This window comes from Leptodactylus fuscus, chromosome 11 (genome assembly GCF_031893055.1).
Source record: "Leptodactylus fuscus isolate aLepFus1 chromosome 11, aLepFus1.hap2, whole genome shotgun sequence".
In the NCBI taxonomy this organism is placed as follows: domain Eukaryota; kingdom Metazoa; phylum Chordata; class Amphibia; order Anura; family Leptodactylidae; genus Leptodactylus; species Leptodactylus fuscus.
In genome coordinates, this window is record NC_134275.1 from 18,952,392 (window position 1) to 19,024,480 (window position 72,089).

Consider the following 72,089-nt stretch of genomic DNA (forward strand, 5'->3'; position numbering starts at 1 on the left):
ATCCTGGATGGAAGAGACTATATAGTTCTAGAGCTGCCCTTGTTTTTCTACCACGTAATAATGTTTCAAAGCCCCTTCTAAAGAATCTGTTTTCTTCCTGGTCCAGATCGATGAGCTGTTTGTGAGTGTCCTCAGCAGATGATGTGATGTCGGCCATTAGCACTGATTATTCCATCCTCACCAGCGTCATGTCTGCCTCCTGGGCCATCAATCAGGTAGTGTGACCTAAGTGGCAGATTTACTTCATTATCACTTCTCTATAGTTAATACACATCAGTGACTTATTCATCTACTATCAGACATTCTGGGCTCTTTGTATGCATCACGTGCAGTCTAATGGACACAAAACATTTAGTCAAGAAGATCCACAGGAAATCATCAAGCATCGTGCAGTTTACCCAATGGGCCACGCTCCAGCAAAAAATAACTAAATACAGCACACGGCCAAATGTTGATTCAGTTTGCACAATTTGCCTTTTGTTGGCAGTGCCTGGCGGTAACATCAGGCGTTCTTATCATTTACCAGTGTTTGCCAACAAAAACAAGAATCATGACTCCGCCGGGCATGTGAGAACCAAACTGACGGAGAAGTGGCCATCTGGTCTTCTATCCATGGCTTTATCCATCATGTTAATGGATGGGGCAGAACTTGCACAGGCCACAGGTTCATAGCCCTGTGCGTAATGGAAGCCAGGATCACTTTTTAGGATTCTTGATGTCAACTGACACCACTCAGACCCACAAGAATACCTTAAAGGGGTTTCCATGATTTAGGGCAAACTCAAGGTGTAAAACAAAAACAGAAAAAAAAGACACTCTGTCCCTGGCACTCTGTTGTAATGTCTCATTCTCTTCTTTAACGTCCCAGAAACAATGAAGCTCACATGACCGCTGACACCAATCACTGGCTTCAGCTGACACTACGGTTGAGCGATCGGGATCGGAAAAGATCGGATTCCGATCAGTGATCGAGTAAATTTCACGATCGGGATCGGCTGGAAAGTGATCCGAAATCGGATTTTAAAATCGATCCTGAAATCTCAAGAACGGCTCATGTTATGTCAGTCCTGGTAGCTGCAACGGGGCTAAGGGATAGCAGTAGGGAATCTCGCCCTGCACTACTCCCACTAGCTAACCCGGTCCCTGCCTCACGGGTGTAGGTCGGCTGTTCTCAGGCTAAGCCTGACCCCGACAGCTCCTCTCTCACTGACACCGTAGGCCTAGAGGGAAGGGGGAGAAGGAATGCCCTATAAGATCTCTAGGGACTGGAGACTAAAGGGGGTCACCCCTAACGAACAAGTGAGGCTGCTACTGACAGGGACTGACAAGGGTGTGCGCTGACTAACAACACAAGCAGCACACAGGAAACATGTAGGAAAGGAATTCCCCAAACCAATATGGGAAGGAACCATACACTAGGAAACAAACACAGGGAAACTGAGTAGAAATCAAAGGATAAGGCAATTCACTCACACAGTCAATTATACACAGAGGGAGGATTGGTGAACACAGAAGGGAAAACACACTAACCAACTCGTTCACCCAAACCTCCCAAAAATCAACCACGGAACTTCCTCTATCCAAGATAACCACCTACTCCTCCTGCTAAGGCCTAGCTCTGTAAAAGCGACACTCAGCACAGAACCATGGGAGGCATGGGTTTAAATACCGAGTAGAGACCACTCCTCCCAGGTGCAAATGGGAGGACAGACTAATCAACCAGGAAAGAAAGCAATGAACCTAAATACTCCTAACAGGATCCTCCCCTCAAGGAGAAGACTCCGGATTCTCTAGGAGCATCCTTCTTCGGGAACTCCTTGTGGAATTTCTCCACGAGTCTGGGGGCTGACATATCTGACTCCAGAACCCAAGAATTATCCTCAGGACCGTATCCCTTCCATGCCACCAGATACCGTAGCTTCCCCCGAACATATTTGCTATCCAGAACTCGGGATATCTCATACTCCCCGGACTCAGAAACTGGTGGAACCTTAACAGGAGACGTTCCCTTCTTGGCCTTCTTTAACAAGGAGACATGGAACACCCGGTTTATCTTCCACCTTTTAGGTAGTTGCAGCTGCGCCGCCACTTCATTTACCATCTTGATGATCTTAAAAGGACCCACAAACCTGGGACCCAGCTTCTTGCAAGGAACCTTCAACCTGATATTCTTGGTGGACAACCAAACCATCTCACCAGGGAAGAACTGCAACTCTCCTCTCTTCCGATCCGCCTGGACCTTAGCCTGGTGCGACGCCCGCACCAGATTCTCTCGGATACGGGACCATACCCCTTGCAGCTTTTTAGAAAATAGCTCCTCCTCCGGAACTGGGGAAGAAATGGAAGAAAATACTCCGAAAACAGGATGTCTACCACCGGAGCAAAAAAAAGGTGTGGTACCTGTGGCATTGGAATCATGGTTGTTTAGGGAAAATTCTGCCAGGGGGAGAAAGGCAGCCCAATTATTCTGGTTCTCTCGAACAAAACACCTCAAAAACTGTTCCACATCCTGATTCTTCCTCTCTGTTTGTCCGTTAGACTCTGGGTGAAACCCGGAGGAAAACGACAGTGTAACTCCCAACCTGCTGCAAAAAGCCCGCCAGAATTTAGCCACAAATTGCGGTCCCCTGTCCGAAACGATATCCTCAGGAAGACCATGCAACCTTACAATTTCTTTAATAAACGCCTCAGATAGTGTCTTGGCACATGGCAGCCTGGAAAACGGGATCAAATGGCACATTTTCGTGAAGCGGTCAACGACTACCCAAATGACCGTGAAACCCTTAGACACCGGAAGGCCCGTGATGAAATCCATAGACAGATGAGTCCAAGGTGCCTTAGGAGGTTCCAATGGATGTAGAAGACCGTGGGGACGGGTATGCGACGCCTTGGCTCTTGCACAGACCGAACAATTTTGAACAAACTGTAAGACATCCTTACTCCACCCTGGCCACCAAAAATTCCTAGACACCAATCTCATGGTCTCTGAAACCCCCGGGTGACCAGCAAGAACCGACTCGTGACACTCCCTCAGGAGACTTTGTCGGAGAGTAGTTGGAACAAAAAGCTTGTTTCTAGGTATCTTGGAAGGTGCAGCGTGTTGCGCTTCGATCAAGGCCTTCTCCAATTTCGCGCCCAATACTGCTACCACCACTCCATCCCCAAGAATAGTGGCAGGCGCCTCTCGTTCCTCCTCAGTCGACATATACCGGGATAAAGCATCAGCCTTAACATTCTTTGAACCCGGCACATAAGTCACGGTAAAATGGAACCGCGCAAAAAATAGAGCCCATCTGGCCTGCCGTGCATTTAATCTCTTCGCCGACCCAAGATAAACCAAATTCTTGTGGTCAGTAAATACCTGGACTGGCCTTCTGGCCCCCTCCAGGAAATGACGCCAATGTTCGAACGCTAGTTTTATTGCCAGTAGTTCCCGGTCTCCGATGTCATAATTCCGTTCAGAGGCAGAGAATTTCTTAGAAAAGAAGGCACAGGGATGCGTACCCTCCTCGAACTCCTGAGAAAGTACTGCTCCCACCCCCACCGAGGAGGCATCCACCTCCACTCGGAAGGCCAACCTCTCATCCGGCTGTCTCAAAATGGGAGCGGACGAGAATCGCTTCTTCAGTTCTTCAAACGCAGCTAGCGCCTCTGGCGACCACTTAGCACAGTCAGCCCCCTTCTTAGTCAAGTCCGAGATAGGTTTCACAACCTCAGAAAATCCCTTGATAAACTGGCGATAATAGTTGGAGAACCCCAAGAACCGTTGGACCGCCTTTAGGTTCTCGGGTCGCGGCCACTCCAAGACTGCCCTGACCTTCTCAGGGTCCATCTCAAACCCCTTGTCCGATAGGATATAGCCAAGGAAACATAATTTATTGACCGCGAACACACATTTCTCCAGCTTAGCACTTAATTGGTTAACCCTCAGGAGATCTAAAACCTCTCTCACTCTCTCCCAATGAGTCTCCAAATCCGGGGTGTAAATGAGTATATCGTCCAGATAGACCACAACCCCCCTCCCTATGACGGCACTTAGTACATCATTAATAAAATTCTGAAAAAACGCAGGCGCATTGGTTAGACCAAAAGGCATCACAAGATTCTCAAAGTGTCCTAGGGGTGTGTTAAACGCTGTTTTCCACTCATCCCCCTTCTTGATTCTCAGCAAGTTATATGCCCCACGTAAATCTATTTTACTAAACCAGCGGGCTCCCGTAATCTGGCTGAATAGATCCGAGATCAACGGAATGGGATAGGGATTCCGCACCGTGATTTTGTTAATCTCCCTAAAATCCAAACAAGGGCGCAACCCTCCATCTTTCTTCTTTACAAAGAAAAACCCCACTGCTACTGGGGACTTAGATGGGCGAATATGCCCCACCTCTAGACTCCCCTCAATATACTCTTTGAGCGCCTCCCTCTCCGGAATAGTGAGATTGTACAACCGTGTCTTGGGTAGCACTGCATTTGGTATGAATTTAATCGAGCAATCATAGGTGCGATGTGGTGGTAATGTCTTGGCTGCCCTTTCCTCAAAGACCTCCCTAAACTCACATATTTCTTGAGGCAAATTGTCTATAGACAAAGACATAACGGATATGGGCAGACATCGACCATTACACCCCTGCCCCCAAGAAACTACTGACTCGGTCTCCCAGTTGATAATAGGGTTATGCTGCTTCAGCCAGGGCCACCCCAACACTACTTGTGCTGGTAATTTAGACAACAAGAACAAGTCAATCTCTTCCCGGTGGCCACCCACAACAAACTCCAGACCCTCCACCTGTTTGGAGATGACAGCTTGCTGTAGAGGGGTCTTATCAATAGCCCACACCGGTATCTGAGACTTCAAGACCAAAGGACTCACCCTTAATTGCTCACAAAACTCTGAGTCAATAAGGTTGACTGCCGAACCACAATCAACCAAAATCCGGCACTTCTGCCCATTTACCCATCCTTCAAGGGTCAACCCGGCAGTCTGAGTACAGGAAATATGCACACCTCCCTCCTTAGTAGGTTTTCTCCCTTTACCCTCAATAGACCTGGGGTTATTACTCTCCTTGGCGAACCATTCTCTGGAGGGGCATACCCTTGCTACATGTCCCATCCCTCCACACACAAAACAGCGTACTGTGCGGGACCCTTCACTCTTGGGTCTAGCACTTCGCACAGTGGCCCCAATCTGCATGGGTTGGTCCCCCGGGTCCTCTCTAAAAACGGAGAATTGAGGAGGGTTAAGCCCCCCAGGACTCTTGTCTCCACGCTCCCGGAGGCGCCGTCCAACTCTAATTGCCAGCTGCATGGCCTCATCTAGATCTCCCGGAACAGGGTGAGAAACTAGATGGTCTTTAACCTGGTCCGAGAGCCCTGTCTCAAACTGACTAAGTAGAGCGGGGTCATTCCAGTGTACTTCTGCTGCCCACCTACGAAACTCTGTGCAATATTTCTCTATAGCGTGATCCCCTTGCACCACACGTCGTAGGTTATACTCAGCCGTGCGTACCCTGTCTGGGTCGTCATACAGTAACCCCATTGTGGAGAAAAACGCCTCTACAGTTAGTAAGCAAGCTGAGTCGGCTGGTAACGAATGTGCCCAGATGAGGGGATCATCTCTCAATAAAGTAATAATAATCCCAACTCTCTGTACCTCAGAACCGGAGGAAAACGGCCGTAGCCGGAAATACAAAAGACAGTCCTTTTGAAATCGGAAAAAATCTGACCTCTTACCTCGGAAGGGTTCAGGTAAGCTGACTTTTGGCTCCAGAGGCCGACCCACAGGGGCGCTACTCACCTGCCTCTGTATGCCCTCCACCTGAGAGGCTGTGTGTTGAGCCAACTGCTGTACTTGAGATACGCCAGAAGCTTGGATGGCATCCATTCGTAGCTTGATCCCCTCCATCTCAGTGGAGATCTGCTGCACCGCCTGGTACAACTGTTTCAGGTCCGTCATAATACAAACGAACCTTTTTTTTTTTTTTTTACCGGCTGAGTGTACTGTTATGTCAGTCCTGGTAGCTGCAACGGGGCTAAGGGATAGCAGTAGGGAATCTCGCCCTGCACTACTCCCACTAGCTAACCCGGTCCCTGCCTCACGGGTGTAGGTCGGCTGTTCTCAGGCTAAGCCTGACCCCGACAGCTCCTCTCTCACTGACACCGTAGGCCTAGAGGGAAGGGGGAGAAGGAATGCCCTATAAGATCTCTAGGGACTGGAGACTAAAGGGGGTCACCCCTAACGAACAAGTGAGGCTGCTACTGACAGGGACTGACAAGGGTGTGCGCTGACTAACAACACAAGCAGCACACAGGAAACATGTAGGAAAGGAATTCCCCAAACCAATATGGGAAGGAACCATACACTAGGAAACAAACACAGGGAAACTGAGTAGAAATCAAAGGATAAGGCAATTCACTCACACAGTCAATTATACACAGAGGGAGGATTGGTGAACACAGAAGGGAAAACACACTAACCAACTCGTTCACCCAAACCTCCCAAAAATCAACCACGGAACTTCCTCTATCCAAGATAACCACCTACTCCTCCTGCTAAGGCCTAGCTCTGTAAAAGCGACACTCAGCACAGAACCATGGGAGGCATGGGTTTAAATACCGAGTAGAGACCACTCCTCCCAGGTGCAAATGGGAGGACAGACTAATGAACCAGGAAAGAAAGCAATGAACCTAAATACTCCTAACAGCTCAACCCTAGTTGTTACTGATGTCACTCACATACAGTATGTCTCTGGTTGGTGCCACTCAAGTCTCCACTGAGTTTCCCAATCTGAATTGGACAACCCCTTTAAATGGTCACTAACTTTTCAACAAACTTTGCTTAAATAAACCGTGTAAGTGAATGTTAGGAGTTTTGTAATGTATCTTATCAGAGATAAATGCTTTCTCCATTTATTATGCTGTTTTACTGCCCCTACTCCTTCTCCTACACTGACATTTCCATTGGCATTGAAGCTCACAATAGAAGTGTATCTAGAGTGAAGGGTGCATAAGTGCAAGAACTGAGTGAGAGTGGAGAGACACAGGCACAAACATGTCAATCCATTGGCTTTATTCCTATTATTCACATTATCGGTACAGGTCGGTATCAGTGGCGTAACAACCGCCGTAGCAGCAGAGGAAGCTGCCACAGGGCCTGGGACATTAGGCGCCCGGCAACAGTGATCGTTAAGTGACACCGCGGGCCCTTCAAACACTATCAATATACTCGGGGGTCTTTTCAGACACTCGAGTATAATGATTGGAGGCTCGGGAGAGGTAAGAAACATAAAAAACTGTGTTACTTACCTCTCCACGATCCAGGCAAGCTTCAGGCCTATTCGTCTGACATCTCATGACCCTGGCCTGCGTCCCGGGGCATGTGACATCTGACGTAATTGAAAATGGACTACAGCGGAGGCAGACATCGTAGGAGCCGGGAAATAGGTGAGTAGTGTTTTTTTTAAAAGTTTTTCTCCCCCTGGGTCTCCGATTATTATACTCTGGGGTCTGAAAAGACCCCAGAGTATAATAATTGTTTATGGGTGTCCACAGTGGGGCATAATACTGTGTGCAGGGGCCACTATGGGGGGGTAATAGAGCACGCAGGAATGCGTAGGGGGGGGGGGTCGGTCGTGGTGTTCGGCGTCTGTGTTGGTCAGGGGAAGGGGCATGTCAAAAGTTCGCCACAGGGCCCCGCCATTCCTAGTTACGCCACTGGTCAGTATTTCTCTATATTGCCCTATATGATCCTGCTCACAGAGAGTTAAGGGCAGGTTCATCTCTCCTTTATAACATCAGTCTCTACGCACCAGCTCAGCGAAGACTGAAAATTAGAGATAAAATTTGCAGAGGGGAAAACTGCTAAATACCGGTCATATAATATCCAGAAATAGTCTTATTCCTCATGTAAACACACTGTACTATTGCTTTATTTAAAGTCTGTTGTAAGGTTCTGTACACTTTGACTTTGTCATTGACCGAGCATGTGTCCTCTATACTGTAGTAGTGTCATGTACCATGTGAAGAGAGCCGTGTAGTCACAGAATGTGTCCAGGAACTTAATAATATGGTTACCTTGCTTGAGCAGCTTGCACATTTGTGGAGTCTCATCTCTTTTTAGCATCTTTGGCATGAGTGGAATAGTCTGGACACCATCCGATCTGCAGCAGCTGCTTGACGACATTGTGTTAGCATGGTGCAGCTCACCTGCTGAATACGTCACCTTTTACAAGACTGATTTGGGACTGTTCCAGTGCTAATCCAGCGTGTCTAAACACCAAGCCAGCTCCTTTACTATATTGATTAGTTAACAAAATGTATGTTCTGATTGCAAAATACAGCTATGTAGTAATGTACAAAAGTTTTAGGCAAAGTAAGAATGCATTCGAAAATAGAAGTGTGAGAAGAGGGGGGGGGGGTCATACCCTGCAGATATCAGTTGTTTAGGTGCCATAAGCTGATGCAGTGGATGGGGAGCACATGCAGGCTGCTCTTATTCAAATAATGGGCCCGTCTAATGTATAGAGGACATAAGAGCAGCTTGCTCGCTCTTCTCCAGCCACTGCACCAAAATCTTGCACTTCTAGCACCTACCGTAACAGCTGATCTTTGTAGAGTCTGTTGGACCTGCCGCAGATCACATACTAATTACCAATGTTATGGATCACCGAACAATATGACACTTTATTTAGGGGCTGGAAAACCCCTTTAACAAAATCAAGTGAATGAAGAAAAGAGAAATCTAATCCCATCAATATTTGGTGTGATCTTTGCCCTCCATCAATTCTTCTCAGCACTTGCAGTCAGTTTTTGAAGGAACTCGGCAAGGAGGTTATTCCCGCCATCTTGGAGAACTAAGCACAGATCTTCTGTGGATGTAGACTTGCTCCAATCCTTCTGGCTCTTCAGGTAATCCCAGACAGACTGGATGATGTTGAGATCAAGGCTCTGTGGTGGCCGGATCATCACCTCCAGGACTCCTCCTCCGAAGGGCAAAGGTCACACCAAAATCATGGGATTTACATTTCTCTTTATTTTATTTACTTATTTCACTAAGAATACTAAGTTTTTAGGCCAAAGTCAAAAGTGGATTGAGCAGAAGGTAGAAGTAGAAGTCGTATATATAGCAATCCTTTTGGCTCAAAAAATTGCAGCAAAATCTGCAACAAAAAGAGTCGCCTCAGCTTTAAAACCAGAAAATGTAAGCTACATTGCATATAGAAGTATTTATTGGAGACTACTGTACAAATGCTGTTATTCTCCTTCATCCTGCAGACAATATTTGGAGCTACACGTTGCGTTCTTATGCAGTAGTGCTTCACATAAACAGACTTCATACACCCAAAGAATGTCTAAAGATAGGCAGCACGGTGGCTCAGTGGTTAGCACTGCAGCCTTGCAGTGCTGGAGTCCTGGGTTCAAATACTGCCAAGGACAACATCTGCAAGGAGTTTGTATGTTCTCCCCATGTTTGTGTGGGTTTCCTCCCACACTCCAAAGACATACTGACAGGGACTGTAGATTGTGAGCCCTATATGGGACAGTGACTGACGATATCTGTAAAGCACTGCGGAATATGATGGTGCTATACAAGGGGGCGTTCACACTACCGGTAGTGTCCGCTCCTAGTGTCCGTTCAAAATCTGGCACGGACATTAGGAGCGGACACTAGCTGTGTCCGTGACACTTGTCATTCATTTAAATGGCGATCAGGTGTGTTCTTTTGCACTCTGTGCCCTTCCTTCACTGTCCGCTTGTAAAGATGTCCAACTTTTCAAGCGGACAGAAAAACCCGACATGTAGGTTTTTTCTGTCCGCTTGAAAAGTTGGACATCTTTACAAGAGGACAGTGAAGGAAGGGCACGGAGTGCAAAAGAACGCTCCCGATCGCCATTTAAATGAATGACAAGTGTCACGGACACAGCTAGTGTCCGCTCCTAATGTCCGTGCCAGATTTTGAACGGACACTAGGAGCGGACACTACCTGTCGGTAGTGTGAACGCCCCCTTAGTAAGCATAATAAATAAAGATCTTTACTAATGAATTTACTAATATATCTTTCGTTTTACTGATACAGAGTTTCAAATTGCGTATATAGCCATAGACTTATAACTGAGTTATCCAGTGTGTATATATATATATATATATATATATATATATATATATATATATATATATAATTCTCACAATAATGATTTCTTTCTACTTCCAGTCCCAATGGTCAACACCTCATTTAACACCAATGGCTACATTTAGGTGCAAAACAGCTGTGAAAAATGTGAATTTTCACAGCTGTCTAGCACCCGAGGGACCGCCATTTTCACAGATCCTCCATACAATTCAGATTATGGAGGGATTCATGAAAACAACCAAAAATAGGAGATGACCTATATTTTGATGGTCCCATACCCCCCCCCCCCCCTTTTCAGGAAAAATTTAAAAAACTGTGGCGTTTTACAGTAGTGGCAAAGTGGATGGGATTCTAGCTAATCCCATGCCCGTTTTGTGGTAAAAACTGCAGTGGACATGCCGTGATTTTCCAAAAACTGGCACGGTTTTGGAAATCGCAGAATGTCAATTATACCTATGGAAATGCCGGCTTCTGTCTAAAGTGCTGCAGGAAGAACTGTGGTATCCCAAGGGATGGAGGTGTTATAGTAGGACCTAATGGGGGTAGTAGACCCTCTGATAGATGAGCTGCTGTAATGGTCACGGTAGCTGTAGTGGTGGTTCGGACTCCAGGCACCTCTCATAGGACACACAGCAAGTCAATTTTCAAAAGAAGTATAGCAAAAGATACCGTCCTTTGTTAACCAAAAGTTTCTTTACTGAGGACTCTGATAAAGTGCAGCAATACCTCACAGTGGTACAGTCTCATGTACAATACAGCAGGTGCATGTGAGGAAGACTACCATATAGTGCAGCAATACCTCACAGTGGCACAGTCTCATGTACAATACAGTGGGTGCATGTGAGGAGGAATACCATATAGTGCCGCCAAACCTCACAGTGATACAGTCTCATGTACAATACAGCAGGGTGCATGTGAGGAGGATTACCATATAGTGCCGCCATACCTCACAGTGATACAGTCTCATGTACAATACAGTGGGTGCATGTGAGGAGGACTACCATATAGTGCCGCCATACCTCACAGTGATACAGTCTCATGTACAATACAGCAGGTGCATGTGAGGAGGATTCCCATATAGTGCTGCCATACCTCACAGTGATACAGTCTCATGTACAATACAGCGGGTGCATGTGAGGAGGACTACCATATAGTGCCGCCATACCTCACAGTGATACAGTCTCATGTACAATACAGCAGGTGCATGTGAGGAGGATTCCCATATAGTGCTGCCATACCTCACAGTGATACAGTCTCATGTACAATACAGCAGGTGCATGTGAGGAGGACTACCATATAGTGCCGCCATACCTCACAGTGATACAGTCTCATGTACAATACAGCAGGTGCATGTGAGGAGGACTGCCATATAGTGCTGCCATACCTCACAGTTATACAGTCTCATGTACAATACAGCAGGTGCATGTGAGGAGGACTGCCATATAGTGCCGCCATACCTCACAGTGATACAGTCTCATGTACAATACAGCAGGTGCATGTGAGGAGGACTGCCATATAGTGCCGCCATACCTCACAGTGATACAGTCTCATGTACAATACAGTGAGGGTATGTGCGGAGGACTACCATATAGTGCCGCCATACCTCACAGTGATACAGTCTCATGTACAATACAGCAGGTGCATGTGAGGAGGATTCCCATATAGTGCTGCCATACCTCACAGTTATACAGTCTCATGTACAATACAGCAGGTGCATGTGAGGAGGACTGCCATATAGTGCAGCCATACCTCACAGTGATACAGTCTCATGTACAATACAGTGAGGGTATGTGCGGAGGATTACCATATAGTGCCGCCATACCTCACAGTGATACAGTCTCATGTACAATACAGCGGGTGCATGTGAGAAGGACTAACTATATAGTGCCGCCATACCTCACAGTGGTACAGTCTCATGTACAATACAGCGGGTGCATGTGAGGAGGACTGCCATATAGTGCCGCCATACCTCACAGTGGTACAGTCTCATGTACAATACAGCGGGTGTATGTGATGCAGGATTCCCTTGTAAGCTGAAAGGTAATGGCTGATGCTGACACAACTTTCCTCAGATTTGGTATTTAGAGTATTGAGGAGACACAGTCCAGATTATAGCTACAGAAGAGGGATCTTCACCGGTTGGCTCCCGGCGGGTGACTAATTTGGGGTATATGTATTTACTCACGGTTACTGGGCCGCGGTATCCGATAGCCGGACGCAGACCTAATACACGTGGCCTGGAAACCACGGAGAACTGGACATGACCGGAGGCCTTCTTTAGGTCCAGGGATGCAGAAAGGCTCCTTTCTGGCTGCTCCTTTCTGTCAGGTTCTCTCCTTCTTGGAGGCAGTAGCAGTATGGCTGTTATTCCCTCTGTATGGACTGGTGAAGGGTCCTAGGAGACTCTGTATCTTACATGGCCTGTGAGATTCACCATGTAGCTCCTAGATTTGGCAGGAGGAATATGAAAATCCTGCCTGGAGTTGGAGTAGCAGCAGGTGCTGTTACCTCACACACTACACCAGGGGTCCTCAAACTTTTTAAATAGTGGGCCGGAGGCAGAGCAAATCGCACAGACATCGGGAGCGGTGCCCTCCAATAGGTAAAGTGAAGTGCGCTCCATGGCCTGGCCCGAGCTCCCCAGGAACTTCATTATAAATGCACGCCTGCCAGCGTTGTCGGCGGGGCCAGACAGAAGTGCTTGGCGGGCCGCCGTTTGAGGACCCCTGCACTACACTCTCCACAACATGGCTGCTCTGGTTTCCTTTCCCCTGCTAAAGGAAGGCGGGACTAAAGTCTCCACCCACAGCCTGCTAGAAAGTTCTGCTCGTGCTGTGTATGGAGTGATTGGGATCCTATATCACATGCACCTACATAGAGTGAAACATAGGTGGCAGCAGAATAGTACATGGCAATAAACACAATGTATGCACACAGGAAATACAGTTTATACAATAGATAGTGATACTCAGTATTAGTACATTGTGAGAGACATTACACTACATAGCATACAACTATTATAATGGCAGGAAGGAGTGTACTGGGACACTACAGAACCACAATGCGTTGCTGCCACAGTTTTTCCTGCAGTGGACGTTCCGTGGGGCCTTAGGCTGAGGCCCCACGTTGAGGAAACGCAGCTTCTTTTGTTGCAGATTTTAGGGTGCATTCACACCGAGTATACTCTGACTGATTCTGAATGTTAAAATACGTTCAGAATCAGCGCGTATAAAGCAGATCCCATTCATTTCAATGGGGAGCCGGCATACGAGCGCTCCCCATTGAAATGATTGGGCTGCTTTTTTCCCTATTGGTTTCAATGTATTACGCGCGTATCACATTGAAACCAATAGGGGGAAAAAAGCAACCCATTCATTTCAATGGGGAGCGCACGTATGCTGGTAAGTAAGGGTGCATGCATACTACAGAACGCCAGCGTGTATCACAGCCGTACACGCCGGCGTTACAGCAGGGCTGCCGGACACTTCCCATTCATTTCTATGGGAGCCGGCATGCGAGCGCTCCCCATAGAAATGAATGGAAAAAAGCAGAAGGGCGCGGAACAGACGGAACTTCATGAACTACTTTCCTGTGCACATTGCTCGTGCAGACTCCGTGCGGAAAACACACGTACCCCATTATAGTCTATGGGGTCTGTGCACTTTCACTGCTCACTGCTTGTCAATGCGTTCAGTATTCCGTTTGTGTGTACCAGGCCTAAGAGTTGAAGATGTGAACATTACACTGACTGTCCTTTGTATCGACCATCAGCGAAAAATCTAATTTGAATAATTGGAACACATTGTAGATTCAACCATGTGGATAGACCCATTGACATACATGGGTTCTATAATAGACATGTGATGGCCATTTTATTTTCTAGCATGTCTATAATTTAGAACCATACGAAAAAGGCCTTAGGGCCCCTTCACACGGCGTAAGCGCTCGGCTCATTCCGAGCCGTACACGCGAGCGCTTCTAAACACTTCCCATTCACTTCAATGGGAGCGCGCGTAAAGCCGGCTTTACAAGCGCTTCCATTGAAGTGAATGGGAAGTGTTTAGAAGCGTTCGCATGTACGGCTCGGAATGAGCCGAGCGCTTACGCTGTGTGAAGGGGCCCTTAGGTCTCACGTGCATGACTAGGTGTGCAGGCCGAGTGCAGGGCAAGTCTGTTCTTCTGATTTATTGGAGGACAATAATGGCAGACACAATTGGAGCCGGAGGTACCTCATTGACTATAATGGGGTCCATTGAATGTCCAATTTTTTTGCAGCACTTTTCCTTCTGATGCTTTCTGACGGATCCGCGCCGGATGGGCACCTGGTGTAGACGACGAGGTCTGATGATACATTAGGTCCAAGGATACACAGTAAATCATTGACATGGTTTTCTATACATAGCCTTAGTTGACAACCCTCCAGCAGGGAGCTGCATCCCTTGGGCTTCTCTCCGGTGATGAGTTCCCTTTTTAATGCCCCTTTGAGGTTATTTATAGGACTGTGCCAGTCTCTTGCTTTGATTTAATTGTTAATGTGTTCTTTCAGTGGTTATTAAAAGCACGGTGTGTACCTCATCTTAGTCTTCACTGGATTTTATTTCATTTTTAATGCTCAGTTTGGTTATTAAAAGTACTCTGCATCCCAATGATCTTTGCTGGAAATTTATTTCCTTTTTTATGCCCTGTCTGGTGTTATTAGATGTAGTGCGCCTCATCAATTCTTCCCTTAGTTTAATCTCACTTTTAATGCTCTGTCTAGTTATTAGAGGTAGCGCGCCTTACAGGATTTAGGGGCTTTTATATCATCTCCATTGTTGTGCAGGTATAAAAGATGAAGTTGTAGGTCATTGTGAAAATATACAAAAGATGTTTATAAAACGGAATTGGGCATATGACTAACTTGTGATATACATTGTGTAGCCGCTACACAATATTAGGTTAATGAAGTACATATTAAGAGTTCTTCATTACGAGGAAGGCAAAGTCAATGACAACTCTTGGCTGAGCGCCCTGGAAGACAAGATTGGGCATTGACTAAGTACAAGCTTCTAATCTCTGATCCTGGTGTTGAGATCTGCTAACAGGGGTAGATCAGCTGCTATTTGGTGTGGAAATTTAAAGGGATTCTACAGTATGCAACACCTAAGAGGGATTTCCAAGATTAGAAAATAAAATGGCAAAAACAACATAAATAAACAGTGCACCAATTGCACCAAAAAATGTCGTATACAAATCCTTAGAGTCCCATAGATCCTACAAGCATGAAATTGGTTATTTGAGAAATTCTTATTCAATCACAGTATCTATATCGTACATTGGATGCTTTCACATTTGGAGTAAAATTTTATGCTACAGAAAAAAAAAACACTACAAAATCTATATGACTTCCATACCTATTTGAATGCTGGTTTGGATGCAGTAAATCGACATCAAAATCCAGACGTAAAACTTTCAGATTTTACAGCGGGATGTCTGTGCTATAAAAGGATACCATGTTTGTCTGCTCCTTTAAAGGGGCTCTATCAGCAAAATTATGCTGATAGAGTCCCACATATGCGTGAATACCCTTTAAAAAGGCTATTCAGGCATCGGTAATCTAATTTTAAACCCCCCGCCCGTTTTAAAATAAAACTATAAAAGCATATATGGAAATGATACCTGAACGTGCACACTGGACGGTCGTGCCCGATCAGCAACATCTTCGGTCCCTCCTTCCTCTTCTTTTTTTCTTCCAGTGACGTCCTCCTGTCCTGGCTCTTCTCCGCTTTTATCTTCTTTTCTTCCTTGAACTTTCTCAAGCCTTGTACACTGTATGTATGTGCCAGATGTATGACTATACAGTTATGTATGATGTATACAGTCACCTCCATATGCATCTAACTTTTTCGTTGTGAGTAAACATCCTAACTGGGGTTGAGCCGATCTTCATATTTCAGGATCGTTTTTAAAATCCGATTTTCGATCATTTTCCAGCCGATCCCAATCGTGAAATGTACTTGATTGACGATCGGGATCCGATCTTTCCCGATCCCAATCGCTCAACCCTAATCCTAATTGTACAGTACATGAAAAATGAGGCATACATTGAACCCTGCAAATACGTTGTTTGTCCTGTATGCTGTCCAGGAAGAGGGAAAGTGGATGGCAAGTCTCCAGCCCCCTACAACAACCTGATAATGACTGTGTCATTCGCTGGGTCATTGCTCTTCTTGTATGTGTATCCTATATCCCTCTCTGGGTTATTAGTCCCAGACTCATCACCTTTTGCTTTGTGTATGAATGTTCTTGTGAATAGGGACCTTGTCTGGATATCACTATAAGCTATTCTGGCCTTTTTCTCTAGTCAATATCACCAATATACTGCGTGATTTAGGCTATGTCTTGATATACAACCACTGTTTGCATTTAAAGGAACAGAGAACCTTACAACTAAAAGTGGCATCCCTCGTTCCATCATATGACGTATGCCAATACCATCCAGCAGACCCTATTGACCATATCGTTTTTTGGGGGGTATCTGCTATGATGTCCATCATTTAGCACAGCACATGTTCCTATCACAGCCTCACCATGTATATGACTATAGCTGTTTATTTCCTTTTAACGTTCTTCTGTTCCCTCGGGAGCGCTGTCTGTTTCTTTGTCATTTGTATCTCCTTGTCGTTGTGTCATTTTCCTGCATTAGAATACCGTGTCCTTAAAAAGCATATCTCACTGTCACATTGTCATCTTAATGTCATCCTCGCATTATTCATTCCTCTCTTCTGATTTTCTATATTGCATATTCTTATATAGAACCATATCCAAACAGCCATTACACTACTGAAATCTCAATATCCCAGCGATTTTCTGTTGACAAGAGCTGTTCTGCAGCGTTTTACTGAAGTTACAATGAAGCACATAAGGAAAGTTCACATAATGGATTGAGAGCTGTGATGGTAGATCTAGAGATTCTAGTTTTCAGATGATCGTTCTGTATTCATCATTGCGGCGCTAGAAGAATTCGCCAAAGCATAATATATCCAGCCCCGCTGGAATTGGATTTCCTGTGTCATGCTGACATAGAGTAAAGGTAACCTTGGATATGTATATCATTCTGTGTATCTGTGCTCTGTATCTAAATTACACTAGTCTTTGTAATAAATCCTTCCCCGGAGATGTGTACCAAATCTGATGTTTTCATTTTATGATTGAGCGTCTTAATTTAGCTTCCAGAGCTCAGTTCAAGGTACAAGATATTTCCCCTCCTGGCAGGGGCTGTGCCTACCACATATTCCTCTTAGAGCGAAAACAAATTTCCATAAGATGCAATGCTCTACATAGTAGATTATTATAAGCTTTATCACTGAAGACCACAAACAGGTTCTTATGGCAGATAAAGTATATATCAAACTCACTATTCTCATATTTCCATAAAAGATGACATAAAAATCTACATATGTACGTAGTATGTTATAAAACTGGTCAAATACTGTCCTCACCAGTAAGGTGAGCACTGGGTGCCTGCTGGGATGTCTAGGGATCAGATATAATCTCTAGGAGAAGCTAGCATCGAGCGTTCAATTACCCTGCAGCACCACCGCAGGACAAATGAAGCATTACATTGTGCTATTGTCATCTATCGCCTGTGTGTGTAGCTTGTAGTCCTCCAGTGTGATAGACACTCTTACACTAGGTTCACACCAGCGTTCTTCTTTCCGTTCTGTGCTTTCCGTCTTCTGTATGCCAGAAGACGGAAAGCACAGACCGGGTCCGGCCGTGAGCGGCGGTGAGCGTTTTAGGCTCTCCGCCGCAAAACCGGATTTTTTTATCCGGACACAGAGTACTGCATGTCCGACTCTGTGTCCGGATTATAAAACCCGGTTTCGCGGCGGAGAGCATAAAACGCTCACCGCCGCTCACGGCCGGACATCTCTCTCACCCATTCAAATGAATGGGTGAGAAAGACTCCTGCAGGTTTCCGTATCCTGCCTCTGTTTTATCCTGCAGAACGGAGTTCACAACGCTGATGTGAACGAGCCCTTAGCTGACATTCTGGTAAACATATGAAGATGTGTCCATAAAGGGGACTTTTCATGTCCTTTAATTTTGGCTGTTATATAATACGGTAAAGCTGAAGTGCGTTTTATTCAGTGCATGGTCAGCTTGAACCTGCTCCAGGTTAAAGTACCGTATATACTCGAGTACAAGTTTTTGTGCTGAAAAAGCCCCCCTCGGCTTATACTTGAGTCAAGAAAAAAAAAAAAAAATTCTTGGGAGGGGGGTTTATGACCAGCCGCAATAGTAATGTATAGAATCTCCCATAACATAATGGGGAAAAAAAGAAGATTTAAAAAAATATTTAATAAAAAATAAAGTAAATAAAAGCTTCTAAATCCCTCCTTTCCCTAGAATACATATAAAAGTAGAAAATGACTGTGAAACACATACACATTAGGTATCCCTGTGACTGACAGTGCCCGGCCTACTGAATATAGGGGATCTGCAGTGCTCCTGTTCCGTCGGGAAGGGGTTAATAGGAGCACTGCAGATACCCTATATTCAGCTAGGCTGAATTCCAAGTGGGGGAAAAAAAAACCCAGTCCTCAAGCTCAGGGAAGGGGCAGACAGACAACCAAAACACCCCCTCTCCTTCCCCAGCACCCAGCAACTACTGCACCCAAAAACTCCGACCATTTTAATTTTTGAAATTTTCCAGTAGCTGCTGCATTTCTCCCTCTCGGTTTATACTCGAGTCAATAAGTTTTCCCAGTTTTTTGTGATAAAATTAGGGGCCTCGGCTTATATTCGGATCTGCTTATACTCGAGTATATACGGCAATATATTGGTGACGTCACTGTTGGTACCAATATCCCTGTACTATCAGAAGGACATGGCCTTTTAGCCCAGTGTCATCTCTGGGTGGTGAGGAACGCCCTTTGACATTACATTTCTATAGTCTCGTACTGTCAGGGGGGCCTTTCTCACCGCCCAGTGATGATACTGAGCTCTCTGACAGTACAGTGATCCTGGTGCTGAAACTAATGGTACCATTATCTCTGCAACTGGGGCACTTACTGGCAAGGTTAACAGTGCACTGACTTCAGCACCCAGTCAGCTCTCCATTGGTATTTAATTCAGCCAGACATGAAAGATCCTCTTTAACTCATAGTTACTTTATGTCTCATGATTTTCAAGATCTCTGCTTGCTGTTAGGAATAGGAATTGTTCTTGTTACTCCAAGGGGATCTCATCTGTTACATATGGTTACAGTCCCTGTAACAAGCTGAGCACCTCTGTTTGCAATACGAAGTTAGGATAGCTTTTTATGCCTTTGAGGTAGACACTGAAAGTTTATTAAATTGATACAGAAAGTATGTTGAAAATTTTATAACCTTTCTAGTATAACATTAGACAAGTGATATAATATTCATTAGCTGAGCCTGGTATCCCTCTTTAATGTATCTCTCTTATTTAACCATTAAATTCCATGAAAGTGTATCTGTATCTTACACTTATGCCATATAACTGAAGGTCTCACCGGTAGATATCATTGGGTACGTTGCACTAGAACTTTTGGCATAAAAGAGTTTACATTGTTTTTTTAACACCCATGAACGTGCCTCACATATCTCCCAATAGTTGTCTGTCACCACACCAGACATTATGAATAAATTGACAAGTGGGTGTTATCATCTGGTAGCTCTTCTCTAGATTGTCTATTACTGTTCAATCCAGTTGTGTACGTAGCACCGTAGCAGGTGCTATGTGGATCGTGACTATTTACTTACCAATTCCCATTCCTGGTCATGACCTCCTCCGCTTCCCCTTCTGCCCTCCAGTGCACCCTGTACGTCCCCACAAACTTGATAAGTTGCAGTGGACGTGAGCTGGAACAAGGATGGGTAAGTAAGGCTGCAGGCTCATGGCGAGTATATTTGTTAGGCTGAATCCCAACAAATGCTGCTATTATTATACCCTGGGCTCTCTTCAGGCCCCAGGGTATAATGATTGGAAGCCAAGGGTAAGTGAGAAAACATATAAACTAGTGTTACTCACCTCCCCGGTGTGACTCCATGCTTTGGGCCTCTGTAGTGATGTCACATGGGTCAGATTGGCATTGCAATGCATAATGGTGTCGGCATAACCCATGTCTGTGACGTTATTGAATATTTGCATTGGACACCATAGGGGCCTCTATGTCACATAATACTGTGTGGAGGGGCCACTATGGGACATTATACTGTGTAGAAGAGCCACTATAGGATATTATACAGTGTGGAGGGTCCGCTATAGGACATTATACAGTGAGGAGGGGCTGCAATATGATATTATACTGTGAGGAGAGGCCGCTATGGGACATTATACTGTGTGCAGGGGCCACTATGGGACATTATACTGTGTGTAGGGCCCACTATGGGATATTACACTGTATGCAGGGGCCACTATGGGACATTATACTGTGTGCAAGCGCCACTAGGGAATATTATACTTTGAGGAGGGGCCGCTATGGGATATTATACTGCGAGGAGGGGCTGCTATATGGTATTATACTGTCTGGAGGCCACTTTGAGACATTAAAATGTGTATAAATGGGGCATTATACTGCGTGAGGGCCAGGAAAGGGGGCGCTATGTCATGGGAGGGGGGCCAAAGTCAAAAGTTTGCTATGAGATCCAGTTTTGCTAGTTAGGACTGGGTCCAATCCTTCCTGACATTCCCAAAGTCTGTAGGGCCATGTCCATATGAGAAGAAGAATAGTAGCCTTCAGAAATTTGCAATAGGAATAACAGAGGGACTTGCAACACAGTGTTATAAGAAAAGATGCTGCTCTGGAATTGTTGTTTCAATGGGGATACAAGTATTTACTAAACCAGACATGTAAAAAGTGGTGACAAGTCCCCTTTAAGCTAATAGATGAGGGTCCTATATATATATATGTATCCTGAATGTTCCAAAATAAGAACCAAACACAGACAGAATAGTAAAATAATTGATGAAATGAATACTATGTTACTATAACAATACAATTCTATACCAATAATTAATGTCTATTAGATAACTATACAGTACGATACACAATACAAAGCTTTCACATATTAAACACAAAGACCAATAAAATGACTGGTTGAGTTGTTTCTGGTTGGAATATAGGTAGAAAACAGCAACAAAATCACACAGAACAAAGAGCTATAGATGGCAACAAACGATATACAGCACAAGGGGGAGAAGACTCTATAAATACACCAAACAGCAACCTGCTGGGAAATCACCAAAGTAATACATCAATGGCCATACACCCTGCAACATACTTACTGACCAAAGTGAGACATTGGGGGGATTTATTAAGCCTGGCGTTTCCAACATCCGTCTTAATAAAGTCCATGACCGGCGTAAGGAGCCCCTGAATTATTAAGACGCTCTTCCTATGGGACATGGAGTAGATTTCCTAAGTAACTTACCTCATTTTACTGGTGCGAGTTACAATAAATTTGTTTGGCCAAGGCATCCCTGTCCTGCACCATCCACTTTTGCAACGCGACTTACGTGGCACCTATTTGGTGATAAGATCTACACCATCAAAGGTCTCTAATAGACTGTCACTACTAAGATAGTTAGAAATTTTTTTAAAAACTTTGCAAAATTTTGATTACTTGCATTTGCAACAATGTTTACATTTATAGATATGGATAGTTGATGGGATTTTTAGTATAAATGTGCTGTTTCAGGGATTGCCGCCTTTAGGTAGGGGTCCATGTACCCTAATGTGACATATGAAATCTATTATCTGAAACCAATAAGTTTAACTCCCGTGGATCTGGTCTGTCTTACCTTGTCAGTATTTTCTTGCGATGTATTTCACACACTATGAAAGCCTGATGGGAACTGGTAAATTAATCTAAATGTCAGGGCTACTGTGTCCCTATATTCTGTTTATTCTGTATAGTGTCTGTCATGTCGAGATGACTCCTAAGTATTTATTGCAGTCCCCTAGGGCTTGTAATGTGGCAACTGCCTTGGTTTCCATAACACCTCCGCCTAAGACCAGCGGTGAGCTGCTGATTGTTACTGTCTCCTGACATAGTGCTTGGAAGACTAAGACGTAAAGTCATTACACTTTCCTCCTATGTGAACAGAAATTCATCTGAGCAAGTCATAATGTTTTAAAGCACACCGGCTATAGTCAATTTCTCACCTGATTGACTCTTATCATATATCCTGGTGCGTATTACGTCCTGTCGCACACAATAACGGTTCTCTTTTTTTACACTCAGATTTTACATATTGGGTATAAAATATTTGCCCAACCTGCAAAGGTTAATTATTTGCTTCACGGAACAAACCAGGTCAGTATATCATAGGCATCGTGACACCATAAGGAAGGAGGTCAGGTCACTTATCTCTTACCTGGACTTTAGCATCATTAGAAAATCCAGAGAAGTCACTTGTTCATTATAGTCATGGCTGTTGTGGATTATACCAAGTCACAAGGAATATTACAGTACTTATATAGCGTTATGTTGCCCAAAAACATTCAGAGGTTGTACAACGTAAAAGTTATTAGAAGAGGTTGAACGTAGTGTTGAGCCGATCTTGAGATTTCAGGATCGATTTTCAAATCCGATTTCCGATCATTTTCCATCCGATCCCGATCATGAAATTTGCTTGATCGCCAATCAGGATCCGATCTTTCCCGATTCCCATCACTCAACCCTATTCATGATATATACATGAGTAGGGCTGAACCGATCTTGAGATAACCTCTGACCTCGATCCCGCCAGAAAAGATCGAGATCAGAATTCCAATCGTGATCGTGAAATTTACTCGATAGCCGATCGGAATCCAATCTTTCCCTGATCCCGATCGCTCAACCCTAGTTGAAGGACTTCCGGAAGCCTACTCATTGAGATGCCACATGACTCCATGATACTGTATACTGTACATGATTTTAACCTTTCCAGTAATTTTTTACTCCTCTCCTTCCAAAATCCATAACTCATATATGAGGGCTTATTTTTTGCAGGACAAATTGTACTTACCCTTTTGTTCACACTAGCATTAGGGGACTCAGTCCCGGAACCAGGCGGAAACCTGGCAGACCCCATTCAATGGATAGGGTTTACATTTTTTGGCTCCCCCAGTAGATCTGAAAAGTGGAATCCCGAATGCTAGTATGAACCTAGCCTTAGTAAAGTATCATAGTAGCATTCTACAGGGAAGCAGATCAGAATGCACTATTTTTTTTTTTTACAGATTTCATTTTTATTGTATTCACTTGGGGTAAAAATGTCTAAAAAATGTAGAAAATTTAGATTTTTTTTACTGCTATGGTGTTGGTTGTATGAGTGTAATATGTATATATTTTTATAGATCTGGTATTTGTATATAGTTCTGGTATAATACCTGATATGCGCTATCGCAGGTCCTTCCTTCCAACCGCAACCAGGCTGTATAATCTACATCAGACCAAGCGAAGATCACTCCGCACAGAGAACTAATGATTATGACGATGACTATGAGGTCTTCCTTCTTTCTTTCCTGTTCCTTAGCTGCTATGGACTCCTAGTATATCTTCTCATCTCAGCATATGTGTGCGTACGTCTGTATTATATTACTGTGTATTATCCTGTACTTGTATTACTATGCTGCTGTAACATGCTGAAATTTCCCCACTGTGGGACTATTAAAGGATTATCTTATCTAATGTGTTTTTATTTGTGATCTAGGAAAAAGGGACCTGTCACCAGACCTGACCTTACAGCGGACCTGTCAACTACATCAGAATAGCCCAATGACATACGTCATCTGGCATTGCCACCCTGAGCATTTTGTTGCTTTGTTTATTCAAATCCGTTTGCCTATTCCAAAGATATAAGCCCTTTTTATTGTTGATACAAATTAGGATCTCCTAGTCAAGTTTGGATAAACAGAACACGATAAACGTTTTTGATTTCATTTCGAATTTCCTTTGTTGGTTGGAACTTGACATTTTGTATATTGTAAATGTATTATCCCTGCCCTCTGGAATGAGAAGATTTATGATACACAGCCTTCTACTGTCAGAAAGGAAAAACCCTGGGCCATAAGGGGGCTCAGTGGTTAGCACTGCAGCCTTGCAGCGCTGGAGTCCTGGTGTTTAAATCCTGCCAAGGGCAAAAAACCATCTGCAAGGAGTTTGTATGTTCTCCCCGTGTTTGCATGGATTTCCATCCCATATTCCAAAGACATACTGATAGGGAAAAATGTACATTGTGAGCTCTATGTGGGGCTCACAATCTACATTAATATATATATATATATATATATATATATATATATATATATATATATATATATATATATATATATAAAAAAAAGAAAGGAAAAACCCTTTAAGGCTAAGGCCATATGTAGCGGGCCACAGCAAAAAAGCTCTGTAGGAAAAACTAGCGGAAAACTGCATCGTAGTTATTCCCATATCTCTTTTCACAGACAGTGCACAGAGGTTTTCTCTGCAGATTTTCTGCTTCCGTTATACCTATAGAGAAACTGTTGTAAGTATAATCGACATGCTGCGATTTCCAAAATCGCAACATTTTTGGAAATTGCAGTATTTCTCTTGTGAAATCCCATTCACTTTGCAGGGCTGTAAAATGCTGTGGCCTTATGGTAAACAATAGCAGCTGTCGTTGGAATACAGTCAAAGAATAGAAGAATCCCAGTGATTGATTTACCCTGATAGAATCCTTTGGTTACATAGATGTGAATACTCAAACAGTTCAATGGATAACATCATAGTGCTACATTACTGGCTATTTATGAGCTTCACAATGTCCATTGTATAAGGCTGGATAAACAGAACCAAGAATTTCACTAATTAACTGTACAATGTGTCAGTACATCAGCTGTTAGATAAGCATTGTGAGCCTGTCTGTATACTTACAGTCTGCACAAGAACTAATTGGAACTTTGCTTTACTTTAAATTGGCTTAGTCTACTAGTATAAAGATTTGTCTTCAAAACTGAAAAAGGGGTGATCATGTTCACTTTGTCAAAGGGGACATCAACAAGCCACTTTTATGTATTATGTATCAGAAATCCAGATATTCAGGGTTATTATTGGCAATGAGCACTACTAGGAACGCTCATTTCTATCAATAACAATAGTACCACCATCACCCACAGTATATTTACTATCACCATGTTCCCTTAGCATCTCCCACACAATATAAGGCTCCATAGTGGCAATCGCCATAGTGGCAATCGTATAATATGCTACACAGTGGCACCTGCATGGTATAATGCTCCACAGTATTCCCTTGCACAGTATAATATGCTCCACAGTGGCACCAGCATGGTATAATGCTCCACAGTGGTCCCTTGCACAGTATAATATGCTCCGCAGGGGCACATACATGGTATAATGCTCCACAGTATTCCCTCGCAGAGTATAATATGCTCCACAGTGACACCTGCATGATATAATGCTCCACAGTGGTCCCTTGCACAGTATAATAAGCTCCACAGTGGCCCCAACACAGTATAATATGCTCCACTGTGGCCCCTGCACAGTATAATGCTCCACAGTGGCCCCTGTACAGTATAATATGCTCCATTCTGTCCCCCACATAGTATACTATTGGATACGCCATACATATTATACGGCGCCACATGATGACAGGATTCCCTGCTGCCACTCTAAGGAGGTGTAACATATCATGTTTCTTTGGAGCCAAATCTGGTTGTTATCATCATCATCATCATCATCATCATCATCATCATCTATGCTATATCATCTTGTTTCTTATAGTCTCTTATTTACCCATTAACATTTTCTCTTTAGATTAAATAGGTCTTTTGAGAGAGATATATATATGGCTGAATGGCTTTGGATGAAATTTGGCACATAGATAGTTTGTAACCTTGATTAACGCATAGGCTACTTTTCATGCCGGTAAATGACACGGCTTCACAACTGTTATGAATTTATGTTCACATACTATATTACACCACTCTTACAGCAGCTTATCTCAGATTCTGATAAAGCCAGGACTGTTATCTCTCTATGTAAATACTCAGCTAACCCTCAGCTCATTCTGTACATGCATTTGCATATTATCTGATCTGCTCCTGGCAGTGCTGACACACTACATGGGAAAACACCTTAAATCCAAATTGGTACTTTTGCTACTTTTAAACATGACGGGAAAAAGAAAATCTAACTTGTCGCAAAATTCTAAAACAACGAGAGCTATGAAGGTAGCCAGAAGTCACAGAGTTCTCCTCAAGCGGAGCTGAGGGGGGGATCATCGACGCCAACAACACGCTCATTATATGGTGTCCCAGCGGGCTACTGAGATGTCGGAACAATCACAGGCATGGCGTGAGGAACAAGTTCAGCAGCAGGACAGCTTAAGAGCTGCCGAAACGCCGAAGCAGGTGGATGATCAGCGCCAACAACACGCTCATTATATGGCATCCCAGCGTGCTGCTGAGATGCTGGAACAATCACAGGCACAGCTTAAGAACAGGTAAACCATTGACAGCAGCAATTTGCTGAAGCTATTGAGTATCGTTCCTATCAGGGATGTACAGTCCTATGAAAAAGTTTGGGCACCCCTATTAATCTTAATCATTTTTAGTTCTAAATATTTTGGTGTTTATAACAGCCATTTCAGTTTGATATATCTAATAACTGATGGACACAGTAATATTTCAGGATTGAAATGAGGTTTATTGTACTAACAGAAAATGTGCAATATGCATTAAACCAAAATTTGACCGGTGCAAAAGTATGGGCACCTCAACAGAAAAGTGACATTAATATTTAGTAGATCCTCCTTTTGCAAAGATAACAGCCTCTAGTCGCTTCCTGTAGCTTTTAATCAGTTCCTGGATAAAGGTATTTTGGACAAACAATTCAAGTTCAGTTAAGTTAGATGGTCGCCGAGCATGGACAGCCCGCTTCAAATCATCCCACAGATGTTCAATGATATTCAGGTCTGGGGACTGGGATGGCCATTCCAGAACATTGTAATTGTTCCTCTGCATGAATGCCTGAGGATTTGGAGCGGTGTTTTGGATCATTGTCTTGCTGAACTATCCATCCCCGGCGTAACTTCAACTTCGTCACTGATTCTTGAACATTATTCTCAAGAATCTGCTGATACTGAGTGGAATCCATGCGACTCTCAACTTTAACAAGATTCCCGATGCCGGCATTGGCCACACAGCCCCAAAGCATGATGGAACCTCCACCAAATTTTACAGTGGGTAGCATGTGTTTTTCTTGGAATGCTGTTTCTTTTTGGACGCCATGCATAACGCCTTTTTTTATAACCAAACAACTCAATTTTTGTTTCCAAAATGAAGCTGCCTTGTCCAAATGTGCTTTTTCATACCTCAGGCAACTCTATTTGTGGCGTACGTGCAGAAACGGCTTCTTTCTCATCACTCTCCCATACAGCTTCTATTTGTGCAAAGTGCGCTGTATAGTTGACCGATGCACAGTGACACCATCTGCAGCAAGATGATGCTGCAGCTCTTTGGAGGTGGTCTGTGGATTGTCCTTGACTGTTCTCACCATTCTTCTTCTCTGCCTTTCTGATATTTTTCTTGGCCTGCCACTTCTGGGCTTAACAAGAACTGTCCCTGTGGTCTTCCATTTCCTTACTATGTTCCTCACAGTGGAAACTGACAGGTTAAATCTCTGAGACAACTTTTTGTATCCTTCCCCTGAACAACTATGTTGAACAATCTTTGTTTTCAGATCATTTGAGAGTTGTTTTGAGTAGCCCATGATGCCACTCTTCAGAGGAGATTCAAATAGGAGATCAACTTGCAATTGGCCACCTTAAATACCTTTTCTTATGATTGGATACATCTGGCTATGAAGTTCAAAACTCACTGAGGTTACAAAACCAATTTTGTGCTTCAGTAAGTCAGTAAAAAGTAGTTAGGGGAATTCAAATCAATAAAATGATAAGGGTGCCCATACTTTTGCACCGGTCAAATTTTGGTTTAATGCATATTGCACATTTTCTGTTAGTACAATAAACCTCATTTCAATCCTGAAATATTACTGTGTCCATCAGTTATTAGATATATCAAACTGAAATGGCTGTTGCAAACACCAAAATATTTAGAACTAAAAATGATTAAGATTAATAGGGGTGCCCAAACTTTTTCATAGGACTGTATCTATAGGGAGAACAATGATAGCAATCCCCCCTATATGGTCCCAAACATACCTCTGCCATCATATTATCTGATGCATGGCAGATAGAGGCCCCATTGCAGATTTAATATTGGCCTATGCCTAATTCCTACAATTTTTATTGTTCTATTCTTAGCCTAGTTTTCCCTTTATTAATCAGATATTCCTATAAAATCCTGAATCCTCCCTGTATAGTTGGGGCAACCAAATGTGACTTTCTCATATAGAAATATTCCCATCCACTGGATCCATCTACCACCACCTAATCTTTAGTAATTGCCGCGTACAATCAGGTCAGCGATGTTTCTGACAAGCTATCAACAACTCATAGTCTTCCCGCTGAGATGAATTTAGGCTGTTTGGGGTCACACGCGCACGTCGCAGAGGAAACAAGTTACTACACCGATCATTTAAGCCAGTAACTCACTGCATATGTATTACACAATGCCCTCATCCGAGCCAGAATTCAGCTTGTCAGTTTAATAAAGAGGCTATCAAAGTAAATTATTTGTTTTATGCACATCTCCCAAATTGCTATGACACAGGCTAAAATATGACTGTCTCATATTGACATTTGACTACGTAGGCTGTATTTTACTTTGACACTGAGGCTAAGTCTTCACGTCTGTGTTTGTTTGCCGCTTCCCGTTTCTTGTACAGTTGGAAATTCTAGCGCACCCTAAAAATAAACCAATAATAATGTTGAAGGATTTTCTAAAGAATTTTTGTTTGTGCAAACATCAGTCAAAAAAAAAAACAAAAACCCAAAGCCTGCCCTTGTTTTCCAAATTCTAACAAACCACGCGAGCTGTCAAAGCCTGATTGATTTATTTTATTAAAGACTGTGATTAAACACGGGATCTTTTTCACTAAGGTCAACAGAACAGGTTAATTTCAAGCAACATCTTCCTCCTGGGAAGAAGGTTTTAGATGCCGCTGTCATCCATCTCTGTACTTGCTGTGTCCTACAATTAACCCCAATGGCAGTGTTGACAAAATACTTGTCTTTTCCAGTTAGTTGCAGCAATCCCGGCTTCCTCCGACCAAAGAATTTACAATTTTGTATCGCTTTGTTGCCTATTGTGTCATATTGCAATGTGTGCGCGTGTGTGTGTGTTACAATTCAGCTAGAGGCGCAGACCGCAGCGAAATCTTCTTTCGGTACATTGATATTATCAGGACAGTGAGATAATGATTGTGTCCTTTACTTTCAGGCTTCTTTCTTTCTTACCAAACTAGTTATAAGGAGAAAATGTCTTGAAATGTCTTGAAGGGAAACGATCATTATCTCACCGTTGACATGAAATTAATTGACGTCTCTGAAGCTGCAGCTAAATTTCAAAGTTAAAGGTCATACAAGGTAACCTATAGCTATGAGAAGACGTGATAGTTACTGGATCGGCATTAAAATGTATATGACACTGGAGATGACATTGGAGCGGAGGAGGAAGAGCAGGAATCCAGATGTAGGAGGTAAAGGTATATGTGCCCCTTATATAACCGGGAGCTACTACCCTCAGGATCTGCATGGCCGAGTGGGCTCCACTTCTTTTGGTGTCTTTACTTCTGGTGCTGTGACTTGGCTGGGCGGTTCATCTGTGAAGGAATGTAAAGTGTGGTGTAAATGCATTTGGAAGGTTCTAAGCATCCTTGCTAAAATGGTTATCTATGCATTGGGGGCCATGCGCAAAGTTTTTGAAAGTCGGCCACCCCACCATACTTTAATTCCCCCTGCCTACTCAACCACCAATAGACGGAGTAATATGGAGTATGGAGCTCATAGCTCCGTGCTCCACTATTGTAGTCAACCTCTATCTGTGTCCTAAGAATACAGATAGATATGAAATCATTGCCTCGAAATGTGGGACTGTTCCTCTTGATCCGGGATAGCTGAGGAGGCCCCCACGACCATAGGGCCCTGTGTGGCTGCATCGTTGGCCCTATGGTTAGGGCCGCCATAATCATTGTATGGATTTAAGTTGGGATGGTTTTTTGATGTGTATTCCCTTAGCAATCACAACCTTTACTACATAAGGTAGTACGACATAAGAGTACTTACTGTTAGACAAATACATAATCAAATCAAATGTGGAAAAATGCTGCAAAGACGGACCAATGTGTAAAAGGGAAGTAAGAAAGGAACATTTTTCAGTGAAGCACCCCTTGTCACAGATCCCTCATAGATTTGAATCTAGGAAGAATATGCAAATCTGACTTCCATGATGTAATTAGGATGTCAGTGCCTCAAGTATGCACACCAATAGAGGGCGCTGACTGAGAATGTGCAAGTCTATCTTCCATGATGTAATTAGGAAGACAGAGTCTCAGTCAAGCAAGCCTATAGAGGGCGCTCCCTTTAACATCATGCCGACATTCTCAGAAGCCTTTGTTTGCAATGATGTTGGGAATATACCAGATACAGTCTTCTCACTGCAGATACCCTATATTCAGCCAGGCTGAATTCCAGGTGGGGGAAAAAAAACCAGTCCTCAAGCTCAGGGAAGGGGCAGACAGACAACCAAAACACCCCCTCCCCTTCCCCAGCACCTACTGCACCCAAAAACTCCGACCATTTTCATTTTTGAAATTTTCCAGTAGCTTTCCTCGGCTTATACTTGAGTCAATAAGTTTTTCCTGTTTTTTTGTGGTAAAATTAGGAGCCTCGGCTTATACTCGGATCGGCTTATACTCAAGTATATACGGTATATATGATGATATGATACATGATGTCTGTGCTCATCCAAAAACATTGCCACACTTGTCTAACAGCATGTCTGTTGCATTGCACATTTAAAAAATTCAATGGACCTGAGCTGCAATTCCATACTTCACCTGTGGACAACCGTGGCTCTGTTTTTGAAAGAAATCAGTCATGTTTTACTTTTATAGAGCACTTTTAAAGGAGTTGTCCAATTTATTCCCTATGCATAGGATACTTATTAATTGTCACATTGCTGGGGGTCTGACCACAAGGCCCTCAAGCGATGTCTTGTGTGACCTCTCCGTTCACTGCTAAGGGGCTGCCATGACTGTAATCCCCAGCAGCCCTGTAGCAGTGAATGGCGTCCCGAGCAGGCATGGGCACTTCAATCACATGGAAGAGGCATTAGGGACATATAGTCCCCAGTTTTCCTTCCCCACTATGGGGGATAATACTGTGTCGCATCTGCAGACTTACTGGGTTTTGCCTTTGCAGACACTGGACATGAATAAGGGGTTGGAGGTTCCTCATCTTCCTCCTTTCTACAAAGGCTTCCAATTTTCACTGCCACATAGTCACAGGCTGCATAAAGACAGAAATATACGCATTATTAATATACTGTACATGCACATATTTACCTATTGTTGTATCTATTTTTTTATTCCAGTTATGCGGTCCGTCCGAGACTTTCCAGTACTTTAAGTATTGTGGCCTCCCCTGCAGCTTCTCCTATCAGCTCATTCCTATCCAACATTGTAGTTTGAGCACAGTACACACAGTGCCTATATAGCATGGGGGAATTGTGTGCAGGCAAAGACAGCTCCCCCTGCTGCTTCCCTGCAGTGTTGTGCGTGGTACTGAACCTCACAATATAAATAAGGGCTGTGAGCCTGCTGTTATCTATATTGTCTGTGTCTTAGCATTAGACAGGGGAGCGGTGTATAAATCATATGAGAGCAGCTTCTACCAGTATAAGGCCCACGTGATCTTTCTATTTAAAAAAAAAAAAAGAAAAAAAGTTATGTGACACAACGGCGTCGAAGTCGTAGTTCGTTTGCAATGAAATAACGGGACTAAATTTGTCACCATCACTGTCACTGTTTTGTGAATTTTCAAATTATTTTGCAGGTCTACAACAAACTAAGTGAAAGTGAGAATTTCTGGACTATAAGATGCTGGGAACTTATCCAGAAATTCTGAAAGCCCAACATGAGAGTTATTGTCTACCTGCTTATTAGAAAATGTGCGTAATATGGCCATAGAAAATCACCAAAACAGTAAATCCAGAACTAGCATACAGTTTCACACCCATATTGGGTGGAATATCGAGCATTATTATATTAAAGGGAGTGTATCAGTCAGACACAATTTTTTGTAGGTACCACGTCGAAATAGCCTTAAGAAAGGCTATTCTTCTCTTACCTTTCATTGTCTTCTCTGCGCCGCCGTTTTCCTACAATCCCGGTTTTTCTCGGTATGTAAATTAGCTCTCTCGCAGCACTGGGGGCAGGCCCCAGCGCTCAGACAGCACTGGGGTATCCCAATGCTGCGAGAGAACTCTCTCCAGCGCCGCCTCCTCTTCTTCAGCAGCGTCATCTTCAGCCACTTCTTACGGCGGTGGCTTGTAACTTCTAAGGGCTCGGGCCTTGGGCAGAGCAGACTGTGCATGCACACAGGTCACGAGAAAATGGCTGCTTGCACAGTATTGTAAGCGGCTCTGCCCAAGGCCCGAAGCCTTAGAAGTTAAAAGCCACCACCGGAAGTAGAGGCTGAAGATGACGCTGCTGAAGAAGAGGAGGCGGCGCTGGAGAGAGTTCTCTCACAGCATTAGGGACGCCCCCAGTGCTGCGAGAGAGCTAATTTGCATACCGCCAAGAACCAGGATTGTAAGCGAACAGCGGCACGGAGAAGACAACGAAAGGAAGGAGAAGAATAGCCTTTCTTAAGGCTATTTCGACATGGTACCTACAAAAAATTGTGTGTGAGTGATAGGATCCCTTTAAACACTTCAGGAGCCATTTGTAGGACTGGACACATTTTTTATGTGATTTCCAGGGTTATAACATATAGTTGCATGGATTGTTCAAATATTTTTGGGATTTTATTTTTGGTGCTAGATAGGGTTTTATTTTAATTTTATTTTTTTTCTTTATTTCTAGGATATCTCTAATATCCCGAAAAAATGTAAGCAAAAAAAGGAAGGGAATTGTGTCATTTTTTCACATTTTTCATGGTTTCACATTTTTCCCTCTGCATTACAGTCACTTCGAGGTGACACATACTGTTGTGTCCCCCAGGACAGGGCTAGGACCTGTGATTTGGGCATGGTAATGGCATTTTTTTTTACCTATTTATTTAATATATTTTTATACATTCTTATCCACCAAAAGACCATAATAGACCTTTGGGGTGAACCATGCCCAAATGAAGGCTGAGTTCACACGGGGTATTTTGGTCAGGATTTTGTGGTCATATTCACCTCAAAATCCTGTCGAAAAAGACAGCTCCCATTGAAATCAATGGGAGTCGGTCAGTTCTTTTTTCCAGGAGCCATTTGTTCTGGCTCCTGGAAAAAAAGTAGCAACATGCTTATTCTTCAGGCTGAGTCACCTCGCAAGTCCGCCTGAAGACACTCCCTCCTCCCGACTAGGACCATTTATTGGGCCTAATTCGGAGCGGTGGCTGCATCGGCATCAAGTCGCAGCCACCCGTTTTATGGTCGGAAAACTGAGGCGGCCTTCACCTCAGTTTCCGGACCAAAAAACCCCGTCTGAACCAGGTCTAACATTGCCTTTTTTTTTTTTCCCCCTGATTTTCTTTGTAACAGGCGGATACATTGGCCTCGGTTACAGGAAGAATATAGCCTTTCAACCTGAACTAAAGACAGCTATTGCACTTGTGGGGAAGTTAGCGCAGTAGAAGCAGTGGTGCGGACCCAAACAGTCAAGAAAGGGATACAAAATATGCAGCAAACCAGTTTATTTAGAAAAAAGAAAAGAAAAAACCTTGACTTCAGGCACAAAATGAGTAAAACAAAATACAGCCTTAACTTCAGGCAAAAACAAAATAAATATATGCTCGTCTGAGCAACTAATTCAACATTTATATTAACCTAACTATACATGTGGCTTACTACCAGCCACATGAACAAAACAAGTGCAACTTTGTCTCACCGGACTAAGGGTTACAGGATAGACCCAGCCACCTCCTTTCACTCCATTGATCTGCATTTAGAGTGCAGCATCTGCAGTCTTTTCTGGCCCAGTAATGAGCTAAGGACTCACACCTAGAGCTGAGGCCTACTCCAGATCCACCCTGGACCACACATAATGGGGAGATATAGCGAGATTCCAGCACCCTGCCTGTCACCTTCTCACATACTGTAAACAGCAATTGGGAAGGCAGGGACAGTTATAAACAGTTGTCTCTCGCTTCTGCAGCTGTAAACAGATATATTCTTGCAGAGTTAAGAGCGCACCACCTGGACTTATATAGTGAACCGGTTAAAAAAGCGCTGTTTATACATTTTCACTCTTCACATCAGCGTCCGTTCAGTCCGTACCGCAGACACGCTCTGGACTATTTGACAGGAAGCTAACAATATATCACTATATTTCGTGGGTGTAAATGAAAACTGGAGAAAGTAAACCCATATAAACACAGGCCATACATACAAACATGGATATTATCCTAATTTTTTTATACCAGACAAATACGTCCAGAGTCCTTTCGACCTGTCTTAAAAGGCTGATTCCCTAATTTGGGTCATAACAGTATATGGGTACCATGGACGGGCCATCACCTACTCAGGACCCCCTGCAGCCAGTGCCATTGTAGTGGTATTTTTGCATTCTGAGCTCCTGGTACTTCACTTCCCATGGCAATATGGGGGAGATCTGTATATAGTAACTAGATAACAGCATAATATACAGTAAATGAAGGTGGCAGTGCGGCTAGCAATGTTACCCCCTCCAGCATTGGGCCACCTATTTTGTTTTGCTGCTGCGGGCCAGAAGAGGCGTCTTATAACACAAAGACTATATGAAGAGTATCGGCCCAGACTGACTCTCGAGAATAAGTAAGGGGCCCATGTTAAATTGAAAATATTGCAGTATATTCCAATACCCTGGAACCTAATACTGCCCAGGAATGGAGTGTGGCAGGTAAGCCACCTCATTAATATTCATATATGGTAATAATTATATAATATTAGATTATGTTGGAACTGAAAAGCTGATGAATCGGTGTTATAGGAACGAATCCTTAAATGTCAAGTTTTAATTGAATAAATGGCATTTCCATGTAAAATCCTGCAAGGGAACACAATCCTAATGGCAGTGAATGCATGAAGGGGCCACCGCTTGCGCTAGCTCTTCACATTTCGCTGGTCCTAACAAATTTAGATATCTATACTTATCATTCCACATATGCAAATGGATTGCGCTGTGTGCAGAGATAAAAATACTCATCCTATTCTCTGAGGATGGTGTGTCCCTTACCTTTCAGTATTAATCAGACCATTTTGCCAGTTTCCCGTCGCTCCGCATTAGCAGCTATTGCTGAGCATATGAGTGCAATGTGCAAGTGACAGTCTGTCTCTCACCGGTGACAGCTACCTTGTTAGGGAGCCAGGTGTCAAATGTCTGTGGGAGGGACAGTAAGGAGAGCAAATAAGGGATGATGAGCCTGTTTACCACAACCCCGTACAATAACACTTGCAGTGTAGTATATATACAGTACATATATAGTGACTACACATGGGAATAGGATGGAGATTTCATGCACCGTCATTGTTTTTCAGTGCATTTTACTTTACCTATTGCACGCCCATGTAATAAATCATTAGATATGAGATATCTGCTGCTGGCTGTGCATTTTGCATTTTAATAAATTACTGTTTTCAATGCATACACTGCGCAAGTAACTATATGATACAAATGGAACTAAGCAATGAGCGCATCATTGACTCCAAATATTACAGTGCCAGGATCTTGCCAGAGGTGTAACGTCAAGCTCCTGGGCCATTACACAGTTCAAGCCAAGTAGCCCCTTGTAAAAAAAAATGAAACATTTTTCAACTGAGTACACCAAATGGCATCATGTGACAGATCCTGCTCCCGCTATCAAGTTGGGAAGAAAAACTGCATAATGTGCCAAACAAAACCTTTTGCTTATGGAGGCACCTTTGGTAGACACCATGTACCTCCTGAAACTCCATGGCATACCCCTTGTGATACAGGTACCCTAGGCTGAGAACCACTGATCTACATAATCTTCATACTGGCCCCTTAGAGTTTCGTCAGTAAGACAACCCTTGTCCATAAGTCATTTTAGGGTATATGGATGTCATTAAAGGAGACGTCCAAGAATTACACCAACCCCTGTGGAGACTGGGGGAGGTGTAAAATAAAAAAAATTAAAAAAAAAAAAAAAAACAGTCCTGTAAGGAACTGGTGATGTCATTGGTTCCTCTCCAGCAATCGCTGAGGCCTCTGATTGGCCTTAGCAGTCACATGAGTTGTAGGACTTCTGGAAATGAGGGGCTGGTGTCAGACCGAATAGATACCGATGGTGGACAATGGACTGCTTTTTTTTACTTTACTCCTCACCCGGCTTCTGCACGTGTTGGTCCTGAACAACCCCTTTACCACCCTGAGACCCCTCCCCTCAATAGCCATAGTAGCCATTATTTTACAGTAGCAATGTGGAAACCTACTAACAAAAGAGTCTTTCATCCTACTTTACTTGGCTCTTCATTCCAGTAGCCATGCCCATGAGGATCAGCTGTTGATCACCGCACCGTCTTCTCTAGAACACAACCCTTTAAGACCTATGGAGGATCTATTACGCCCTGACATCCACTGCAGCCTCTGCATAGTTCACCAGGCACATTGCAGTGCACGTATTTCGTGGTTGGGTATTTAACTGTACCTTTGTCCCATTTAAGTTAATGGAATAGACTTACATGTAGTCCTAGGAGAAGCCACTGCAGAGGTCCAGGCACTATGTCTAATGAAGGGACCATTACGATTTAGGCCAGGTTCTCACTACCATTGCATTTCCGTTGTTTGGGTCCATCGGGGTATGTCATGCACAACAAATGGCTCTGATCTTAGATTTGGAAGAAGACTGATGGGATAGGTCGTCTGCTGGGTCACATTTGCCAGTTTTATTTCTTTCACAGATTTAATTGCAGTATGAGATCGGGCACGGACAAAGGATAGAAAAAACTGGGGGAAATGGAAGAGTGGAAGGACGTGCGGGGTCCATCGATTCTCATATTTCCTGATGGTGAAGACTGTAAATGACTGAATACAATGAAAGACATACAGTAGGACCAATATACGGTAGTTTTCTTCTATTCTATCATCAATACAAAGCTGTCCATCACTGTCATAAGAGTCTCTTCAGCTCAAGGACATTTATGGTCTTTAAGGTGTAGGTGGTTTCTTACTGTCGCGGTGAGAGGTTTTTGTGAGTCTGTGCTTTGCAATGTAGTATCCTGCTATCAATACTAATGTAATGGCTATAGAATGACAATGGTATACGAGTAGATAGGTATCCGATAATGTGAATTGGTGACTCAAATGTTTTTTTGCAACATTGGTCTTTTGTGTTTGCAGCATCTGGGTGGCTAGATACTAAGTTCATTGGCAAGCGGTGTGCAGTGAAAGCACACGAACCTCATAGACTATAATGCGGTCCGTGTGCTTTCCGCACGGTCTCCGCACGAGTCATTCGGACAGGAAAGTAGATCATGAAGTTCTTTTCTGTCCGCATGTTCCGTGCGTAGACCGTGCGGAAAGCACACTGACCCAATTATAGTCTATGGGGTCCGTGTGCTTTCACTGCACACCACTTTCCAGCCCGTTCGGGGGAAAGGGGGATCCCCATTCGGACTTCCAAAATGGATTAACGATGCAGATGTGAATCAGGCCTCATATATAAACAGGACTTATGTTGTAGGTAATTTGATAACATGTCCTTCAGAGTTTACTTGGGGGTGTCAATTTAAATATCGTACCAAGGGGGACACTGAATGTTTGTGGGGGGATTTGCAAGCAATGGCTAAAGGTGTGACCTACATTCCTATTTATATTTCCATATGGGGTATTCCACTCACATTACACACCCTGCTTGGGAACCTAACCACTTCTGTGACTGACACAAGACATTTTCTGCCTAATACAGATAATCCATGTCTATGTGTATTAGGTAATAAATCAAATGTTACGGGAACAGCAATTTCAGTCCTTATTAAAGATAAACCTATAGTGATAATCTTTAACTAACCCTATCAAATGTGAGAATAATGTCAAGGAGAGAAAACCGGCGGCCGATCTTATACACCCTGCATCGTCCTGTATTAAATCTTAGCACGCCATGAAATGTGATTGCATATGCGATGTTATCCACATGCAGCCGCAATTGCTAACCATCACCTTGTGTTTCCGAATACAATGCATACAGCAGCATTGCAAGGGTTAAATCTGTAAATGTAATGAAATAACTGTGTGTGCATTCTCAGCCCAAGCAGTTTCTATATTAAATAACACAATTTATTATAATACTTTGAAGAACGATTCATCATTCCAGGGCAAATTCAACATAGCACAGCACCATCTGCTCCATACTGCAGGAGCAAGGCCTTGTAATTAAATAGAATACTAATAAATGCTTATTGAATAAAATGATAATACTTACCTCTGCAGAATACAACTTTGATTCATTGCTGCATCCTTCAATGGGAAATGAGCAGTTTACTGTGAAAAGAAATAACAAAGGATAAAAGCTCTGAGTAAGTAAGTATGTGAGCTGGGATAGCACCAACCTGCAACAGACTCCAGGAGTGAATACAGATTACTGCCTGATATAACGCTGGCACGCCATCAGATAAAGACAGATACGCTAGGTTGTGGATACCTGGCTACCAGTTCTTGTTATATTGTGGATACTCGGCTACCAGTTCTTGTTATATTGTGGATACTCGGCTACCGGTTCTTATTAGATTACAGATACCTGGTTACTAGTGTTGAGCGAGTAGTATTCAATCGAATACCCGTCCGCCATAGGTATTCGTGTTATCGGGTGAACACCAACGGGTTAAACGCATGGATGCGCTTAACCCCTTGGTGTTCGCCCGTTAATACGAATACCAATGGCAGGCGGGTATTCGATCGAATAATACTCGCTCATCTCTACTGGTTACCCTTTATTTTTAATGGCAGCTGTCTGGCCGTATCATAGTAAACAAATGGCTCATGATGACCCATGGGAAACTAGGTTGCCCCGATTCCAGAGGTAAGTTTCTAGGTCTTTATTCAAAATTTGCCCCTATTTTGTTGTATTCCATTAAGCCAAGGGCATAGCTATAAGGAGTGCAAAGGTAGGAATTGCTACCAGGCCCTGCGACCCCTACACCATAAGATTGCACAAGTATTATAGATTGTGGATGGTAAGTGGGGGCCAATTACAGATTTTGCATTGGGTCCAGGACCTTCAAGTTACGCCTCTGTATGCATCCGCAACCTCTAGATCTATTATAGCATAGTCATAGTCTAGAATACAGGATATATGTGTGTGTATATATATATATATATATATATATATATATATATATATATATATATATATATACACATATACAGTCCTATGAAAAAGTTTGGGCACCCCTATTAATCTTAATCATTTTTAGTTCTAAATATTTTAGTGTTTGCAGCAGCCATTTCAGTCTGATATATCTAATAACTGATGGACACAGTAATATTTCAGGATTGAAATGAGGTTTATTGTACTAACAGAAAATGCGCAATATGCATTAAACCAAAATTTGACCGGTGCAAAAATATGGGCACCTCAACAGAAAAGTGACATTAATATTTAGTACATCCTCCTTTTGCAAAGATAACAGCCTCTAGTCGCTTCCTGTAGCTTTTAATCAGTTCCTGGATCCTGGATGAAGGTATTTTGGACCATTTCTTTCTACAAAACAATTCAAGTTCAGTTAAGTTTGATGGTCGCCGAACATGGACAGCCCGCTCTCAAATGATCTGAAAACAAAGATTGTTCAACATAGTTGTTCAGGGGAAGGATACAAAAAGTTGTCTCAGAGATTTAACCTGTCAGTTTCCACTGTGAGGAACATAGTAAGGAAATGGAAGACCACAGGGACAGTTCTTGTTAAGCCCAGAAGTGGCAGGCCAAGAAAAATATCAGAAAGGCAGAGAAGAAGAATGGTGAGAACAATCAAGGACAATCCACAGACCACCTCCAAAGAGCTGCAGCATCATCTTGCTGCAGATGGTGTCACTGTGCATCGGTCAACTATACAGCGCACTTTGCACAAATAGAAGCTGTATGGGAGAGTGATGAGAAAGAAGCCGTTTCTGCACGTACGCCACAAATAGAGTTGCCTGAGGTATGAAAAAGCACATTTGGACAAGGCAGCTTCATTTTGGAAACAAAAATTGAGTTGTTTGGTTATAAAAAAAAAGGCGTTATGCATGGCGTCCAAAAAGAAACAGCATTCCAAGAAAAACACATGCTACCCACTGTAAAATTTGGTGGAGGTTCCATCATGCTTTGGGGCTGTGTGGCCAATGCCGGCATCGGGAATCTTGTTAAAGTTGAGAGTCGCATGGATTCCACTCAGTATCAGCAGATTCTTGAGAATAATGTTCAAGAATCAGTGACGAAGTTGAAGTTACGCCGGGGATGGATATTTCAGCAAGACAATGATCCAAAACACCGCTCCAAATCCTCAGGCATTCATGCAGAGGAACAATTACAATGTTCTGGAATGGCCATCCCAGTCCCCAGACCTGAATATCATTGAACATCTGTGGGATGATTTGAAGCGGGCTGTCCATGCTCGGCGACCATCTAACTTAACTGAACTTGAATTGTTTGTCCAAAATACCTTTATCCAGGATCCAGGAACTGATTAAAAGCTACAGGAAGCGACTAGAGGCTGTTATCTTTGCAAAAGGAGGATCTACTAAATATTAATGTCACTTTTCTGCTGAGGTGCCCATACTTTTGCACCGGTCAAATTTTGGTTTAATGCATATTGCACATTTTCTGTTAGTACAATAAAACTCATTTCAATCCTGAAATATTACTGTGTCCATCAGTTATTAGATATATCAAACTGAAATGGCTGTTATAAACACCAAAATATTTAGAACTAAAAATGATTAAGATTAATAGGGGTGCCCAAACTTTTTCATAGGACTGTATATATATATATATCCTATTAATATTATAAATGTGAAAGTTTGTGGGTTTGTGAGTTTGGATGTTCGGATGTTTGTTCCTCAATCACGCAAAACCCGCTCGACCGATTTGGCTGAAAGTTTCCACAAACATAGTTAATACACCCGATTGCGCAATAGGCTACTTTTCGTCACAATAGCGCACATACGTTTGTGCCAGGAACCCCACAAAACCCAAACTCACACCACCATCTCTGCAATCTCACACACTTTGGACCATAGCAAGCCACAAAATTCACATTCCCCTCTACAGCCTCGCCCCTAACCCCACACAATCTCATACACATATACTTTACCACTTTGCCCCTCACCTTAACGATACTCCAGGAGGCGCTCTATAACGCTCCAGAGCAGCCATGTTTGCCAACCCCCACCGCTCTGACAATCCGCAACACCGCCCACCCATGTCAATACCCCTAGGTAGTCTAATAAATGCAAAAAAAAAAGTTAAATATATATATATATATATATATATATATATATATATATATATATATATAAACAAATAAAAAGGATTAAAAATTCAAATCACCCCCCTTTCCCTAGAACACATATAAAAATAGTCACCTGGCGCTCAGCTTGCTCTGTGACTCTTATCTATGTTGTTCCATCTGCTCATAAACACTCATTTACGGTGAAATCGTATCAATTATCTGAACATTATGATCCATAAGAACAACAGAGATAACAATGACAGAACCAGCCTGTCATGTACGGGCCTGCTTTGCATGTGAGGCAGGTGTACAGGGGTCGACTCAACTCTACTCACCCTTCACTCATGCTGCAAATTGAGCGTAAGTCACACCCCAACCCAGTCCATGCACCCCGAATAAACGCTGCCACCACCACTGATTTAACAGCTCAGCGGAGACCTCACTTGCATATACACTTCAAAAAGGTAGTGGGTACATAGAACATGTGACGCTGGCCGGCCACCGGCAAAGTCAGCGTCACAGGTGCTTCCATTCATTTCTATGGGTGCGTGCTGTTCGGATCGGCTGATCCGAACAGTGTTCGCTCATCTCTATTTCCAGGAGCTTGGAAATCTTCTGTAGTGAAAATGGGTTTTTAAAGGTGACCACCCGTGCAGATTTTCAGCCTCTCCTCCTGGTGTCCATTTTTTTTTCCGTGGACACAATGTCCTCCATGTAGGACACCCTGGGGCAGACAGCAGCGGCAGCGTGGACAGTCTGGTTCCACACACACCCTATACATCTGGTTAATGGAAAAGTGTTAGGCTTTATGTATATACAAGTCACTGAGCCCCTTTCAAATAGTAGCTTGCCCAGGGGAGGGGATTAAAAATAACAAATACTTATACTTACCTCTCCTAGGCTTCCAATGGTCTCCACAATCTTCTTTGGGCTCTTATGGCCGGTGACTAGGGTCACATGCCACAGGGGTTACTACTGGGGCATATGATTGGGCCTCAACAGTCACAAAGGGGCGCGCTGACGTCATTACGCTGGCGCACCCCATGTGACTGCTCAGGCCCAAACATAAGCCCTAGCAGTTACCTCTGGGGTGAATTACTTCAGTCGTAGGCATGAGAGGACCAAAAGAGATGCTGGAGATAGCTAAATGGAGTGAGAATGCCCAGGAGAGGTTAGTATAAGTGTTTGCTATTTGCCATCACCTCCCCTGGGCCTCTACTTATTATATTCTGGAATCTGAGGCGACCCCAGGGTATAATAATAGCACCAAAATGAACTGGGCCCAGAAAAAAAATAAAATCAATTCTTAAAAAAAAAAAAAAAAAAAAAAACGCTGACAAGTATAATAAGTCCAAACTTTTTCACATTCGTGCAGTGTATCTATCACGGTAAGCTATTTGTTGCTTCTTATTACAGAAATTCAGGATCACCAAACCACACAGGAACAGTTTAGTACACAAGATATAGATCCAGTATCTTTAAATATAGCATGTAATGGGATCAGGCACTCCAATTTATTGCAATAGGTAAAAAAATATAGAATTTGGAATTGGGTTTATTTGCTGGAGAGTGACTAGTACTGCCTTCGAACCTGCAGATGTCACTGTTGTCCTTACCATTGGGCTGCGGCAGGATCCTATATATAATTCATTTAATTGCTTTCACTGAGCAGTGACAGCTGTTGTCCAAGTGATACCGGCCTGCATCATGCAATGTTAATTAACATGTGATCCATGTATGCTAGACATTTGACAGTAGGCACAATAGCGTGGTATGACTGTCTGCATACAGCAATATTTCTCTTTCTGACCTAAACTTGATATTTTTAGTGTGTTTAGACCTGGCGTAGCATATGTTGTTACTCACGAGGTGGCGAGGCACACGCTTGGTGGGTAATGAGGCGCTCGCTACTAAACAAAGCCAAGTTCTAAGTGGAAGTAAAGCTTGATAAACCAAGCACAAGTTTCTAACACCGACAAAAGTTGTTGTTTGTGTTGGCTCCAGGGCTAGGGGAGTGGGAAGGAGGGGGCGGTGATGGCTTCATAAATGTGGCATACGTTTTTATAGAAAACATCAGTATTGCTCCATAACGCATATGTCTCTAGAATTTATTTTAAAATTAAAAGGGGTGCAGAAGACGTAGCTATAAGGGATGCAGAAGACATAGGTATAAAGGGTGCAGAAGATGTAGCTATAAGGGGTGCAAAAGACGTAGCTATAAGGGGTTCAGAAAACATAGGTATAAGGGGTGCAGAAGACATTGCTATAAGGGGTGCAGAAAACATAGGTATAAGGGGTGCAGAAGACGTAGCTATAAGGGGTGCAGAAGACATAGGTATAAGGGGTGCAGAAAACGTAGCTATAAGGGGTGCAGAAGACGTAGCTATCAGGGGTGCAGAAGACGTAGCTATCAGGGGTGCAGAAGACGTAGCTATCAGGGGTGCAGAAGACATAGGTATAAGGGGTGCAGAAGACGTAGCTATAAGAGGTGCAGAAGACGTTGCTATAAGGGGTGCAGAAGACATAGGTATAAGGGGTGCAGAAGACGTAGCTATAAGGGATGCAGAAGACATAGGTATAGGGGTGCAGAAGATGTAGCTATAAGGGGTGCAAAAGACGTAGCTATAAGGGGGTGCAGAAGACATTGCTATAAGGGGTGCAGAAAACATAGGTATAAGGGGTGCAGAAGACATAGGTATAAGGGGTGCAGAAGAGTTAGGTATAAGGGGTGCAGAAGACGTTGCTATAAGGGGTGCAGAAGACGTTGCTATAAGGGGTGCAGAAGACGTACCTATAAGAGGTGCAGAAGACGTAGCTATAAGGGGTGCAGAAGACATACCTACTGTATAAGGGGTGCAGAAGACATTGCTATAAGGGGTGCAGAAAACATATTTATAAGGGGTGCAGAAGACATAGGTATAAGGGGTGCAGAAGAGTTAGGTATAAGGGGTGCAGAAGACGTTGCTATAAGGGGTGCAGAAGACGTACCTATAAGGGATGCAAAAGACGTAGCTATAAGGGGTGCAGAAGACATTGCTATAAGGGGTGCAGAAGAGATAGGTATAAGGGGTGCAGAAGACGTAGCTATAAGAGGTGCAGAAGACGTACCTATAAGAGGTGCAGAAGACGTAGCTATAAGGGGTGCAGAAGACATACCTACTGTATAAGGGGTGCAGAAGACATACCTATAAGGGGTGCAGAAGATGTACCTATAAGGGGTGCAGTGGTGGGTGTCACATCGAACCCTGCTGCTGTTCTTGGGTGACCACAGACCTCTATGCCCCAATGATATGCCATCAAGGATAGTAGTATCATGTAGTAGGTTTTCAGAACAAAACACTTAGTGGTGTGAGATAGTAGAATCCACCATGTTTATTCCTTAGATAAAGGAATGAGTTGCCCATCACTCTATCACTACATGGTTCGCTCACTCTCGGGCCCTAAAGCAGCTGCTATACTGTAGCTATAATGACTTCGATGCTCATAGTGGATCTCAATAAACAGTAATCTAGCACACGGAATCATGGCTAAGGCCTTATTCACATGTCCATTTTTTATTGAAGGATGGAAAAACGGATATGCTCTATCTTGTCCGAAATCAATGGATTCAGTGACTTGGGTCAAGAAGGGATGTAAAGCAGATGACTTGGCCCAAAATGATCTGGGGAAGAAGTAGTATGGCACATAGGAGATTTGTAAAGAGGGTGGTGGCGCACAACACTGCTGGGAAGGGTAGGTCTCATATATAAGACAGCGGTAACAGGATTAGTGTGGTATGTAGGGTGGCTAAGGCCTGGTTCACATCTGTGTCAGTAATCCGTTCTGAGAGTCCACATGGGGAACGGACTACTGAGCACATTGGCAAGTGGTGTGCAGTGAAAGCACATGCACCCCATAGACTATAATGGGGTCTGTGTACTTTCCGCATGGAACAGGCAGACAGAAAATTAGTTCATGATTTACTTTTCTGTCCACATGACTTGTGCTGAGACCGTGCGGAAAGCACACGGACCCCAATATAGTCTATGGGGATTTGTCTACTTTCACTGCATACCACTTGCCAATGCGTTCGGTAGTCCATTCAGGGGGGTCCTCATGCGGAATCCCTGAATGGATTACCGACGCAGATTTGAACCAGGCCTAAGGAAGGAGTGTTGTGATTTACATGAGACTGGAGAAATTAGATTAGGCAGGTAGAGCATTGGGAATGATGGACAGGGCACCCACTCATGGAAAGCTCTTGCTGTACCAAAATACTTATAATACACGTGTTATTCTATTTCATATTTAGATAACAAAACAGTGATCATTACTGCAAGTGCAAAGGATCCAAGCACTGTGTGATCTGTTACCTACCATCACAATCCTACCAGCCCGTCTCTACCTATCTCTGCTGTGTTGCATCCGTTGAAGCCATGACTACAGACATAGACGCTGCATTATTGATTTTTATTTATTTAACAAAAATGTGTATATAAAATATATGTCTGGGGGTAAAATGTATAATGACCATGATTATACTAAACATATGCATACTGCTTAGTAAATGCACCACCACCCCCTCCTCCAGACTCTAGACTGGAAAATTCAGCAATGGGATTAACATTTGATCTCACAGGTATTTAGCCAAATCAAACAGTCTCCATCTGTCTCTCTGGTAGAGTCGCAGGATCGGCTTCTGTTCTTTCCCATCTTCATTCTCATATTAATGATTTTCCGTAATGTTATATGCAGGATCCACACATGCTGCTTTACTGACAATCATACTCACCATTTGTCACCAGCAGATATTGCAAGGCGTGACCTATATTCCCCGATCAAATGTTAGGTTTTGATAAATGAAGGTTCGGATATGGCCAAGCTCAGAGTAACTTTTCTGGTGGAAACAAGAAAAGGGCGGGTTCACACCTGCGTCCGGTCTCCGCTTTGTGGATTTCCGTCTTCTGCCGATAGGAAGCGGAAACCCGGCATTCAGTGTCCGCCCGTGAGCGTCTTCTGGTCTCCGCGTCAAAACCGTTTTTTTTAACCGGACACAAAGTCCTGCATGTCCGAGTTTGTGTTTGGTAAAAAAAACAAAAACAAAACGGTTTCGCTGCGGAGGGCAGAAGACGCTCACAGCGGACACTTTGCAAGCCCATTCTAGTGAATAGGTTTGAAAACTGACTGTTTCCGTCTCCTGTCCAGTTTCTCGGGCAGAAGACGAAAACCTGAAAGCGGAGACCGGGCGCAGGTGTGAACCCGCCCTAACAGGTAATAATCATCACCAAGCCATATAATAGATCCCTCTGAAGATATATCCCGCCTCTGGAAACGGAGACTTGGGCAGAGGTGAGTACGTGGTGAGGTGAGTATGTGGTGAGGTGAGTACATGTTTGTCATGTTTAAGGCCACATTAGTAAAAAAAAAAAAAAAAAAAAAAAAAAGGGTCTCTGAACACCCATTTAACCCCTTCTCAACTTTTTTTTTATTTTTCAGTTTACAGACCTTTATAAGGGTTTAATGTTTGCAGGACAAATTCGTAGTGATACCATTTTATATTCCGTACAATGTACTGGGAGGCCTGAAAAAAATGACTGAATTTTATGGGTCATTACAATTCTAGGGATTCCAAATTAATATCCTTTTTCTTTTTTGTTTAACACCTTAAAATCAAAACTTTAAATTTTTAGAAAACTTTAGATTTAAAAAAAAAATCAAAAAAATTAAAATATTCTTGGACTCGCCATAATCTGACATATATTCTGTCACTGTTTTAGATCTTTGTATACAGGCATAAGTCAAACTCTTAATATTTTTTTATACATATATTTTTGTTTAACTTTTATTTTTGGACCCCCTTTTTTAATGTAAATTGTGATCCCCATATAGGGATCACAGTGTACATTTTTTATTCCATTTTAGTATGTCTCTGTAGAATGGGAGAAAATCCATGCAAACAAGGAGAGAACAAAAACTCCTTGTAGATGTTGTTCCCAGCGGCACTTGAACCCGGGACTCCAGCGCTGCAAGGCTGCAGTGCAAACCACTGAGCCATCGTGTTTCTCCGATCTCCTAGTAGTCTTGAACCCCAGGGGGTCGGATCACTAATACAATACGTTGCAATACTAAAGCATTGCAATGTATTGTTAAATTCCTATACTTCTATCACAGGCTATCTAGTGCAGCCTATAATAGAAGTAATCTAATGACAATCATTGGAGCTTTCAATAGCATTGTCAGATCCCCTTGCTTTTTCAGTTTGCCTTGAATAACCCTTTAAGTTCACAATGGCTGTAGAAGTTTCTCCCATGCACTCCCTAGTATGGAGTGGATGGGGTGCCCTTAATGTTGGTTCTCGATTGAGGACTCAGGATTGTAAACAGTGCAAAGAAGTTATGTTTTTTCTAAAGTTTCCAACAAAGCAAATGAACTCATTGTAGCTATGAGGCCTATCCAAAACTACTCCTCACTGTCTCCACCTTGGAGACAAGTCCAACAAATGTGTTAAGAGCAAATATAGTTCATCTTGTAGCAGGTTGAGGCAGTCTAACCTGAACACTCCAGCATATCTGCGCTTCATAGCTATGGAGGAAGGAAATTGTCTTGTTCCTCCTCAACCGGAATAGGACTGACTCATTCCTCCTCAGAATGATCGAAGGTTAAGGGTTTTGCCATGTACCTTGCGGCAGCCTCATTGATATAACCTTTTCTTTTAGTAGGATCTCACTGGGATACTTCATTTACAATATGTTCCTCTATTCTATGGTGCCTTTCTCTAGGCTTCATGCAGACGGCACCGCCAAGTGTGTTATATATAAGACTGAATAAGGAGGACTAAAAAATTAATCTGAGCAAAATAATAATCATACAAAAAATCTATAGATTTTGTGCTTTAAATTGTTTGCTCAAAAAGGACCTTTCATGGTTTGGGGCACAGGCACTGCACCCCCTATAGATATGCCCTGGCCATATGGGATATTATCAGAGCCTCCTGTTTTCTCCATTGGTTGTCTATGGGGACATCCTTAAGCTCTTTGACCGTGTACAAGGTCAGTGTACTAACCTGCCTAACTCTTATTCTCCATCTACCAGTCCAGCGAAACCTAATAATTTTGACAGAGCCTGTAGAGGGAAAATCTACTAAAATGAATAAAAGTAATACAAATAATACAAATAATTCTGTAATCTTGGTCAGGAATCTTGTTATTTCTAATGTACATACACACACATGGCAGCCTTCCCAGAAAAGTCATACAAATATTAGGTACTATATACTTTATAGGAATTTTACAGAATTGTTCTAGATATGTAATGATGGAATCAGATCCCAAATAGACATTTGGAGAGTTATTAATCCCTAGTTATATAAAATACGGTAAATGAGATGACTTATTATAAGTAATTGCAATGAATCTTCCATAACATGGTCCGGTCTACACTGGGATATTCGTAATATACATCTCCTATATGTCACTTTATGTCTTTATTGGTCTTCCCAAGGTCATCCTACAGTAATTGTACTACTGAGACTAAATTGGTCAAGTCTGGCCCCTACATCTGAGAGCCTTGGGCTACTACTGTAATAGCCCCTATTTTAATCCACGACTGACCCTGACACTTGCAGCAGAGATGTAGTCAGACAGTAATACTGTCAGGATGTTATCTGGGGAAATTACACTCAGAATATGCTGTGCTGAACCTTACCGAACCATCTTCAGCCTCTGCTACTTCTTCTCCATGCATTCCATTACAAGCCAGCACATATTATTAAGTGTTTTATAATCATTTGTTTTCTTATGCATATATTTTTCCTTTTCTGTGCAGAAAGAGAGCATTATTCTTGAAAAAAAAAATGCCTATGTGAATTTATGGAGATTTGCTAATGCATTTTTTACTGCTATAAGAAATATTGAGTGCACCCAAGTAGTAACATATTTGTAAAAATAATTGCAGGGACGAAATCTAAAAATCCAGCCAGGCCATTTGTTTTACAAGTGGAATTCAGAGAGTATTTATTGCTTTTTGTTTTTTTTTCCACCCAAAAAAAGATGGAAGATGGTCTGATAGTAAATGGCTCATGGATTGCTGACTCTGAGGAATGGGCACCACGACACATCGAACTGGGAGAACTCACATCATCTTTTCCAAAGTAGTCAGAATCTTTCATTTATAACAGGAGTTACCGAATGTTATGACTACTAGTGGCTCATGATCAATGTTAGGAGTTGGTAACACAATGCCCATAGTTTACCGTCGGCCCATAGTGAACCTCTGTGTACCTCCAGGTCTTTTTTCTCAAATTGGTCTCATGCCATCCTAAGCAGGTATTCTCACCTAGAAGCATCTTACAGGGCCCAAATTCTTTCCCAGCCAATCCCTGTGAATCATTAGATACATTAGACAGCTTCTCCAGGCACACCCTGCTTGGGTAATATAGGTTTCTTGTTATCTTATTCATTATAGAATAAAATATAAAGTTATCATCCTTATCCACAAGGCTCTCCATAATGCTGCACCTCCCTACATTTCCTCTCTCATCTCTGTCTACTGCCCAACCCGTACTCTCCTAACACTTACATCCTCTATTATCAGAACTTCCCACGCTCATATACAAGACTTCTCCCGAGCTGCACCACTTCTCTGGAATACTCTACCCCGGACAATCAGAGTAACTCCCAATTTCTACAGCTTCAAGCGCAAACTAAAGACACATCTTTTCAGACAGGCGTATCCCAATTCCTAATGTAAACCCCTCCGTACCGTAATTAGAATCCCTATAACAAACCCTCCTCTGTCCCCGCTCCCACATTTCCCCACACGATATGATGCCATTTCAGGCTAACTTTATAGGTCCAAGCTCCATCCACATGTTAAAGAACACCACTAGTGATGGCTCATACAGTTTAATGTTTGTGTAATGACAGTAACCTCTATTACAACATTGTGTGACCTCTGTATAAGCAATACCGCCCCTGCTACCTCTTGTGTCACCCCCTCTACCTCATAGATTGTAAGCTCTTGCGAGCAGGGCCCTCAGTCCCATTGTGTGAAATGAATTTTTTGTAATGTATCTTTCTGTCTATATTTGAACCCTACAAATTGTACAGCGCTACGGAATATGTTGGCGCTATATAAATAAAATGTATTATTATTATTATCTTATCTGCTTTTCTGTTTTTGACCCTGCTTTGGTATCTGGCTTTACCTGTGATCATATTGGTTCCAGTCTTGCTGTCTTCCTGTGTCTGACCCCTTATAGATTCTGACCTTTCCCTTTCCAAGATCCTTGTATAGGACTTAAAGGGGTTATCCAGTTTTTACCACTGATGGACTATCCTTAGATTGCAATGCACAGTGCTCCAATACCTTCAGTCTCCGCTACAGGTTATACAGCAAGTGAGCAGCTCATCTCTGCGCATTATGCTCTCATGGTACAGGTGATCTGCAGGGGTCCCAGGTGTCAGACCCCAAGTCGTGCGCATAGGATCTAAGAGATGTGTCCCTATAACAAGCAGCAAGATTCACTGTGCCACCTAAATAGTGGTTCCTTGCTTTTCATCCTTTAAAGTGGTTATCTAGTTTCCTGCATTGATGGCATATCCGTAGGATAGGTCATCAATATTAGATCTGCGGTGGTCTGACACCTAGGACCCTGGCAGATCACCTGTTCCATGACAATATGATGTGCAGAGATGAGGTGCTCACTCACCGTCTAATCTATAATGGTGTGTGAAGTGTAAATACTGCAGAGCTGTCCACTGACGTCTAAGTATAGGCCATTGATGCTAAAAACTGGACAACCCAGGGGACCACCAGGTGACACAATGAATCTTTCTGTTTGTTACAAGGACACATCTCTCAGACGCCATGCACACGACCGAGTGTTCAGAGTTTCCAGTGGAATGCAGTTGGAGTGACGTCTTAGCGTTGTCCGAGTGTACTCTGTCATGCACTTACCTCTTTGGCGACTTCCAATTCTGTTCTGATACAATGGAGCAGGAAAGGACCTGCTCTATTTTGATCAGAACAAACCAATGGATGCCCCATTGGATGGCACAATTGAACGTGTGCATGGAGCCTAGATCATTGAATTCAGGTGTTTTATTCAATCCCATTACCACAGATGTATAACGTCCAGCATGTTTTCGGTTTCGACACACATGAATGGGTTGTCCTAAGGAGCTCACTAAATTCCAGCATACTGAAATAGAATGCTAGCAGTAAGTCCGTCCATATGATTTCTGCATTAATATCACCAATGCTGGAGAATGCAAAGTTCCAAACCTCCTTTGACATTAATTTTGGCACAAAAACTGAGCAATGGGAGTTTTGGCACATAGGCCTTACATCACCAGTCACAGCGCAACCATTGGATGGGGTGACCCAAAGGTGTCTTGTCTGTGAAGCGACAGATCACATATTCCCTTTACAGAACCTTGTGAGGATGCTGGAGAACTGTCCAAAGTTCTGGAAAGAGTATGGAAATGAAAGTCCCTTCTGTCCAGGGCGATGATCCGGTGATCCAAGTAATAAGATGACGTGACTTATTGTGTTCGCTCGCTTATGTCAGTAAAGTTCTGAGAAATAACTATTCCTTTCAATAATACCTTTAAACCCGTGTGTGAAATACAAAGTACCCATATTCCATGACTCTGAATACGGATGAAATGTAAGTGAGAAATATTCCTCCAAAAATGAGACCGATGTGGGGAGTGGGTATAAGACGGAGCCGTGAATCTCGGATGTTTGCATATTTTATTTATGCAAACACTATCAAGTGATTGCTTTCAGTAGTAAATCCAATGTGAATTAGCTAATTGAAGTCAGGCGTGCGCAGATATTTTTCCCGGTTGATGCCGCGCTCCACTATTCTTATTAAGCTGAGCGCTGCGTAAATTATACAATCCAAATTTAATTCACTTGTTGGGTAAAATCCTGTCTACTGTGAACAGCGCTCTACAATGGGGAGGCTTTATTAAACTGACCAGTCATCAGTGTGGGCTTTTAGAGAATAGTGAAATATTGGGGGGGGGGGGGGGGGGGAGGTGGAATTTATCAACACGTCTGTGATGGTTTTTGGGTGTAGTTTGGTGGTAATGTTACCCATGTTTAGTGCAAGGCTGTTTTTTGAACCAGAGATGAGACCCATTCCCTGTTCTGGCATGGAACAGGGAATCGGCATTGGGACCCCCCCCCCCTCCCCAAACGGACTACCGAATGCATTGGCAAGTGGTGTGCAGTGAAAGCACACAGATGCCTATAGACTAAAATGGGGTCCGTGTGCTTGCCGTGCAATCTCTGCAGGGAACATGAAGACAGGAAAGTAGTTCACAATCTACTTTCCTGTCCACATGATTCCTGCGGCGATCTTGCAGCAAGCACACGGACACCATTATAGTCTATGGGGTCCGTGTGCTTTCACTGCACACCACTTGCCAATGCGTTCGGTAGTCCGTTCAGGGGGGTACTCATGTGGACTCCCCAAACAAACTACCAAATGCAGATGTGAACCAAGGGTAACACTTTTCTGCAGTGGAGGATGTAAAAGAAATAAAATCTATACTCTCCTCTGCTTTCAGTCCTGTATCCCGGCTCCCATCACTGCTGGTCTTTACATGTATACAGTGATGACGTTCCATCAACAGGATACAGCGTTTGCTACGATCCAAACACAGCTGAAGCCAGTGATAGGCTGCAGTGGTCCTGTTGTGATATCACTGCTACAGACTCTATTTATACAAGTAACACCCTTCCCTGTCGCTGCAGCTTTATACGTTTCATCCTGGAAATCCCTTTAAGGGACAGGAGCTAATTTGCAGAGAACTATCACTTACTATTACACAGAGTACAGCTCCTCTCTCACATAGAACAGGGAGTGACATGATAACCATGGTCTTGTATAGTGTTACTATCCTGTTCTATCTAGGCTTCATGCATTACAGAGGACCTTTCACCATATCCAACAAGTCGAGCTCCTTACATCGTTTAATAGGTGGTGCTCCATTTATTGTGGTACAGTTGAAATTTTTTCTCTAGCCCCCATCATTCCAGAGCAATCAATGCTGTTAGATTTGGTGTCTGATATACTATTTAGTCTCTGCAAAGTCAGGGGGGTGGGGTCAGACAGGAGCAGACAAGGGGTGTGATTCTGAGCCCTGACACTGGCTGACTCTGATTGGAGCTCTGAATCACGACACCCTGCCTGACACCGCCCACCTGACATTACAGAGCTTAAATAGCACATCAGGCATCAAAACTACCTGTGCATGTTACTCGGGAAGGGTGGAGGCTAACGAGAATATTGCAACTGTACTGGAATCAGTGGAACGGTGGCTATTAATAGATGCTAAGAACTGGAAAATATGGAGGTGATCAAAGATACTCTTTAAAATGGGCCTTATTTAAAATCACTCACCTTGCACTGATAATGAAATGACTCCTATTATTCTGCCCTAGTGATACAGCAAAGCTAATGTGTCTTGTATATTGTAGATAACCTTATCTACAGAATACAGGAAGCATTAGCTTATTGTGCCTAGTGTCTAGGAGAAAAACTAGAATATATAATTTTTTCCTGATGAACATGATGAAAACAAAACATGTCTTAAAATTTTTTTGACAATAAACCTGATTTAAATATGCAGTTTTCTATGATAAATTCCCATTAATAACAGATGTGGAGAAAGTAAATGTACTGATATTATCAGAGAACCATTGTTTGGCATAAACCAATACCCGCCAGCTGTCTATCAGATGACAATTTTGTTTCACGCCCTGTTGATTGTTTTGTTGATGTTGTGTGTTGTTTATTGGATAACTGTTCTTTTATGAAGAATCTGATGTCTGATAAGTTATAAATGGCGGATTCCTGATGCTGAGAATGAAGGGACAGAGCTGTCGCTTGACTTGCCTTCAGCCAAGCCTATTGATGATCAGATGATGATGTGACACCGAGTCAGGTAGCAGCCCCCTGGTCATCATCGTTCTCAATACTTTCAATACAGACAGAGTTCAGTGCAGCCTTTCACATATAGTACATAGCAGTGGCGTAACTAGGAATGGCGGGGCCCCATGGCGAACTTTTGACATGCCCCCCCCCCCGACGCTGAAGACCTCCCCATAGTGGCCCCAGTACACAGTATTATGTCCCCGTACTGGCCCCAGTACACAGTATTATGTCCCCATAGTGGCCCCAGTACACAGTATTATGTCCACATACTGGCCCCAGTACACAGTATTATGTCCCCATAGTGGCCACAGTACACAGTATTATGTCCCCGTACTGGCCCCAGTACACAGTATTATGTCCCCATACTGCCCCAGTACACAGTATTATGTCCCCATAGTGGCCCCAGTACACAGTATTATGTCCCCATACTGGCCCCAGTACACAGTATTATGTCCCCATAGTGGCCCCAGTACACAGTATTATGTCCCCATACTGGCCCCAGTACACAGTATTATGTCCTATAGTGCCCCCAGTACACCGTATTATTTCCCCATACTGGCCCCAGTACACAGTATTATGTCCTATAGTGGCCCCAGTACACAGTATTATGTTCCATTTTGGACGCACATGAACAATTATTATACTTTGGGGTTCTCCGGCATTCTCCGCCGCTGTCAGCCATCTTCCGGGATGTCATGTGACCGGGGCCCTGCATCGCGGGTCATATGACGTCACGCAAGTAGGCCGAAGCCTGCCTGGAGCCTGGAGAGGTAAGTGACACCATTTTTTATGTTATCTTATCTCTCCCGGGCCTCCAATCGTTATACTCGGGGGTCCGAAAAGACCCCCAAGTATAAAATTGCTTGTGGGGCCCGCGCCGTCACTTATCAATCCCGGCCCCTGCCAGGATCGGTAAGTATATAGGGCCCGTTACTCCAGCCGGTGACGGCCTATTGAAGAAAAAAAAAAAAAAAACGCAGTGGTGCCTCCATCACCTAATCCATCACTATGCTGTTGAAGAACTGATATCTTTGACATGAAAGTGTTAAATTTTCTCTTTTCTGACATTGGAAGGCTGTGCATCATCATATGCCTCATTCCAGTATACCAGAGGTCAGGGGTAACACATTTATGATCCACAGATTACCAGCCATCAAAGGATATCAGAACGGAGATCAAAGAAGCTTATCAAGACCTAGTGTGTTGAGTATGACTCTTGGTTTATTAACCTGCTCATTGCTGCAACCACTGGGACCCCTATGGTTACCCCATTGGACCTAAGACCTGTCTCTTAATGGAGAACTATGACAGCTATATAAGTATATGAGGTGCAGTGGTAGCAGTCACCATTCCATGAGGAGATCCCAGAGGTTCCTCTCCCACATAAAATATACCAGTATTCTAGATGGCACAAGGTAGGCAGAGGCTCCACTATAGATTTTCCATTGGAGCCCAGGAGCTTTGAGACCTGTCTTCCTGTCTTTTAGAGAAGAAACTAGAAAACAAGGCAAAGCACATTATAGGGCAACATGTTGTTCTGCGTGCTATCCGTCCTGTTGCTCGGCCACAAATATAGATTGAAAACAGAGGACAAGTATTTCTTCATTGACTTCTGTCGGCAAAAATACGGCAACAACATGAACAAAGATAGAACAAGCAGTATGTAAATATAAAGGCCAAGTAAACACTTATCAATGAGCAAGATAGACCCCACGAACAACACGAGGATCCAGCGAAAAGCTAAACCCTTAGTGTTAACCCTTAGCTATTCATTCCCTATTAGTGATATTTTTATTAGGTCAAATGGAGAACCACTTTTTAAGAGGGACATAATAGGGCACAAGAAAAGGGGTTCAGGGGACACCCATTTAATTTATAATGAAAGGTTTTCCTGGCAAAAACAGGAAATATGTCAGAGCAGGGATCGATAACTTTTTTTGTATGGCGGATTAAAAAAAACAAACAAACAAAAAAACCCTCATAGATGAAGAAGTCAGCGTGCCATGTAATAATTGTAAGGTTGTCGTCCTCCTACATGAAAGTCACGTCTCACAAACCATAAAGACAATCAATTAGTTAATGAGTTTATTAGATTTATATTTCAATGTCACCCTTTGTCCCTGACTTTCTTGTAAAGATGATCCTTCTTTGATAGATATGATATTTGGCCAAGCACAGGACTAAGAGCGGTTTGCAGTAAGCCCACTTTGTGGGGGGCACACAGCTGAGTCGTGTGGGGTCCCATCCAAAAGAGGTTGCCTTGACGTGGCCAATGACCAATACAGTTTGATCAAAATGTAGAACTTTTTATGGGCTTTGGCCTTCCATATATTAAAGGATAAGATTATCTTAGCCATATTGTGCTTAAGCATACGTCATACGACTCCTCTCCCTGGTCCTAAGCCTCAGAATGAATTAAAAGGGATTGTAGTTCAACCATGACTAAAATCAGCCTTGGGCAGATAGGTGGCGTACACAACCAAGATGGAGTCAGCCAAACAACTAAATCACAACCTCATTCAGACCCCAGAGTATAATAATTGGAGACCCAGGTGAGGATACAAACATAAAAAAAAAACAGTTACTTACCTCTCTCTGGCTCCGATGCAATCCCTGATGATATTGGCCATCTTCAATGACATACGGGACGTCACGTGACTTGGGCCTGCGTCGCGATGCATAAGGACGCAGACTCCGCCTTGTGACATCAGGGACGTCACTCAAGTAGGCCTGAAGCCTGCCTGGAGTCCGGAGAGGTAAGCAACACTGTTTTTTTATGTTCTCTTACCTCCCCCGGGCCTCTGATCATTATACTTGGGGGGTCTAAAAAGACCCCCGAGTAAATCAAATCAAATCAAAAAAGCTTTATTGACACGTTCGAATAGGTATTTGGCATTGCCAAAGCTAGTAAAGTGGGGGGGGGGGGGGAGTTAGATTCGGGTGGGTGGGTGGTGGGTATAGGGGGTGGGGGGGTGGTTTGGGTTATAACAGTCCATGGAGTTTCATCTTCCTCTTCGTTGGTGACCGCTATATGGGGAGGTGGGGGTGGGGTGGGGGTGGTGAGGTGGGGGTGGGGTGGGGGTGGGGCGGGTGGATTGGGATAAATATAACAGTCTGTGGAGTCTCATCTTCATTGGTGACTGCTATATGGGGAGGTGGGGGGGGGGCAGGTGTATTGGGATAAATATAACAGTCCGTGGAGTCTCATCTTCCTCTTGTTTGGTGACAGCTGGACACGTATTGGGCAGCGATCTCCACAGTGGCCTCTTCTTCTCCCAGTAGGATGTAGAGTTTCCTCTTCTCATCTGCAGATATGACCCCCGAGTATAATAATAGTGTTTGTGGGACGCACAGCCTTACTTACCAATCCCCCGCTCCTGCTTGCAGGAGAAGCGTAGACGGCCGTGGGCAGGAACCAGGATCGGTATGTAAATAGGGCCCATTATTACGTACTGTATATACTCGAGTATAAGCTGACCCGAATATAAGCCGAGGCCCCTAATTTTACCACAAAACACTGGGAAAACTTATTGACTCGAGTATAAGCCGAGGGGGGGAAATGCAGCAGCTACTGGGAAATTGCAAAAATTAAAATGGTCAGAGTTTTTGGGTGCAGTAGTTGCTGAGTGCTGGGAAAGAGGAGGGGGTGTTTTGGTTGTCTGTCTGCCCCTTCCCTGAGCTTGAGGACTGGGGATTTTTCCCTCACTTGGAATTCAGCCTGGCTGAATATAGGGGATCTGCAGTGCTCCTATTAACCCCTTCCCGACGGAACAGGAGCACTGCAGATCCCCTATATTCAGTAGACCGGGCACTTTCAGACACAGGGATACCTAATGTGTTTGTGTTTCACAGTCATTTTCTACTTTTGTATGTATTCTAGGGAAAGGAGGGATTTAGAACTTTTATTTTTTTAAAATCTTTTTTTTTTTTTTTACACTATTTTATGGGAGATTCTATACATTGATATCATTGATACATTGATAAAAAAAAAAAAAAAAAAAAAAAAAGCTGTATAAGCTGTGGGGGGGATTTTTCAGCCCAAGCACTGGGCTGAAAAATTTGGCTTATACTTGAGTATATACGGTAACTCCAGCCGGTAATGGCCTATTTAAAAAAAAAACAAACATTGAGGGGCCTGTCGCGGGCCCCTTAATGTCCCGGGCCCTGTTACCCCGGTAGTTACACCCCAAACTTTCAGGTGAAAATCCGCTTCCGAGTCTTCATTTTCCATCTCTCTGAGTCTCCGACATGATCTTATTTTTTCAGTGCCCTGCTTCGACTTCTGACTCCCAGTGGAAACAATGATAGGTAGAATCAGGGTGGAAACTACCATGATTTGGGGGCAGAATCCATAGTGAACATACCCTAACCATATCATGTGTAGAGCACGTGTCCTGAAGCCTGTGGACTACAGTGAATAGGCTTGCAGTCATCAATCCCTCACGTAGGAAGTAGTAATGAGACAGATTGATATCACATGATGACTTGATATATTTTGTCATCCATGTATCTAGGTGTTCATATTTAGTAAAAATATAGATGAAATCTAGGTGAGTACTTAATAACACGTAACAGATAACTGCATTTGTCATGGGCAGGGGTCCTGCCGTGCAGTAAAGGGGACACTTATGTTATATTCTCGCCGTCCTTGATTGACTGAACCCATGCTGTAAACATCAGCGGTGGACGTGACAATATGGCTGTTTTAACCCCTGCATCCTGCAGGTTTGTAATAAGGCATTGAGATGCTGAAGCGCTGTTTACAGAACATGTTCCAGGGGAGAGGGAAAAGCCAAGAAGAGATTTCAAAGCAGATTGTAGGAGTGAGAGATGGGAGGCGTAAATGCCAGATGGCAAAATATTGCAGTAATCCGCATGAGGGCATAAAATAATGTTCTTACAGTGGCTTGTCACAGCAAAGGATTTTAGTGATAATATACTTGAAGAAACAACAGGTTTAAGCTAGAGTGAATGTATGAAAAGGAAGGTGTCAGATTATATTCAAAGGAGATATATAGCCTAAAACAAAGTTAATGCACATTGCGTTCCGTCTCCGATATTTTTCTTACACTTATACTGTCATATCTATCGGAGCTTGTCTGCGGTTGTCGAGTCTATGAAGTGAAGCTGCAGCTTGGAAAAGGACACAAATCCATCAAGTTCAACCTTTGTTAAATCTCCTCCATATTGATCAAGTGGAGAGCAGACACATTTGTATTCAGCTGCAGTGGGGTAGCCGTGTGCGGAAAAGTGCCCTACTTTATAAGTGCGCTGCTACCGTCGGTGTAGTGCGAAGAAGGTGTTCTGACTGCAGCAGACATAGGCAATTGCACAGGAGGAACAATCCCAGATGTCAGGGTTAGGTGCACAGTGACTAGACGCACTGCTGAAAGTTGACATGCCGTCATCCAGATAAATGGACTGTGTATAGGCAATGTGTATTCTGCACGGTAGGCGAGGAGCTACAGGGCAGGGTGTCAAAAACAAGCAGAGTTAGTTGTAGAGATAAACATGGGTAAAGTGAATTCAATAAAAATGGTGCCCACCTCCTGGGGCGAGTGTGGACTCTCTTACCCTTCTCTTGCTTCTCCAATTTCACAGACTCATCAGATTCAATAGGGGGGAATTTATCAAGCTCTCTATGCAAATTTTCTGGCATAAAGGGGTGATAATATGTTGCATCTTTGGTGCCAGGTCTCTATTGCGCCAAATATGCAATAGTTCCCCATTTTGCACCTTGCTTGCCACTTTCTGCATAATTGAACAGAGCAGGGTGACGACACCCATAAAAGTGGCGTGCGTTATTCCAAAAATCTTCGTAACTGGGCTCACACCTATCTTACACCTGCAGGGGCACTTATTAAGACTGACGGATGAAACGCCATTCTTAATAAATCTGCCTCACTATATGTATATCTTCTGATCTTGCTGATTTTGGTGCGACTAGTCAACAATCTAATGTGTATGTGGCCTCCTGACAGCTGAAATCACACATGAGAGAAGGGCCAGTCGTGTTGGATTTCACCACTCCAATATCTCTTATTCTTGGGAAGATAAGCAGCCCCAGGAGACTTCCTGCAGAGACTTACTGCCCATTCAGAAGATATTACATGCTTGACCAAGCCAGGCATGTATGTTTCTGGGGGAATTGGGAGACAACTGTCAGCTCAATAAGCGCTGTGTATAACCATTGCACTGTTAGCTCTTCTTACATATCTGTTTTATGAAACTTGTATTCACCAATAAAGGGAAACCTTCAGTAGGAGACCCCATAATAAACCCGCCACAGGTAGGAGACATCGTGCAGAGCAATATCCTTCCGCTAGATACCTGAATAGTTGCACCATTTCCTGGAAGAAGCTGTTTTTAGAAATATGTAATTGAGGCTCAAGTGCAAAGGGGGCGTGCCAGAACCTTCCAAGGCTCTACCTCCAGGTCTGTCTCTCTGCCCGCGTACACTTGATTGACAACTTCATCCTATCCTACAGCTACGATGTTGCTTGTTGAACCCCTGCACATGCAACGGGCATTTCCCAGCTGGAGCCCTTGGAGGGGCTGACATCTCCTCATTGCACTTCAGCCTCATTTGCATATTTCTAAAAAAATTTTTTTAAAGGAAATAGAACTATATGAAAGAACGATTGTACTCTGCATAATGTCCCCTACACAGGAACCGAAAGACAGATTCCTTTCCAATAGGAATAGTGGAACAAGCCGGCTCGCAGGAAAAACTTCTGACCGGCTCCCATTGATTTCAATGGGAGCCGTCTTTTTGGTCAGGATTATGAGGCGAATAGAGCCTCCAAATCTTGACCAAAAAACTCAGTGTGAGCTTACCCTCAGAAAATGACTATCTAGGTGTTTCCACTTCAGAGTATTTTCCTACACAGTCCTATCAGTTCTGCAAGTGTCAGACTGTGTAAGAACAAATGGAATGATAATATCCCCAGTTTTTAATATACTATTATATACATATATACTCGAGTATAAGCCGACCCCCTAATTTTACCACAAAAAAACTAGGAAAACTTATTGACTCGAGTATAAGCCGGGGGAGGGGGGGGGGAGGGGGGTAATGTAGCAGCTACTGGAAAATTTCAAAAATTAAAATGGTTTTTGGGTGCAGTAGATGCTGGGTGCTGGGAAAGGGGAGGGGGTGTTTTGGTTGTCTATCTGCCCCTTCCCTGAGCTTGAGGACTGGGTTTTTTTTTCCCCCACGTGGAATTCAGCCTGGCTGTATATAGGGGATCTGCAGTGCTCCTATTAACCCCTTCCCGATGGAACAGTAGCACTGCAGATCCCCTATATTCAGTAGACCGGGCACTGTCAGACACAGGGATACCTAATGTGTATGTGTGTCACAGTCATTTTACACTTTTATATGTATTCTAGGGAAAGGAGGGATTTAGAACTCTTATTTATTTTTATTATATTTTTTAAAGCTTCTCTTTTTCCCCACTGTTTTATGGGAGATTCTATACATTACTATTGTGGCTGGTCATAGACACCCCCCCCCCCTCCCCCCCCCCCCCAAAAAAAAATAATAATAATATATAGATAGATAGATAGATAGATAGATAGATAGATAGATAGATAGATAGATAGTTTTTATTTTTTTTTTGCTTGACTCGAGTATAAGCCGAGGGGGGCTTTTTCAGCACAAAGACTGTGCTTAAAAATTCGGCTTATACTCGAGTATATACGGTACTCATACATTTACAGGAAGAGTAACAGAGGAACGGTATAAAGCTATGCAAAGTTGCAAGAAAAAATCTTTCAGAATTGATTTTTTTTCCCTAAAATAGACATATCAAAGAAGTCGATAGGTCCTCATTAAGACATTATTTGTATCCACATAGGATGCTTTTTGTAGTGGAAATACCTGCTAATATAAATGCACGCTCCGGGACCTCTGCGCTCCCTATTCTACCGGTACTACGTTGAGAAGTGCTTGTACTAGTGGTGCACGCCATTCTCAGACTATCATAGAAATGAGCAGACTCAGGAGACTCAGAAAAAGCTCCGACCCATCTGCATTCATTCCCGCCGTACATAAGAGTGCAATAGAAAGATTCCACTTCGCCTAAGCTTTCTCTTTAAGCTCAAATCAATTCTAACCCCGAGCAGATTTCTCCATTTTTTTTTTTGTAGAATTGTCCCTTTCAAACAGGACAGAGCACGTGACGGAGTGAGTTCCTATTCTATGAAAAACTAGGTCACATCAGAAATAAGAGATTAGGTAGCCGTATCCTTCAACCGCAACTTAAAGAGTCCCTGACAAAACCTGGCACCTTAACTAGGAAGCTACTTTGCAGACTGCACCACTTCCATGCTGGCAGACCCTTGTGTCTCCAGACAAATATTGCTGATCCTACTTTTCTCTCCTCATACAAGTCTAATTTCAAGGCAATCGATAGAGAAGGATTGACACCAAGTGATATTCCGTTTCCTTTCCTTACCCCATAAATAATTAAAGGGAGAAACTCTAAAGATTTCTTCTTCTAAACTGGGGGAAATGTTTAGATGATATTTTCTGTTTCAGCCTAAGCTTGTACTCTGGAGAGCACACGGTTAAAACAGGAGCCTTGGCGAACAATGAATTCTGCGCAGGGTATTGATCTGCGCCTTTCCAAATGCAGCACTGCAGTATGGATTTTTAATGAGGACGTTTAACCCTTCAAGTGCTGGTGTGTATAAGTTATAGGGGGTAGAAGCTACTAGGCATCAAAACAACATCAGGACCCTTCCTGCTATGTGCTATGTATAATACCGCTGTATTCCTATATGGTGTATGGATAGTTTTCTTTACTGGAATGACGGTTTGTACTTTTATATATGTTAAGTGTTCTACTGACCCTTTAAGGGAATGAATGGTGACTGCTTTAACACTTAGTATAGGTACTTGTGCTATTAGTTTGTGTAAGTGACTTTTATTGTAATTTTACTATTTTAGTTTTTTATTGCAGATATACTGTATATTTTTGTACATACCGGTAGTTGGTTGGCTTCCTCGAGCACCAAATGTCCCAAATCTGCAGGTGCAACATCCCAGTAGACACTGCATATGCCTTGAGTATATAGTTCTCATGTAACTTGTATTCTTGTTCCCTTAAGCAGGCTGGTCCACAATGGGAAATGAGCTTTGGTATGTTTCCGCAAGCAAGTCACGAAAAACGGCAGGAGACCAAGAGTCTTTACCCAGCTTACCCTTGGTTCGCATCTGTGTTTGGTAATCTGTTTGGGGAGTCCGCATGGGGACCCCCCGAACGGACTACCAAATGCATTTGCAAGCGGTGTGCAGTGAAAGCATACGGACCCATAGATTATAATGGGGTCCGTGTGCTTGCTGCATGATTTCCGCACGAGTCATCCGAACAGAAAAGTAGATTGTGAAGTATTTTACTGTCCGCATGTTCCCTGCGGAGATCTTGCGGCAAGCAGATGGACCCCATTACAGTTTATGGGGTCCGTGTGCTTTCACTGCATACCGCTTGCAAATGCATTTGGTAGTCCGTTCGGGGGGTTCCCATGTGGACTCCCCTGAACAGATTACCGACGCAGATGTTAACGAGGCTTAACAAGTTGGGAAGTTGTCAGGAGAGTGTAGGGCAAGAGGCTGAGAAAACTGTCACTGCGAGACTGTTATTGCAAAACTGACTAAGGACAGAGAGAGAGATAAAGAGTCAAAGAGTACTAGAATCTGAGGATAAGTGTAATAAAGGCCACAGAGCACTGACCCTGCTAAGCCCAGGACGGACAGGACACCCGGGTATATTAAGAGAGTGAGAGACTGACACCTGAGAGACATGAAAGAGAGATTAAAGCGCATGTTCTTGGAGCCACTACACACTGGACCCATCTCATTCATACAGTGCGCCTCTTTTGCAAAAAGTGTACATCCGTTTTCTGGAAGGTACTGGTTGCCTTACTTCACTGTTTTGCAACTAAACGTATGTATGATCTGTTTCTCCTAAGTATCATGTCCTGCATCACCATCAGGGGCACCACATCCACCATCAGGCTCAGTAGTGCTGAAGACTAGAAGGATGTGTACCAGTAGAGAGACTACCATCACCATCAGATGCATAACAGGCCCCCTCAGCTCTGTACCAGCCCAGGAGAAATGTTGGAGGTGTTGGAGTTATCTAGCTACCGTGACAAGTCCTGTTTCAAGTAACTACTCCCAGCCTTTGGGATTCTTCCAGTGGGTTGCTGCATAGGGAAAGGCCAGCATTTCTGGAAACAGTCCTGGAAAATTTGGCTATTTTCTAGCTTAATCTGGGAGTGGTTAACAAAATCCCATCTAAAAAGAGCCAGACCTAGATGGTTTGGATTTATCCGATCATTGGACTAGATGGTTTGGAGTCAGTTCTTTGGGGAATGGGGTGTGGCAGGATTGAAACATCCCTATTTTACCAAAGTAAAAGTTGAGTTGACTGGCTCTTGAAGTGCATAGTCCTGGAGCTGGGGACACCTTCTATGTGTTACACATTAGGATAAGACTAGGGTTGAGCCGATCTTGAGATTTCAGGATCAATTTTAAAATCTGATTTCCGATCATTTTCCAGTCGATCCCGATCATGAAATTTGCTTGATCGTCGATCGGGATCCGATCTTTCCCGATCCCGATCACTCAACCCTATTAATGATATATACATGAATAGGGTTGAGCCGATCTTGAGATAACCTCTGACCTCAATCCAGCTGGAAAAGATCGGGATCGGAATTCCGATCACGATCGTGAAATTTACTCGATTGCCGATTGGAATCCGATCTTTTCCGATCCCGATCGCTCAACCCTAGTTAAGACTGTGCCAAAGAGACCTGTATGGACAACTGAGTGAGCCACAACTGCCAACCAATTGGCGAAATATTTGAGTTCATTGTGAAACCATTACATTGGCGGACGTTCTTCGGGCTCCCCCAGGACTATGGTGTGAATGCTACTTGTAGCATTTTGCACTTGACACTGATGAACTTGATCTCTGACAACATGAGGAATATAAAACCATGTCATCATAAACTGCAATAGTAAATTACATACACAAGACCGGTTACAAATATAAATGGGAAAACGAATCGTATTGTTTTACAACAGCCGGGAGCCGATCAACAAAAACTAATCTGTCACCAGCCAGTCCCCGACGTTAACCTTTACTCGTCTGTAATAGCTACTATCAAGCATCGCTTAATTTTTCTACGTCAGCCGGAGCAGTAACAGCTGCTGGTTTATATAGAAAGCCACCTTTCATTCCTAATGAGCATGCTGTAATAATTCAGTGCGGTGAACCAGGTACACTGAATAATTAATTACCGGGAGAGGAGAGACTGATGAGAATTGTTACACAAGGTTAACAGCTGGGGAGGCCTACAATAAGATGTATATATAGCAAGGTAGGAATAATTGTTCAGGTAATTACGTGGCGGAGCTGTCACTCGGGGAGATGCATGCTGCATGGAGTATAATGCATTATATATTTCCATAAGCAAAATTGGACGAGCCGAGCGCTATCAGAATACTCACCTGAGGGGTCAGATTATACTGCATGGCTAATAGGGAAAATGAGCAGACCTTTCGGATGGTGCTGGATAGAGCGGAGGTCATGTAATCCACAGCAACAAATTATTCCTAAAGAGCGCTGAAATGTCAGATTATAATGAACATATAATAATGGATCATGTTCTTTTGTAATTGACTTTGCTTCAAAAATTATTTGCTTTTAAAGGGAATCTATCACCAACCATTATGAATGAGGTTATCCGTACCAGGGGACCCACTTACTCCCTTCACTTGTCAAGTTAAGGGTTCCCTAACCTCCATTGAACATCTCCTATAGAAAATATACATTACAAAAAAAAAACCTTGTAGTAATAGAATTTAATAGACTTATTTAGTCTTGGGACCAGATTACATTATTACCTATGTAGCCCTGATGGCAGCCATGTGCCGTGGAGCTTGCCAAGTCACAGTGATTGGCATTGCTACTTGGTGTAGATGTCCAAGTGTGCAGCAGGAGACTAACTGGTGTGGCATGTTTCCTGTCTGCTGGGTAGTATGTTAGGTGGCAACAAGACACTTTCCGTTAGTTAGCACAGCAAGCACAGATGTAACAAGTAACTTTGGGGCCCATGGCTACCCAGTGATGTCATGGTACCAGGATAATGCACAAAGTGATTTCATGGTAACAGGATAATACACACAGTGACGTCACAGTAAAGAGATAATGCACACAGTGATGTCCTGGTACCAGGATAATGCACACAGTAACATTACAGGACAGACATAATGTACACAGCGATGTCACAGTACAGATATAACGTACACTGTAACATAGTACAGAGATAATAGTCACAGTGATGTCAAAGTCTCCGGCTAATGCACACAGTGATATCACAGTGCAGGGATAATGCGCACAGATTTGTCCCAGTAGAGCGATCTTGTACATAGGGATGTCATAGTACACGGATAATGTCCACTATGACATCATAGAACAGGGATAATGCACACAAAAAAAGTCACTGTGTACACTGTGACATCATAATGACACCACTATGAAGAAAGTAATTATAATGATGTTACATGCAAACATTATAGCAAAGGGGTGCAGTCAGTTTTCAATATTCTCTTCCATCATCCATACCCTGTTTCCCCAAAAATAAGACAGTGTCTTGTATTAAATTCTCTTCCGAAATATATGACCTGTCTTATTTTCGGGGGATGTCTTATGGAGCCGCTGGAGCGGGGGACAATCGGCAGTCATTCCGGCGCTTCCTTAACTGAGTGCCGGCATGACTGCCGGTTGTAGGTGGTGCAAGAGGTGGTGGTGGTGGTGGTCGTGGTGGGGAGGTATGCTAGTTACCTTCCCCATCTTCATAGCAGCGCTGGTGCTGCTGTTGGTCATGGTGGTGGAAGTGGTTGGCAGGGTTTAGCAGAGATTAGCGAGGCTTCCGGCGGTTGTGCCGGAGAGCCTCACTTAGTGGGCATTGCAGCCGACTGAACGCTGTGCTCCGTGTGCACAGGAAAGCTGGCTGCCTCCTCTGCTGTTACCACTGTTCCGGAACATCGTGCACAGTGTTCTGCCAGCTGCAGTGTTTTTGGGGATGTCTTATTTTCGGGGGGTGCCTTATATTAGGCAATTTAACAAAACCTCCCCCATGCCTTACTTTTGGGGGATGTCTTATTTTCGGGGAAACAGGGTAGTTATAACTAACTGCACCCCCTTAGTTGGGCCCCTTGCATCTGCTATGTCAGCTACTCTGGCAGTTAAAGGGATATTCCAATGTACATAATTATTTTTAAATTTGTAGATAATTAAAAGTTAAACATTTTTGCAAATATAAGTAAATATAAATTCTGCAAAGTTTTAAAGATTTTCTTTCTTAGTTTCTTAGTGGTCACAATCTTGAAGGGAATAAAGGGGCAAGGGCTGCAGGGAAAGGGTTAATAAGCTGGTGTTTTGTGGTGGGAAGGCGCCAGGTGCATGGTGCAGTGGTTGGAATATGAGAGGAAGAAGAGGTGGGTTTAAGATCTAAAGTATAAAAGAAAGAGTTAGAAGAAGAGGGGTAGTAGTACCTTCTGCCACGCTGGTGGGAAGACCCTGACCTCCCTCCAAGATTTTTCTACAGTGGTTGTTGGACTGGGTTTTTGGTTTGTTTACCATTGCCCCATTTCTGCTGTTCTTTCTCTTTGTTTCAGACGTCATGGCTGACGAATTGATTACGGCCCTCAGGAGTTGGAGCGCGTACGGCATTACCTGCCCGCTTAAATAAGCATAAAAGGTTACGTTTACAAGAGGGCAAAACTTATCTGGTTCTGTTTAATAGTGTTGTTAATAAAAGCTGTGTCCATCTCCACATTTATACCATCACTTGGTGTCGATCTGGTTATTTCCGGTACCTTAAAGCACTATAAAGAAGGTTCTAGTCCATGCAGTCCAGCTGTTATACTATGCACAGTGTAGTGCATGGTATACAGCCCTTCAATAATGGATCGGTGGGGTGCCAGGTGTCAGACTCCCGATGATATGGACTTAATGACCAGCATAAGGGTAAGTTCGCACCGGGTTTTTTTGGCCGGAACCTGAGGCGGAGGCCGCCTCAGGTTCCAGTCCAAAAGCCGGGTAGCCGTGACTGAAAGCTGGTGCACTGCACTGGCATCCAGCCGCGCACTCCGCTCGGGATTAGACCCAATGAATGGGCCTAGTCCGGAGGAGGAAGTGTCTTCAGGCTGAATCGTGAGATGACTCAACCTGAAGAATGAGCACCTCGCTTCTTGGGAGCCATCTTTTTGGTCAGGATTTTGAGGTGAATATGGCCTCAAAATCCTGACCAAAAATCTCAGTGTGAACGTACCCTAAAAGTTCCACAATATCCCTTTAAGTGAAGTTGCACATATACATTTAAGTTTCTAAGGGTCTGGGTGGGGCACGTGTTCTATGGGCACTAACAACACAACGCCTGTGCCAACCCATGAAGAGTTCATGAACCACATCCAGGCTGCATTTGTCGTGGTGAGGGCTACGCCAGGTGTCTGAACGGATGCATCAATCCATATCCCGGTGTTGCACTGTTTGTATCGAGGCAGGCGGCCAGCACTTTGAGCAATTCTGGTAAATAAGTAACCTCTCGTTCACATCTGCGTTGGTATTCCGTCCATGGAAGTCCGCATGGGGACCCCCACGAACGTAATACCAAACAAATTTTCAAGCAGTGTGCAGCGAAAGCACACGATTCCCCATAGACTATAATGGGATCCGTGTGCTTGCCACCAGATCTCCACAGGGAACATGCGAACAGGAAAGTAGTTCACAATCTACTTTCCTGTCCGCATGATTTGTACACGCAGGGCGTGGTAAGCACACACAGGGGCTGATCCAGGGCTGCGGGGTGGCCCGGACCTAACTAAACGCAGGTTGGGTTGGTCGGTTAGAAGCGCGAGGCCCTTAAAGGAAAAAAAATCCTGGGGGGGACCCCCAGTCCCCCAGTCCCCCTGTTCCTCTGGGGGGATTCTATATCCCCCAGACCCCCCGGTAAGTAGGAAACCGACATCTCGGTCTACCTGCAGTGTCACAACGGTGCATTTCGGGTCACATGTTCATTAATAAAACGCTTCATATACTGGCTACAGTCCACCCTTTCATTTTGTGTACTTACTTTCCGGACACCCTGTATGTGCTCAGGTTGTGCTTGGCTCAATGTGTTTCAGGGGCTCCAACATGTAAGGACTCTTGTACACAGGTATTATAGAGCTGCCATAGAGGCGCCCTCTAATGTACCTCCTTGGGAGGCTTTATCTATGGTGACATTTTCCCCCAAGATGTCATTTGTATGGATACATTCTCTTATGGCAGCATCACTAATTCAATACAGCCTCCATCACATGAGATCCTTTTCTCCCCAATTTTTTTTTTTTTTTTTTTTTTTTTTTTTTAACTCACCCCTGCCTCCCTCCCATCCCCCCACAATTCAAGACCAAAATATGTTTCAATCATGAAGTGTGAACTTAAAGACTTGCGTAAGCTACAGCCTGTTCCTTTAATTGTGTATTGAGGTAGCGTAATTGCCTGACTATTAACCTTTCGCGATACATAGTGGGATAATATTACATCTTTCCTTCTCCCATTTACTTGGCAATTGCAATTTCCTGGCCCACACGGATTGAATGGAGATAACGGCAATTTTTAATCGATGAACAGAATTCAGCTCCTGCTATTGCAAATCCAACGTGTGAAAAGTAAAAGCCATTATTCCACTGGATGTGTGCGATGCTCTATTGGCGGTAGGATGGTACAGGTTTTCTTGGATGCATTATACTAGGGGTTTAATCTCAGGTATGAGACGTAGAGGTTTTAATTAGGTAAGAGTGATGGCGTAGCTATTGTAGCGGGAATGGTGGTGGGAATTATCTGGGAGTTTATAGCGATATAAGGTCTTGCTCTCATTTCCTGATATAGGCCAAAATTTGCTCCATGGGAGCTGTGAACATGATGTACAGTATAGGCATCTATATATGAGTATATACAGAAACATTCCCCAGCTGCCATTGTCCCTGAAATCATCTGTAAGGGCGGATTTACAGTAATGGAGGAGACTTATAATACAGATGTATAATAGAAAAGCTACGTGCAGTGCAACATAGTCATCAACTAGGTGCAAACCCTGTGGATAAATATTGTGTCACCATCTCCAGCAACTCCAACTATTTGCTTCCTTCAATAGGCACCGCTCCATTCATTCTGATCCAATCTAGCCCCCACCATTCCTGAGAAATCAATACAGTTACAGGGGTTGTCCAGGCTAAAATGATATCTTAGGCTGAGGTCTCACATTATGGAAACGCTGCTTTTTTTGTTGCAGATTTTGCTGCGGATTTTTGAGCCAAAGCCAAGAATGGCTAAAAAAAGAATGGGCACTCTAGAAAAAGTTCTTATACTTCTCCCTGCTGCTCAATCCACTCCTGACTTTGGCTCAAAAAACCACAACAAAATCTGCAACAAAAAAAGTTGTGTTTCTGCAATGTGGGGCTTCAGCCTTAGGTTGCAGCCCCACGTTGCGGAAATGTAACTTTTTTGTTTGCAGATTTTGTTGCAGTTTTTTGAGCCACAGCTAAGAATGGCTACAAAAGGAATGGGAAGTATATAGGAAGTTCTTGTACTTCTACCTTCTGCTCAATCCATTCCTGGCTTTGGCTTTAAAAAATGCAACAAAATCTGCAACAAAAAAAAAAGCTGCGTTTCCGCAACATGGGGCCTCAGCCTTAAAGTGGACCTCTCAGGTGATTTTTCCTACCAAGCACTTGCATAGCTTAACAACATATGTAGAGATCTCCTGGCTGCCGGTCTCCATTGTACTCCATTATACTGCCACCAGGGCAAGTGCTATGGGTCTTATTTCACAACCCTGTCTAGGACTTCAGCCTATGCCTGGATTGTCATGGTCAGCCTTTCCTAAAATCACAGCACTCCCCATGTTACAGCTATTTCTAACCTGAAAACTAATGGCACATGGCACAAATATTAATAAAGAGTGTTACGACATGCGAAAGGCGGGTGCTCTTATTCAGGGCACAGGGAGGTGTTAGGCAAGGCTATGATGAAGAAATCCCAGAGGATTTGTTCGGAATGGCACCGCCCTCATGACACTTGCCACTTAATTGGAATCATGGATTAAAGTTAGTTTTATTGGCAACACCATCAAACCAATCTCTGCAGATGTTAAAGCAGTTACCACTTTCTATTATTGAGGACGTATCCTTAGGATAGGCCATCCATATCAGATCTGTGAGGGCCAGACATCCCGTAACCCCACAGATCAGCTGCTCCGATACAGCGCAGATGTCAGTCATATTAGACATGTCTCACCAAATGTACAAAGTGCATCGGCAGCTTTGAGACCTATTTGAGAATGCTGCAGTACCTAAACCCGCCACCACACTTTGTGTGCAATGTGCT

The 72,089-nt window shown here is 43.4% G+C and overlaps 1 long non-coding RNA gene across 1 annotated transcript; it reads right to left on the minus strand.

Annotated features, from left to right (window-relative positions):
• Positions 1-29,124: 29,124 nt before the first annotated feature.
• On the minus strand, positions 29,125-35,588 carry LOC142184216 (uncharacterized). Its single transcript, XR_012711811.1, has 3 exons — positions 35,503-35,588; positions 31,481-31,585; positions 29,125-29,898 (listed from the first exon to the last, which is right to left on the minus strand). It is a non-coding gene; the product is annotated as an uncharacterized LOC142184216 (long non-coding RNA).
• Positions 35,589-72,089: the final 36,501 nt, after the last annotated feature.